Consider the following 72,089-nt stretch of genomic DNA (forward strand, 5'->3'; position numbering starts at 1 on the left):
AAAATCATGCTCAGCTGAACTGTTACCTTTAGTTGTGAACAGTTAAACATGTGTAGCAAATCCTGTTCTGCAGGGCAGTGACCTGTTTAAAACATATTCAAATCAGAAGGGTACCTAACATATGAGAAGGGATTTGAGTAAGCACACAGTCTCCCTTTGCCTCCAGGATAGAAAAGTGAATTCTTATACAAAAATATTTCTATGAAGTCCTGAATTACCAATATTAAAAAGTTCACACATATACATTCTATTGGGCCCACTTTGCTGAAATCCCAGTACAAATAGAAAAGTGGGCTCAGATTGTTTTTATGTCAATAATGTCAGGATTTGTTCTCTTTGGTTTTCTCTGAATATAATCAAAGTTGTTAGTGGTAAGATCAGTGAGGGAATAGAGGTTGCTGTGAGCAACCTGCCACATAAAGAAACAAGCTAAGTCATCTTCTCAAAGCTAACCCATCAAAAACTACAAAAGGGTCAGGAGGATGAAAGGGAAACACAGACATTCTCTAACCCCCAAATTCTGATTCTGTGATTCTGTTCTATATGCTTTCAAAATGACACACTTCATGTAATGAGGTTTATTAGTAAATAAAGGTTAGGATCCCAGTTTTTATAGTCATTTCATAAAGGTATAGTAAAGAACATCAGAGTCATAGTGGTTGCTAGAAAGTTGGAAGAGGGAGGAAATAGGTAGAGCGGAAGAAAAGACATACACAAGAAGAATGAAACGATTTACCTCAGGCTTCTTTACTGCAAATCTACTGATTTACTTGCTGATCAAGGCCAAAACTCATTTACAAAAACTTAGTCTTCTTTTTAAATCCCACAAGATGTGGAAATCAAAATTTCTACCTAAATGTTATTTGTGGAGGTTTCCTTACTCAAGAAATTTCATGCAAGAAGTTCTACTCTTTTTCCACCAAAAGAAACCTTAAAGAATGTCTGTGGGACAGAGAAACAGTGGTCAGATCATGATCCAAATGCAGATTGCTGTCTTCAGCACAACTGAGGAGTGTTATGACAACAACTCTGACAACTCTCCTCCATTAACAGGATATAGAGAAAAAGACTGGCTAGAACATGAAGAAGAGTCAGTGTAGGGGATGAACTAAATGGAAATCTTCTGTGACCCCTGAGCTAATTAACTGCAAAGTTTACTGTAGAACACTTTATATGCTTACTTTCTTGTATGAGAGTTGTACTTAGAGGCTAGGGAATAATATCACTAGTTGTTATTAAAAGAGTAACAGAGATATTGTGGTTCAAACACAGAATAAGTCAGGAGTAATTGGCAACAGATTGACTGAAATAGTCAATAAATATTGTTCCATCTAACTCCTCATACTACAACAAAGAAAGAGGCTTTCCCTAGTGAAATGTCATTGTAGATTTCCTTCTCTCATAAAATAAGCTTGTATTACTCATCTAATTTAAGCAACATTAAAAAATAAGAATAAGCACAAATGTAATCATCCTCTTATACGCTATAAGTATCACATATTTATGCACTGCTTCCATGATATTACATATGGAAACTATCAATTCAAGAGAAAACTTTTACCCTGAAAATTTTAAAGTAATTTTCCCAATGTTTAATGTTGCTTATATGTATATACTTCTAAACAAGATCATTTATTTTCAAGATAAAACTCACCAGGTTATCTGAAGATATTTCACTCTGCCTTGTGAAGGAGTTTGTTTTTCATATGTATCATACCATATCAGAACTTGTGATATGACTTCTAATTGATTTTACTCTCTCCCTTATGTTTGATGCTAATGACCTCTGAATGTTGTTAAACGCACAGAATTTTTAACTATCCCATTAAGTCATTATGAGGTTTACAATAGCTGAGACATCTGGCCTGGATGTGGTATATATGAAAGACAGTCACCTCACAAATCAGCAGTCCGTGGTGCTTGAGAAACATTAGTCAGGAGGCTTACTTTAAAGTCTTCTCCTCGGATAAAGAGATCAGACACTCCTCCCAGATGTAAAATGGCTCTGTCTCTTCTGGAGAATATATGAAAAGGTGACTATGAGGGAGGGCTGGGTGGCCAAGGGGGTATGGTAGCAGACTGTGAAGAAGCAATTCACTCTCATGCCATTTACTGGAATCTACTAATGGCCCGTGAGATTTTATGCAAATCCAATGAAATAACTGTTAAATACACAATTGAGTCCTACTGCATTTCTGGAGGCTCCACCATATCTGTTAACCTTAGAAGTCAGGAATAAGGTACATTAGAAATGACAATGTGCAATGTACAGTACCTGTTATAAACCTTCAGGGTCAGATCCTGTTGGCATTTTGTAACCATTGCTTTCTCTGACAATTTGTTTTAAAGTTGACTATAATAAAAAGGGAGGAAGCCTCCATGTATGGCATTTCCTACATCACCTCGTCACCTAGCAGAACAGAGATTTGCTTCACAAAGTTAAGCAAACAACACAGTAGCAACAGTCACTTCTTGTTCAAAAATACAAGGAGAGAGGCAGGTGGCCAGCCTTATATACAGCATTTCTTCAGAAAGCAGGGGTGTCCACCTCAGCTTGGAAGGGTCATACGGTTATATTGTCAGAAGAGTGCAATAGTCAGGGAGCCACAAACTAGTTTATCTGAAGACAGGCTACTAAAGCTACAGGAATTACAAAGGGAGGAGACCAGTTTCTCTGATTTCATCCTCTGGGTCCTCTATTGGAAGTGGGGGAGCTGCTGCTGGGTAGTTTGTGCTAGACAGCCAAAACCAAGTTTAAATCAAAATCAAATCCCAATCCCAGAACTAAGAAAGGAACATAATCTAGAACTGACCACTCTTTCTTGCTCTCTTTTCTGTTCATATAATGAACCTTGTATTTATGTATTTGTTTGTTGGTGCACAGCAGCTAGCCCACTTCAAGAGCTAGAGACGGGGCTGTTCTCATGTTGCCTTCATAGCACTATACCGAAGGCATTTTTCCAGGATCTGGGTTTGAATGCACTCAGTCTAACATCAGACAGACCCAAGCCTCCTATCTTCCAGATTAGTGTGCTGAGCAGTATTTTAGACAATTATCTAAAGGTAATGGCCACCATAACCCCTTTTAAAAAGAATTAATCCTGCTCATATAGGTACCCAGATTGGGTAGTAACTTGACAGTAGTGGAGTCACCAAACATGCCACTACATTTTATAGGTTTAGGCTTGAGAGAGGTGTGAGAGTTGCCTCCTACAGACATACTCTTACACTCAGTGTTTCTTGTTGCCTGACTTTAAATGATCTCCTACTCTGTGTGAGGTTTTCGAGGAACATGTTTCAGAGGTAGCTATGTCTACATGTTGTGTATATAGGGTGCCATCTATTTTCTTACCATCTGCAAAGTGGGCTGGAGTCTTCTGAGAACATGCCTTTAGTTTTGGAAAAGCACGGAGCACTGTGGTGCCAGATCATTTGCTAGGAGATATGGAATCTGTAGGGTCCTGTAAGGTAGAGACACATCATCTTATACTTAAAGAAGAATTACTAAATAGCATATAATTTCAGAAATGCAGAATTGTTCCACATCTTAAGACTACTTGCACAATTCCCAAAGCAGGTGATATTTATAGAGCTTTGCTTTTATTGGGCCTGTGCTATGAATAGCCTTATAAAACTGGGCCAATCATTCTAGTGTGTTTCATAAACAATTTTTTATATGCATCTTATTTATTAAGACTTTATTGCCAGATTTAATTTGCTTTTAAAAGGAATATATGACAAATGGGTTAGATATTCAATCAACTGGAGAGAACATAAGTATAGTGGGAATAATAAAGTAACTGTAAAACCATGGGGGGAAAAAGGATTGAGCCAGAACAAATACGTCTTCTCCATAATTTTTCTCTTGTTTTGATGAAACTGAAACTGATGCATAGGGCAAATGTCTCTCCAGACATCTTGGATTTTTTGGGGTCTTCTCTCTCCCTATAAAACTGGGGCCAGAGATCTTTAGGGAATGGAATTATCACACACTTGGTGGTTTTGCCTTAATCTCCAAGTATTTTGGAAATGAACATATGTTTGTATCTCAGAAATAGCTGAAGAGCCTCTAGTAAAGCATCTTAGTATTTATTACTTGGCTATTTTCTCCAAAGGTCATTTAAATTCTTATTAAAATTAAATCAAATGAACTGTTGCTGTTGGCAGTTCAGTTTGGAATAATACAGTTCTAAGACAAATGAAAAGGCTTCTTTCATGGATGATAAGTGTGGTTAGAAAAAGCAAAACAGAAGTCTGGAGACCCTTTCCATGGAAAAAGTGTCACAGTAGTTTAAGGTTGGTTTGGGTAGCTCGAATAACAATATAATTTATTATGTCCCTTCTAATCCTACTAAGTTTTTGTAATGAGGCAATCATCTGAGTAATTTTAATTGACTCTACATTTCTACAAGTTGGGTGGTATGTTTATGCTTTATGAGCCATGGAACACGGTTGTTTGAGATGGATGTGCTTAATGATATTCTGTTTAGGGGGCTCAGTCTCTGGGCTGGCCTGGTTTGGTTTTGTTTCTGTCACAGGATAACTGAGATTAGTAGTGGGTAGCATGGGTCTACTGTGTTAGGGGAGTTCTCTGTCAGCACTGTTGTATTTGAAGCTTGTCCAAAATGGATTCTGACTGATATGGAAAGAAAAAGTAATCATGAAGAGTTTTATGTGAGGAAGACAGTTTTACTGATTCTGATGCAATTTTTGAGGTTTTTATTTGACTTACTTGAACATAGTAATAAAGGATCAGCCAGACCTTGGCTATTCTGACTTCTTGAGGACAATAAAAGAGGTGTAACCAACTATCCACACCTTAATCACTCAAAAGAACAGATGAAAAAAAATACAGGGAATTCAGGAAAAAAAAAAAAAAAAACGTATTACAGGAGATAGAGAAAAATTGAGAGAATACTGAAATTCTCCAGAGACCAGATAGTAGGACCTGGAATGAAAAAGACTGTCTAGATGATGTCTCTTTTAAGAAATCACACTTTTCTTGTTTAATCCTGTTAGTTTATTTGCATTTATTTTGTGGTCTATGACTCCAGAATGTGGCTGGTATGATCTATTGCACTGTATGGTTTAGCTGTCTTTGGAAAAAATTAGAATCAAGATGCCATCATTTTTCTGCTAATAATGATGTTTTTCCTAGCTGGCCTATTTTTACTGTAGTCTTCTGCCAGGCTTCATTCTTCCAGGCTGCAGCCACCCAGCTTATACGAGTTATACAAGTTGAGTTTATGCAAGCAGTGACGATTAAAGATTTTCCTTGTTCTAAAGAGTAGCTTAAAGTGTATGGTTAAATATTTGACATTACAATATCAAGCCTGAAACCCTGCATACCGGTAATTTATGACAAAACACCTGCATGAATGAAGTGAAAGAAACTGAACATGCTGAGCTATCGCATGATTTACTAAACGCAAGTAGCTTCACATGGTCACACAAGAAAGTTGAGAGGCTAAAAATATAATCATTTCCAGTCATCATGATTCATGGAAAATAGGTTCTATTGAAAAACCTGCTGTGTGGTTTTGGTTTTGTTTTTAAACAAAATCACGTTTGTCTGATAAAGGATACTGTTTTGATGTTCTATTCCTAAATTTCTCTAAGTCAAATGACTGTATTTCACATGCCATTTTGATTAAAATAGTTGTACCAGATAAACATAATGGAGCACACATTCATACCCTTCTCTAGGAATGGAGGACCATGCTATTGTTCCCCCTCCCCCACTGTCCCTTTCCACTGCCTTACAACCAGGGATCCATATGTCATGCAAAATTCACTGAGCAAAACTGTAATGTACTGATTAGCTGCTGCCAGGATCTCTGCTCTGGGCACTGGGAAGAAACACAGACACATGATCTGGAAAGTAGAGAAATCTGCAGTATTGTCAAAGAAATGCTAAGTTGTGAACTCACAGTTCACATGTTGAGTATGTTCGTTATGTTGAGCTCTTCAGCCACTGGAACTGGGATTTGGTTTTCTTTCCTCTGTAAACAAAAGTGTCCAAGCTTTAATCTGGCACATATTTTACTGGGGTTTAAGTAAAATGTGAGAGTCAGCTGTTTATGGCTTTCATAGATTACTTAATGTATAAGTGCCTGAGGCTTAGTGATGATGTCATGTGTTCTTTTCACCTTTTTTGGTTAAGTTCTGTGTTTGTACAGTATCAAACGAGAAGAAAAAGAAGGATTAGCATAAGACATGGAAAGGCTCCAATCCACTGATATCTGAATCAGAAACATCTATTGATGGGACTCTGCACTACATCAGTCCTTTGAGACCCGAAATTCAGAGTTTGATGGAAATAGACAAACCTAGCTGAGTTATCTGCAATACATTGCTGAGCAGCAGAATTATGCAGTTCTCTGACCAATGTGATGCAAAGAAAGGAGAGATTATGAGTAATAGTCACTTAAATAAATGAATATCTCGTATTTTTTACCATGATTTTTTCTCAGGTAGTCCTTTGCACAGAGGTTTTTGTATTAGTAATTGCTGCTTGCCATTATGATTATATCTGCCCATAGAAGTAAAATAAGCAATTCTCCTTGTCTGCTCTGGAACAATGGTACACCACTCTACTGATGCAAAACTTTAATTTTCATCATCCCTTCTCACTGTTCCAGAAAAACTGGATTAGTAGACTGGGAGTCTCACTGGAGTGGGAGACCTGGAGTGCTCACTGAGAAACATGTGGCTGTTGTCGCATGCATAAAATGGTGTACTGAAAATGGATGTCGGAAAAGAAGAAATCATAGTTGCATCTAACACATAAGGATTTGTTGGGAGAAGGGAGTATCTCTCCTAAACCTTTCTTTTGGATCTATGAATAAAAGGCAGGAGTAGGTGCCCAGAATACTCAAGCACTTTGAAGTGTAGGAGCTGGATTATTTCTATGCCAAAAAAATGAAAATAAAATAAAAAAAAAAAATTGTTACTTTCTGTTGCTACGAGATAGTTTTTTTACACAGAAGGACCCCAAATAAGAACAATGTTTGATGGATTGGCTCTCAAACACATATAGTGTAGTTAAATCTGTATGTATATAACACATATACCTCCACACTTAAGTGTATTTATACAAACACGTTTCCACCTATGCTCCAAACAAAGTGTGACTGATGCTTTATTGAAGACACCTCATGTTTTGTTTATGTTTGTCTGTATTTGAAGAAGTGCTATGTGTGTAAACAATGTATTGCATATTTTGTATGAATGTACAGATGTAGTTAGATTTGTATGGAATTATGGATGAATGAAGATATATGAACTACTTCTGAATTTCTGAATATGAACATAGTAATTTGTCCTAATATCAGTGGAACTGGCCCAATAATACTGAAGGAAAACCAGATCTCTAGATGATGTAATGAACTTATGATCATTAAATGGAAACATTCCTTCCTTTGCAGTGAACTCAGCCTTGGGAAGCAGAACAGCAATGTGTAATTCCTCTCTCCAGGAGCTAGCAGATCACCTCTTTTTCCTACTCACTGATTGCACTGGCACCTACTATCCTACATTACAAGATGTGATTAAGTGTAAGAATTTCTTCCTTAAAGGGTTGACACTGCTTTCTTATATTTGTAACAATATTGTTACAGGGATCTGTCCCTAGAATTCATTCTGCTGTTGTTGACTTTGGAGTTGACTCAGACCTATGGAGTCTTTACTTCAATTTTCTTTCCCTGTGCTTATTGTTCAGACTTTTGCAGTTCCTCAATGGAAGGCTAATTAATGAACTCTCTATTGATTCCATTGTTTTCTCAGTTTTAGACTAAATATTGCCAACCATTAGATTTCAGCCACTTCTCTACTGTGCTCAATAACTTTGTCTACACTGAAATCCCTCATTGTCCAGGAGACTAAATTATTTAATTCCATGGAGGGAAAGCAGACATTGTCCAAATTTCACCAGTACCTGACACCTGATTAGGTGAGAAACAGATAAACCAGCAAGCAATCCAGGCTTAGTGGTACAGAGGAAAGCAAAAAGTCTCCACTGTCCTTGCAATCCGACTTGGCAATGAGTTCCTTCCCAGATACAAATCTGGCAATCTAAGCTTGAATATGTGAGCAAAAGATGTTGGCCAGGTGTCCCAGGGAAAGAATTCTTTGCATTACCTTAGACTAGTTGCCAACTAAGTGTTGAAGAAGATAGAGAAAGAACCCTACCATCTGTTGATCATGGCATTTATGAAAAACACTTGGGAAAATACATCTTCTCTAACCTTACTAGCCAATGAACTGAAAACTTAAAGGCTGAGACTTCATTAACTTACCAGGAGGAATGGATCCTCCATGAAAGAAACATTAAAACGTGGGATTTAGTGAATCCAAGCTCAAACATGACTATGCAGACCAACTGCCTACACTCGTGAGCTGAAAAATGTCCCACAAAGCATTGATGAAAGCACAATTAAGAAAGATTTATATAATAATAAAAACTCTAAGAACTGGTGACTTCATCCCTCCTCTTTCTATTCCAATTTAAATTATGCTCACTGTCTTTTATGTTCTGGTTAAATTAGAATCTTACTCAGCATCCTACTATTAGATCTGACTAGGGTTTTTTTTCAGCTAGAATGATCACCCCAACCTTCCCGTAACAGATGTGCAAAGGCCTATATGCAGGATTTAGATTATCCCTTAACTTTCTCTTTGATGATTTAGATACACTGAATATCATATCATGACTGTTTTCTAGTTTCTCTATCATTTTTATGCTGTTCTCTCTTTTTTTTTTTTTTTTTTTTTCCCCAGCTCTTCAACATTTCTGTATTTAAGTTTGTGTACCAGAGCTAGAAATGGCACAATATCCTAATTTTGATTGTACCAATGCTGTGTCAAGGATTTTCTGTTTCTACTGCACATTCTTCTCTTTAAATAATGAAGAATCAATTAGTCCTTTATATCACCACATTGGTAACACTCTCACTGATGACAATACTAGACCTTCTGTAGATCAGTTGTTTGCAAACCAGACTCTCCTCTCCATATATAAACTGTGGACTTCAAGTACATTGTCTTGCATTGATACTGATGATACTGATCAAATAAATATATCTTAATGAACTGTTTCTTTCTAGAGATATTCCATTTTTTAAAGGTGAGAAAACTAATTATGAGGAGATTTTTTTCTTTTTTTTTTTTTTTTTTTTTTTCATTAAAAGCTTCATTTGGTTTAATCCTGATACAGACAGGAATTTTCTGAAAATTTTGTTTCATTTGAAAACAGTTTCCCAATTAATTATAAATCAGATTCACTCAGTTATCCTTACCAGAAATTGAAGCATTGAAAGCCACTAAGTATTTTTGAAAATTTTGGCCAATGATTATGCCTGTTATCTGAGGTTGTTCACCAAAGGACTTAGGTCAGATGAAAAAAAGATTATATGTAAAACCATGTAGAATGTCTGAGGGAAAGACAGAAATCAGATCAGAAATTCAGTGGGACCATTTTTTCTCCATTAGATGCTCATGACTCTAATTTTGAGTGGGAATCCCATCAAATGGGAGGCCCCATCATCTGCCAGCTACAAATCTCTAGTGTCTTGCCTCTCCTAACACCTGCTCTTGGAAGAATATTCTCAAGAGGGGTGGAGGGAGGGAATAATAAGCCTTGTGTTTGCTCCCTCTTAAATCTTGAATTTAAATCATGATTGCATCTGCCCATTTCAAACTGCATTCTCCAGTCTTTGGAGAAGCAGATGCTGGTTTTAATAACAGGGGAATCGGTGGTAGTCGAACTTGATATTTTTGTTTTACATCCTTCCTCTTTTATTGTTAATACCTCTTTGGACCACCCAATACAACTCAGCTATTTTTTCTGAGTGTTTATGCACTCAGAATCCTTGCAAACATTGTCCCTATTAGTCATTGCTTGGCTCAGCTACAACTGGCATATTGAGGTTTTTGGAGTATTTTTTAAACTTGCAGTCAGTTTCTTTAGACTTTTGGGCATGAGACCAAAGGCAGGATGATTTCAGACACTAAAGCAGGGTAATAATTAGCCTGATATATGTTTCTTAATTAGGATAATTGTAATTGGCACGAAAAGTTAGGTTCTCATGACACAGGGGTTAATGACATATATAAATTATGGTGATGTTATCCCATTAGTGGGACTCCCAAAGTCATCACTGTGGAGGGCATATGTAGCATAGCTATAATTCTTCCTATGATCTAACTCTGCAGAGAAGTTCTAGGATCTCACTAACCTGCAAGAGCCTGGGTGGCCAAAAATTGTCATCTGGGTGGCCTGCTGAGTGGAATTTCTCTGTTCTGGGTAGTCATGGTGGTTTTAGACTGGCAATGTAAATGAACACAGAAGTCCATCACCCCCTAGGTGGGAGCAAGGTACATAAGACTGGGATAGGATGCAACTGAAGGCACATTACTCCTCCAGGATTTACAGATTTCCAATTTAGTACATTGTTTACTTCTAATCCTGAATGCAGATGGCATCAGAAATAGTTGTGCTTAATTTAGAACTAAGACAAGATGTACAAACTGAGTTATGGCTCCTGCAGTCATCCTCCATTCAGGGTTGCGGAGAGACAGAACTAAATGCATGTGGTTCTATTTCTGCTTCTTCCCTTTGCTAGCTGAAATAGACATTTGAATCACAGTGTGCTTGAGATGTTCTGCTAATAATATATCATCGTTCACAGTGCCATTTATGCATTTACTTAATTTAAATCTCTGTGTTCCTTAAGAGATTACGTGAACAATTGGAATTTTTTGCTAGTTTGTTTAAAAGTTGAGAGAAACAAGGTCTTCCTGAATGTGACCTATTCATGTATTTCCAGATGGGCTGGCAGATATGGTAAGCATTTTGATGAAAAGTGAAGTCTGACATAAGGCTTCTGGAAGCCAAGTGGCTGATTTGCAAGTTACCAGTGCAATTTGGATCACATCCTCAATGAGAGGGGAATGTGCTGTGATGGCTCCTAATGGTATCAAAAGACATAGATGTGCTTATGGAAGGATCAATCAACGAGTCATTAGAGCTGGTGTTTTGTGCAGAATGGAAATAAAACAACTAGAGATTATAGAGATAGCAGGAAGATAGTTTTCCCCAAATAAATGATATAATCTGAATATATATGGAAATGTCCGATTTAACCTAATCTTGAAAGGCAGAGATCTTTCTGATGTCATAGAGGGACAAAATACTGCTGTTGTTTTCTTGTGTTTGGTTTTTTTTTTTTGTTTGTTTGTTTGTTTTTTTGTTTTTTTTTTTTTTTTATGTAAGAGTTTGTAATTACTGTTGAAAGTGGGAGTACATTGCTATAAATATGTTAAATTCCTTCCTTCATCTCCTACATATTTTGCATTTTCCAGGAAAAGTGGCTTCCCTTAATTTATGAAAGTCAAGGCTTCACAGACAACCTCTTTGCTTGCCATTTGGCTCTCCTGGTATAAAACTCCATAGGACAAAAAACAGTGAAAGACTTAAACAGACAAGCATCATTTGTCTCTTAGGAACAACTTTTCCTTTGAGCTTACTCCAGAACAAACCAAGCAGTATGCTAGATTTTTTTCTTTATTATTATACTGTTTTTCAAAAGCTGTGAATTTTCAGAATTGTATGTGGTGCAGTTCTCATTGCAGCAAATCAAAAGGTCTGTGACCAAAAAAAGAAAAAAAAAAAGAAAAAGCAAGCTAACTTACTTAAAATTCAGTTCCTATGACTGTGTGGGGTCTTTGAAGTGATTTTAAAATGGCAACATGACTGTATTTCTGTGACTGTATATAGGCATTGGCTCTGATTCACACATCCTGAATTCCATCTAATGCTCTATGCTTGGTGTTTTCTATTGGCAGGGCATCTCCTGCTGCCCAGAGCTCGTCAACAGGAAATACTAAGGAGAAGGACCTGGATGGATGTAAGATGCCTGAATCTGGAATTTACTTTTGTTGAAATTCTTGACCCAGATCACCTGCCTTTAAGTCTCAGGTCTTAACGAGAAAATAATTAAATTCTGTCCCTCTCACTCCTGCTTCCTATCCCCTCTTCCTGTTTAAGCAGACAATTTTCTTGCTTCAGTGGAAGGGCAGCAAGATGGAGGGCAGTGATTAATATAACAGCACTTATAAATGGTAGTCAAGAACATAACAATAGCTTTGCTGCTGCTATCATGAGACTGAGCCAATTAAATGCCATATTTTAGTATAAACCTTTGCCAGTATTATATTTGCTTTATTAAAGTTTCCAACAAGCCTTTAATGTTGTTACAACAGGATATTACTTTTTCTTCAGATAAAATGTAAATGTTCTGCTAAAAAGGAGTAAAAACATGCTATAAGGTTATATGTTAAACAATTTCTGCATACTTCTAAGCACTTATAAGTTAATCTTATCTTAGCATAGTAGGGGCACAGGTTTCTATGGAGCAGGATGTGAAATGTTTATATAAACCACAGTTAAAAGAATTTCTAGGCTCAGTTCAAGAGTTTACACTTTCAAAGTCATTCCACCAGTGCATTCATCATGATCCACACAATTGCTTTGTCTGAGTACTTTAGTTCTTCCAACCCTCTGAAACTGTGTATTTAAAAGCCTATTACAGGATTCCTAAAGAGAGAAGATCAACTAGGAATTGTAATTGCATCTCTTCACTCAGAAAGCAATCTGTAATCAGCTGAGCTCTGGCTCCAAAATGTTGTAAACTACAGACTCGTATGAGTATTAATGGGAAGAGAACTAGTGATGCTGTTTGTAATGTCTACTGCCAGTGAAAGAAATGGAGTTATTTCTAGAATTATATCTTGATCTAAACAGGAGTAACAAAGATGTCATCCTGATCCAAAGACATCTTTAAACTTATCTGGATAATAACCTCACACAGACTATGCTGTTTGAACACCTAGAAATATCATGTAAGTTAATAAATGTTTATGCTTTTATTGTGTCTAAATAATTCGTTTTCTACTGCATTTGAATTTAGTTAAAACTTCCCACACTTCAAAGAAAAATTGTTTAGACTTAATTGTAGTGCTTTCTCATAATAAAAAAAAATCTACTGTCATAACTAGAGGTAGGATTGTGTCACCCAGAACCATGTCCAGATAGTTTTTGAAGATCTCCAAGGATGGTGACTACACAGCCTCTCTTGGCTACCTGTGCCAGTGCTCAGTCACCCTCACAATAAAAAAGTGTTTCCTGATGTTCAGATGGAACCTCCTGTGTTTCAGTTTGTGCCCATTGCCTTTTTCCCTGCTGGTGGACACCAGTGGAAAGAGCCTGGCTCTGTCAGATGTCTGTACACCATAATGGGATCCGGATCTGCCCTGAGACTTCTTTCCTGTAGGCTGAACAGTGCCAGCTCTCTGCCTTTTCTCCTATGGGAGATGCTCCAGTCCCTTAATCATCCTTGTGGTACTTTGCTGGACTTGATCTCCAGTAGCTCCATCTCTCTCTTGTACTGGGCATCCCAGCATTGGGGCCAGCACTCTGCAGGTGGCCACGCCGGTACTGAGTAGAGGGGAAGGATCACCTCTCTTGACCTGCTGACAACACCCCTCCTAGTGCACCCCAGGATACCACTGGCCTTCTTATCTACAAGGGCACAGTGCTGGCCCACAGAGACCGCTTTCCCATCAGGTGTTCAAAGGACAGAAGTTGTGGAAGGCATGAATTAACAAGTGTCAAACTGCTTTAGTCCTAACACAACATATTTTGTATTCTTCATCTCATCCCACTGTAGGAAGATACTGCTTTTAAAACTGCCTGAAATATCCAGGGATTAGAGATTAACACACAGAGTGATGATTTCAGTGTTGTCCTGGGTTGAGTGAGTGGTGGAGTTTTTTGGTGGCAGGGGAGGGGGCTATCGGGGCGGCCCCCTGTGAGAAGCTTCTTGAAGCTCCCCCAGCTCCAAGTCAGCTCCACTTCTGTTTGGGAAATTGAGCCAATCAGCTGCACCTCTGCGATAACGTATTTAAGAAGGGACGTGGTGAGGATCAGTGGGACTTGTGAGGAGTTGCTGCAGCTGCATGAACACCAAGGTCAGTGGAGAAAAGGAGGAAGAAAGGAGGGGGGAGGTGTTCCGGAGCAGGGACCCCCCTGTATCCTGTGGGGAGACGGCAGGGCGGCCCCCCCTGCCACCCATGAAGATCTACGGTGGAGCAGACATTGATTTATTGCCTGTGGCTGCTGCCTAGTTGATCAAGGTTCTGTGCCCGAAGAAGGCCGGGGTCTCGTGGGAAAAGGTAGCCCCACTACTGTAATTCAGTGCTGGGAGGATTGCAGCATGTGGGGGTGTCCCACGCTGGAGCAGCTCGGGAAGGGCTGCAGCCGTGAGAGGGAATCCAGTTGAAGAAAGTAAGTGACCCATGATGGAGCAGTGTGGGGAACGCTGTGGCCCATGGGAGGAACTGATGTTGGAGAAAGTTTGTGGAGGACTGTCTCCTGTGAGAGGGGGACCACGATGGAGCAGGAGGAACAAGTTCCAGACACTCCCCTCACTGAAGATGAAGGAAGTGGCAATGCTGACTGCACCCCCCATTCCCTGCCCCTGTGCCACTGGGGGAGGAGGTAGAGATATCGGGAGCAGAGCTGAGCCCAGGAAGAAGGGAGGGGTGGGGGGAAGGTGTTCTCAAGATATGGCAATGCTTCTCACTGTCCTACTCTGTTATGTGTTGTTAGTGTCTGTAATAAATGTATGTTCTTTTTTTTCCTTCCCCTAACGAGTCTGCCTTTTGCTTGTGATCATAAAGGGGAATTTTTCCCCATTCCAGTCTTATCTCGAACCCCAAGCCTGGCTCTCTGTGCCTTCTCATTGACAGAGGGGAAGGGAGAGAGAGAGTGGCTGTGTGGTGGTTGGCTGCCAACCAGGCCTAAACCAAGACAAGTGTGTGTGTGCATGCTTTTTTCCCAGATGCTGTTTGATTTGCATTATCTCTAGTGGCAGATTTCCCCTGACAGGTAAACCAGCAAGATGCAATTCCTAAAATAACTTTAAATCTTCTTAAATTGAATCAGAGCAGCAATATGTTTTGAATTTTAAAACTTCTTGTTCGGTCATAGTGTTCACAAATACAAACTCTCTTCCTAGCTTGTGCAAAATAAAAGCTTAGGGACCATAAATATCTGAAGTGGTGCTGGACTGAAGATTTACATAAAAATATGTGTAAACAATTTAGGAGTCTAAAACATAGTCTCAGAGGGGCTTGAGGCACTAAGGACTGGATATCTAAAGGTAGTTCCAGTTGGGGCCTAGAAGTATTGAGAAGATAATAGCAGTCTTTGGCTACTAATTATAACTAAAATCCATGCCTGCTGTAACCCAAGTCTTCCTGGCTTTCAGTATGCCCTGGGTCTGCTAGGCAATCTCTAACAGTCAAACTCTACCAGGTGTGCAAGGGTGTAGTCCCCCTGCTCAAATTTGTCTCTTCTTGGTAGCTATGGAGGAAAGGGAGATTTATACAACTTGTGTGCACTTAGCCTGAGAGTTTAGGTGGGTTTTTTACAACTACAAGAGTCCATGAATTGTGGCAGGGCATCATAGGTAGATATTCACATCTTCTGACTGATGCAGAGGGTGTAATCTGCAGTAGAATCGTGTAGCAGAGAGGGGGGTGGTGGAGGTGATCCCACCTCAAATCCCAGCTGTCCTTTATTTCAGTGCCCTCCAGTTCCTGAAACAGTACATGACAGCTACATTCATTAGTTAGTAGATTTCCATGGGAGCAAGGTGTGTGTACACAGGAGCTGGTGATTAACAACTCTGAAAAACTCACTTTGATGTAATCTGGTAGATTTTACCCATAAACTTTTCTGCATCTCCTGGCATAGTCTCAACTGCATCTGTCACCATTCTCCTCAGTGACAGCCATCTCTCTGGGGAAAAATGGTGAGCTAGTGATTTCAACAGGGTGGGTCCACCTGCACAGAGATGTTTGCAGGACTAGATCCAAATTGTTAAAAATGCAAAACCAAGTTTTCCTTGGTTTTGAGTCTGCAATTCATTATGAAAACAAAAATGGTACCCAGAAAGCTGGAGGCAAATTTTAAGGGCCATAATCAAAACCAAAAGATGAACTGAGAAATATTTTAATCTGCCAAAAGTTGTGTGCAGAGGTTCTGTGTTTCCTCTGCAAGATATGATAATATTTTCCCGCCTAGCAGAGGATATCGTAAATATTGGTGTGAGTGCAATCAGAAGATAAAGCAAAAGGCAGGCTTGAACACAAGAGCCTGATCAGGGAGTGAAGTAAGTGTTTTTAACATTTTACTTTTATAGGTAACCTCATAATTACAAACAGCTTCTCCTTCAAAGTTCATAGTTCACATCTGACCTATTGACTTGCACAGTTGATTTTTTTTTTTTCTAATTCTCCTCCAAAATATAAACTAAACTTTTTCCTTACCTGCATTTTTTTTTGAATCATGTAATTAAGCAAGAATGTAGTTACTTGCTATTAAAGTTATTTAAAGACTGGCACAGGCAGAAAACTTAAAAAAAAAAAAATCAGGTGAACTTGCATTGATTTAAAGGAGACAGAGTATCTAATTTTTAAAATGCCACCAGGCGCACATTTATATTTTTAGATAAAAGTTTTGACATAATGACTCTTAATTTGCAAATTTAGTTTCTGATTTCACATGAACAAAACCCATCTAGTCCAAATTCAAATGTTTTTTCTCTGAAGGAAAAGTCCTCCTGACAAAGTTTATCCTTTTTTTATTACTTCCTTATGTTTAAACACCATATAAACTGGCTGTGTAATCACTAAAAATCTTTGTTTAATGTATTTTTGAAATTCTGGATAGAATAAAATCTTAAGATCAAGTTTTTTAGGTCCTAAGATTTTAAAAAGTCTGAGAGACTAATAACAGAATTTACTTTTGTAGAAGCCACATTTGTTTTGAGCTGTCTTGTGACAATTTACTTATTTAGTCATCCTAATAGTTTAATTTTTTCATTGCAATAGAAAGACACATAAGATAGTAGGACTACTTTATAGAACTGAAATGTAAAGTAATGATAAGCACTAGAACAATGGAACCAGAAAAGAACTGAAAGCACCCATTTTTAGTTATTATAGCTTGTCAGATTTCTTTTTTCATAATTTTAGATATTCAGTGTATTAATTTTAAAGTATTTAATTTAGTTTTACAGCAAAATGTTGCTCTTCTGGGTGTTCTTTAAGTAATGAAAAGGATTTTAGTATAAGCTAGGTATATTCACTATGCTTGGTTTCTACATTCTAATACAGGAAGGAATACACTCTAATTGTGTTGTGGTTGATTTTCTTTTCAATATTTCAAATTAAATAGTTCAGTTCTGATCTCATCTTTGGATGCCCTACCCTGCCAAAGTCACTGAGGTTAAGTCTGTGTAAATGAAAGCATTTCTTTGAGCTACATGAATATCTTGAATGAAATACAATAAGACAAGTTCTGTGTTGGTTTATAGCCTGTATAGTGAAGTCACCTTCCATAGGGATTTCTCCAGTTGTAAATCAGCATACAATCTGGCCTGATTTCTTTTAATAAGATGCATAGGATAAATGTTGCCTTATCACAGCCATAATTCAAAATTCTTAGTTAACCTAAAGTGCAAGATTTGCTCATATAAGCAATTCATTGCCAAATATCTACAGTCTTAAAATATGCCTTTACTTAATTAGTATGCTGAAATATGAACATTTAATAGTTTCTGTGTGTTTACTGTGTAGAATAATTTTAAATGATGACTTATTTTTTTCCTGATACAGAGGTTCTAATGAGCATTCTTGCTCACCCTAAGGAGATTATCTAATCACATAAATATCCTATATATTTTTTTCCAAACATTTAGATGCAGTTTGTGTTATTTTCAAGTTTGTTTGTTTGTTTGTTTGTTTGTTTGTTTGTTTTTTTACCTATATGTAGAGATAAATGTAAAAATCTCTTAAATTTCATATTTGATTTTTCAGGCTGGATGTGAAAAGCATTCACCCAAACCCAGGACAATCACCCACACTGTAACTGAATATACTGCATCTGTAAGTCTGAAAATATCTTATTTTACTATATCGTCCAGTTTTCAGATGATACTTTTATTTCCAACTTCTACTCTTCTAGATTTCCCCTGACCGAATGACCTGAGTCTTTTAGTTTGCAAATTTGCTGCTTCTTGGCAGCATACAAGTATTGTCATATGTCTAAAAATTTAGAGTTTTTCTAGAGTGCTGGCTAAAGGTAAGCAACTAGATTTAGCATATATAACATCTATCACACAGTCCATGTTAGGGTTATTTTTAAATAAACATCTTTTATTATACTACAGTGTCTATTACCTCATCTAGCATTAAATGTATTCATTTTAATCTAGTAATGGCTTTGTACTCCAATTTACTGAAATTAGTGGGAATCGGTTAATGCAAAGCAATGTCCAGCATCTTTTAGCACAGCTAAATTTGGTCATCTACATATACTCTGCATGTCATCTTCAGTAATACTACCATCTGTAAATTAGGTACTTTTACTCTATGTATCTCTTAAAATAAAGCATTCTTAGAATAGAGTGTCCTGAAAACAATTTTCCAGTAATCACTTGGAACTTCCAAAGTCTTCATCAGCTGTAGATTTTCAGGGAAATCACAGCAATTAGAATTTAGGGTAAACCAGGACACCTCATTCGCTGACTGGTGATCTTTTGTCTTGCTTCAGTGTTGGAGAATGGCTCAGAGACAAGGGTCCTGTGCCTTTAGCCAGTAGATTGTAAACCTGCATGCCTAAGTTGTGCCTTGTCATGTATTAAGAAAATCTTTGAATGAACGTTAGCGCAGGCTCTGCTCATACAAAAAGAAAAAGGGGGAATTGTTGGAGAATGGCTCAGAGACAAGGGTCCTGAGCCCACCAAGCAATTGTATGATCAGAGCCTGCTCTAGCTGCTGATGCTGACCCTCACTAGGGTTTGCCTGCAGCTGCTCACAGCTGCTGATACAGGAGGAATGTCAAGGACGCTTCAGCCCTGTGTACCGTGGTGTGTCGAAAACAGGTTAAGGGGAATTAGGAATAGTGGTCTGAGAAACCCAGTGTTATGATAACGGTGGTCTGAGAAACATTGTTTTACGGTACTGTCGTGTATCGAAAACAAGTAGCATGAGAAACTTAGTGTTATGAGAAGCTAACTGCAAGTAGGTGGACCGTGTGAATACGACCTTTAGAGCTTAAGCCAATCAGCTAGTGACTAGTAGGCATAATAATTATCATTGTCTGTATAAATATATGTACCCTGGACCAATAAACAGACACGTTGATTGATGCTCTATCGCCCACACTGAACCCGTCTCGGCGTGTCGTTCGTCCGCGGCTCCGCACTTCAGGTAGAATAAAAATATTCCTCATTTTTGTTTATCCCTTCTTGTTGTAGGAACTAACTGGGAACAGGAGAAAAACCAACCACCTTTTGGAGACTGGGAAATAAGTGATAGATTAGTATTTCTGGTCTGGCTATGTGAAGTGATCCCTTGGCCCAACACTATTGGTATCAAGACTGACAGGCTGGGAGCTGTTTGTACAGAACCTGTTACAACAGTGTTCTCAGTGCCTCTTGATTCTGTGACCATCAGGTCCTGTCTTTCTGCCTCTTTCAGGCTTTTCCTACCCAATCAGGAAGCCTCAGAGCAGTGTGTACCCTAGTGCTTGTGTGTAGCTAACAGACGCAAAGCACAGGCCAGTTACTGTCCAATCATATGTGTGGTTACAGCAACCTTGAAGCACTCTTCATGGCCCATGGTTGCACTTGTCACAGATGACCATGGTGGATCCCTGAATCCTTTCGTACGTGCTGTATTCTTTCCATACGCTTGACAAAGGGCACACTAGTTCTTCTGATTCCTGGTACTACCAGGCAATCGGCATTATCATAGAATCCTAGAATGGTTTAGTTTAGAAGGAACCTTTAAAGATCATCTAGTCAACCCCCTCTGCCACAGTCAGGGACATCTTTCACTAGATCAGGTTGCTCAAACCCCATCCAACCTGACTTTGAATTCTTTCATTGATGGAGTATCCACAACTTCTCTAGGCAATGTGTTCACACAACCATTGATGTCTCTGAAGCAATGAACTCTTCTTTGCTGCTGTCTGAGGAAGGAGGAGCATCTGACCTCTGAGAGCATGGCTGACTCAAAGTCTTGGTAATCCTCAGACTGATGGCGAGTCTTCTGTGCTTGCTTAGCTGCTTAGCCAACTGATCCTGTGTGGGAGGTGCCCCAAGTGATAGTCACTTACACACTGAGGCCATTGTGAAATTTTAAAAACTGCATTTTTTCATGTGAGATCCAGAGTTCTGCGAAACAAGAATGAATCTTGAGGTCTGCTTTAGACTACTGGACATATTAGGAGTGCGAAAGTATGGTGCTGGTGATGTAGCTGCAGTGCTGCATCTTGCCTCTCCCCTGCTATGGGCTCCATTGCAGAGGGTTCTCAGGCTCACGCCTAAGAGAGCCTATGGGCAAGAGGGCTAACTTCAACCAACTCCAAAACTTTAATGTTATTAAAGAAGGTATTTCAAAATGCTACTTTTTCCCTTCTACACCGTGTCTCACCCTGGGGCTGTAAAAATACAAAGATATTATTGCTACCCTGGTTCTCTTGATCAGGCAAGACTGCTAGAGACACTTTGTCCTCCCTTCAGATTATGCAGTTAACTCTTTCCCAGCACATCTGAGCAGCAGAATAGCCAAAAACATTTTCAAAGATAAGATATGAGAGTCCTTTAGGGAAGAGAAACACATATGTAAATATCAGGTTGCATTCAGATGTCAAATATGGAGACCTGTTACTCAAAGTGTTGTGTGCAAATAATATCTATGTTTTCTAAATTTTACTTTCAGTTCAACAAAAAATTGTCAGGCAAATCTTATGAATACTGAAATGGTCAAATCTGTTTCTCATAAATAATTGAAGTGTTAGATTTTATTCAGCTAGTAATGATAGGCACCAATGCATGAATAAGGACATCAACATTTGTCTAAGTTCTCATAAAATATTAGCCTAAAGTATTCATTAAACTGTTTATAGCAGGTTTGCATTTGTCACAAAGCTAACAAAAAGATAGGTTTTTGAATGCAGAAAAGTGGAGCAATAACTGCCTGTTGGTGCTTTTGAAAATCTGCACCTGGCTGGGGTAACAGGGGAAATGTAGAAGTAAATTCTATCTGGCAATCTGTATAACTGAATTCACAGCTTTTTATGTTGCAGATAAAGCACCCTGTGGATATTTTTTTTTTTGTCATCCAAAAACCACCTGTGATCATAAGACTTCACACTGAATTTACAAACTCATCTTCCACTATCTCTGATTCCTTCAAATAATCTTATTCCACCACAGAGAAACTTCAGCTTCACAAATTACTACTCCTTCTGCAGATTCACATTAGTTTATCTGTCAGGAAGTTGAGTACATGCTATAATTTGTATGACTAAAAGCAAAGTATTAAAAAGAAATCTTTGTTACAAAGAAAATTAAATCCCACAGACACCACTCAGTTCCCCAATTACATGGTGAAAGATTTAAGTAGCAAACTGGGAAACAGACAAGCCTAGTCTCTTCACTTGCTCCTCATTAATTGTTTAACAAGGCTGCCTACAATAAAGTGCCCATGAATTGGTTTTGGAGCTTGTATTACACAGATTATTCAGCCTTTAATTGATCTGGAACAGATGTGAGGATCTCCATACTCATGGACAAGGCCCAGATAAATGAAGCAAGTTAATTTACAGAATTACTTAACTTCAGTAGACTTTTCAGGAGATTTATCTTTACTGGAGCTACTGTAACATTGTTAATGCTATTTTTAAATTAGCTTCAGGTGGATGAAGGAGTGCAGATGTCAGAGACGCCAGCATCAGCACTTCCTGCATCTCCCCAAACAACTATCTACAAAAGTTAAAGAGCAACTGAAGTGGCTTCTACAGGACTGTTACTAGGGACAGGTTAAGCAAATCTTGGCTCGAGTGCAATCTTACACAGCTTTCAATCATTCACTGAATTATTCAGATATACATGTGGAGTGTTTATACTTTTACCTACCACTTCTATTTGACCAGAGCAAAGTTTTTCTTGATTTGATGGAATAGGCAAGAGAGGACCAGAGCTAAAGCAAAAAGTATTGCTAATAGAACTCCACTCAGCCTGAATGTGTTAAAACTTTTAGACAGAAAATAAAGCTCTGTGTTCAGGTTTTCAGTCTGTAATACAAATAAACATGCATCTCAAATTTCTTCTGCAGCAGAAACATAGTGTAACTATTTTTTCTCCAATTGCATTAGTGACACTGTACTTAATTTAAACTGCTCTAACAAAGTGTGTTCAAAGTCTCCTTTGAGACTATGAGTCTATCAGGTTTTGTTTCCTTAGCTTCGCAGGTATAACTTGCTACTTATTCCACATTCTGTAAAATGGAAAAGTTACACAAAATATTCCCATATTTGTCAAACAGCTGATGAGTTTCATAAAAGACAGTCCATTTTAAACAATCCCCAAACAAAAGTATATCAACTTGTTTGGAAGCTTTGCTGTATGTGAGGTAAACATATTAATCAAAGGGTTGCTAGGAATATATTTTAGGGGCATTTAATTTCTAGTAATTATTAAGCTGTATAAAGGTTTTTGAAGTTGTATTCCTTTCACAAGCTGTCTCTTCTATTACTTGGTTGTGAAAGGAAGCATGGCTGATGGCTACTTTCCTGTGGTAAGCCGTTTTAACAGCAGCTAGGAAAAAGGAAAGGAGTTGGGGGACGTGTGAGTGAGCGGAGCTGGTGGTTTGAAGGACAATGGAAGCTCTGAGATCCATGGAGAAAGGAGGTGCTGAATGAGACTGGGGTGGAGAGTCACAACATAAAGAGAGCTAGTGGATGTGAATGCAGATCCACCCCTTGTACCTCTAGGCACTTAGCATGGTGCACAGGTGAGAACCCTCCTCATACTTCCTTCACTGGCAAGAGGAGAAGACAGGTTTCCAGGCAGGGTTTTGGCTGAGGGCCCTGAGGTCTGTCTCTCCCTGTTGACACAAGAAGAGGCCAGGGTCCCATTTGGGTCATACAAGTGAGGTAGGATGTCTCTGAGCCTATGGTTGGGGGAATGTCCAAATGTTCAGAAGTTGTTTGCTGATTATAATAACTAAAAAATTATCTGGGTTTGTGAAAATCAAGGGTGTGACCTGATTACCCCAGCAAGCTACACTGGGCCTGAGTCACGTGGGAAAACATGGTGGAGATTAGACTCAAATCAGCAAGGCTTGCATGTCTACTAGACACTTGGTGCAAACGAGCAACAAAGATCACCCATTTTCATCCATGTACTGTACTCTGCCTCTTTTAAAATCCTGTACCATCCTGGAGACTGTTATGTATTTGCCAGAATTTGTTCTTAGGTCTGTAGGCTCCCTCTGTCTCCTCCCTCACCGTACCCTTCTCCTCCACCCAGCAGTTTAGGGGCCTGCAGGGAAAGATGTATGTATGGCCAACCTATGTCATCTATCTGACTGCAGCTTCCAGTTGGACTCCTGTGATTGTCTGCTCAAACTGGGGATACTGTAGAGATTTTGGAGTGAAGCTGGACGTGATCCTTTGTGCCTGTTCTGAACTTCTGATGTTTTTGAATCTGTGGCTCTGTTGTGCATGTGTGTCAAAGAAAAACGTTTTGTCACAGCATTTCTTTCACAGCCTTTTAACTGTTAGTATTATTTCATGGGCATATGGAGCAGAAGTCATTTCTACTCTGTTTCTCAGGATAGAAGCATTAGGTAGCTGAACCCTCTGATTCAAAAGCAAACATGCAGGTAATTATATTTGGTCACTCTTTCATATGATGAAAACTATGTAGTAAATGAACTGAAAGGAATGAAAAAGACATTTTACAGGAGAAACTATTTCTGTTTGCAAAGATGATGTATCTTGGTATAATATAGGTAAAAGACCTGCTCTGTTGCCATTGGCTTGTACAGAAAGGTGGAGAGGTCCTTTGGTACGTTCATAACATCCACCTCCATCTTTGTGTATTTTTCTTTTCTCCCCAGAGCTTCTCCTAGAGGCAGATGGGATAGACCTCAAGATAACTGCAGATCACCTCACTGTATATGTGTACCTATGGGCTGAGGTAAGAGAGAATTTGAATTCCTTGGTGTTCATTGATTTCTCCTTCCCAGCAGAGTTGAACAGAAGTCCAGTACCTTAGCATTTGATAGCGTTCTATATGGAAGTCTGTAAAATAACAGATTATCTAGTCTGAACAACTACTTTCAACCCATCATAGCACCAAAATACTACGTACAAGAATAAATAGTATTACTCATGAGAGAATACAATAAGTATGTCAGTGCAGCACCTGTGCTTCAATATTCGCAAAACAGTATTGAGGTATTATTCTTATGAAAGGCAATGTCAGATGTTGGGTCACCTAATACTAATGTATATAAATAAGATAAACTCCTTGTGTTTAATAAAATAATAACAAAAAAATAAAAGGTGAGGCTCTGTTCTTAAAGAATTTGAAAATTGTATTTCACTTCTTTTACTAGCCAAGATGGAGTGGAAGGCTGTGGATAAAGGAGGTTACCAACTTCTATTTCCACACTGATACACTTGCAGGGCTTTGTATGCCTTCCCTCATTGTCATCTTCCTGAAAAACTTGTTCTGTCATGGCCATAAGCAAACTCAGCTTGATGAAATGATCTTGACAAGATGAGTATATTGCTTGAATTCAGTCTATAGGTATTCTACTAGAGAAACAATCTACTAGAGAGAAGTTCTGTCATATCTTTTTTCCCCTTGTTGCGTGCCAAAGCACTCTAGACTACACTGAATAATGATGACATACAAAAGTAATTATTAACAAACCCAGTTAGGTGAAGTTCCAAAATGAAATCTCTCTGATGCTGCATCAGGTTCTTGTGCACTGGCTGAGGAAAAAAAATGTACAGTGATTATGCCATAAAGACTGTGAATTTGCATATTATAATCCAAATTAATGTAAAAATAAATAAAAATCTGCATAATTGTTAACATTTCCTGCTAATCAGGTTTTCTTACCATTTTCATTAGCATAATAAAGACTGAAAAATGTTAGATGACAGTAAAATTTTACACCAGAAATAATATTTTACATAATATTATAATTTCATAATATTGTACACCATTTGTACAATTTTAACCAAACAAGACCAAATGGATTTTCATTAATTTTCAATTACTTAATCTTCAACTTCTTTAAAAGGCCTTTAACTGTATTTTTCCAAGGTTTTCCTAGGGACTAAATCCTCCAACCAGAAAAATCTCTCAAAATTTAGAGTGATTCAATCAGATGAAAAGATGACTGTCCTGCAAGCCTGGCTCAGTGGGAGCTATCTTGGAAGATCAAAGTCAGTATATCAAAGTAGAGGATAAGAACAGAATTAATTTCCAGTAAAGTAGCAGTTGTATGATACTTACATGTGTAGCTGACTTGTTTATTTTCATTCCACATACTACACCCATGAATTGCCCTCTGGACATTCCTCTCACAGACCCTAGACTCAAAAATACATGCCTTAAGGCTTAAAGTTCATACTCAGTTTTTAGACAATGAAAATTAGGTGAGAAGAATGTCCCCCTGAATGGAGAGAGCATAAAATATACAAGACAGGAGAAATAAAATGGTACACAAGGAATCAGGCATTTGTTCTATGACCCAATAATCAGAGCATCTAAAACCACAGAAATTGGAGTGGTGCTTGTTTACATCCTTGTTAATCTAATTTATTCAGTGAATCTTTGATTTGCTTATATGGCACATAAAATATGAGAGAAGAAAGAAGGCTGTGAACTATTTGAGAAGTGAGTGGGTTTAGGTTTTATCACACTTTATTAAAAAAGCTAGCTCACAAAAGGTACAATTTTAGATTCCAGAAACATGAAGAACATTCAACATTTTTGGAAGAACATTCAAAATCTTTTTCTGAGAGTCTGGATAAATAAGAAATGTCTGGCAGATGTATTTCCAGACTTTCCAGAACAATGTGCTGTCAGCTCAAGGTAAAGGATTATAATATTTTGTCCAATTTTCAGTAGTGGGAAAACCAAAGGATATCACATGAGAAACAAACTTGTTTTGTTTATGGTATACTTTTTTAGCTGTGATTTATCTTTAGGACAGTCAAGGTTTGCTTTATTTGGTATTTAAGATTTATAAGTAGTTATTAAAATATGCTTACAAAATTATTATTGATGAAGTAGGTCTATTGTGGAAAATGATACTTATTTGAAAAGATCTTGTTTTTTCTCATCCCACTGTGAAATGAAACCAAATGTCAGAACTTTAAAATATTTCACTATGTTAATTCTTCATCATTGTATTGCTTCAAGTGTACTTCATGCAAAAATGTGGAATTACACGAGCTGAATGCTTTAAAAGGTTCAGATCCAGAAAAGCTCCTGTTCTTCACATATCATGGTAGAGAGGTGCTCTCCACCTGAGGAGGAGCCAAGGACCAGAACATGCACTAATGGTTAATCTTAGCTATAATTCCTTCAGATTGAAATGTTTGCACCTTTTTGTAATTATTTACTAATACGCTGCCTTTTTTTTTTTTTTTTTTTAATGTAATGGACATCTACTTACAACATTATTTTTCAGAGATGAACTCCACTACTATGGATAATAAACATGGTCAGTTAGTGTCTCCCTTGCTGCCCTGGTCATCCACTACAATAATAATTATTTCCAGGCAGGGTTTTGTTTTGTTTTATTTTTTTCAAATGTGGTTCCTCAGCTCTATAACCTTGCTTATAGGAGAAACTGCAGAAGTAAAGTCTGTTTTCTTTGGGGAAAGGTAACTATGAGTTGATTTGACTGAAGCATGGAAAGTTCAGAAGGAAGTAAGAGGCTAGATGGTAAACCTTCCTTGAGGTTATGCCAAGTCTGCAAGAACTCAGGGGCATGGTTTAAAGTAAAGAGTGGGTCAAGCCTGCAAAGTATGCAAGAGGCATTTCTTCGGAGGTTACAGAAAACAGACAGAACAGACACCAGAGTCATCAATAAGAGCAATTACAACAGGGTAAACCCAAAACCAGATATGTATGCTAAAACTGTGTGACTCCACATGAGGGGCTGACCCATCTGTCACCCACATGCTATGGACCTGAAAGGGAGTTGACCTCTGTATATTCTTGGGCCTGTATGCAAACCTAAGACAAAACAAAACAAAAAAATAGGTGAACTTTCTGAATTAAGTCATATTTAACCATGTTTATAAACTCCACAATAAATTTAACAGATTTAAAAACCCACAGGGTTTCATTTAGAGCCCTGCAAAGCCTCTACGAATTGTTTGATGGACCTTGGTAAGGTAAGTGCAAGTGACTGTAGCAAACAATATACAGAATGCCAGAAATGCCCGTTGTACCAAATCACAATTTTTTTTCTCTTTCATTTTTGGGGTATGTGGTAAATCTAAACACATATATTTATGTGGAATATTCAGGAGTATCTTTATTCATTTATATCAGTTTGCATGCAGTCCTAAGTATTATTTGTTATTTCTAAGTCATCCACAACACGCAAAATGTTTTGCAATGTAAAAAGTGTCCCTTTTCAGGGAGACTGTACAAGGACACTGTAATGTAGGAAGTCAACATATGAATAAATTGTGGGAAGAAGTATGACAGAGCACAGCAGAGAGGCACATATCTTTATATAGGGGAAAACACTGTTGGCAAATTTGATCAGAAGAGTGTAAGTAAGGGAAGGTGGAAGCATATTAACTTGCAGAAAAATCTGCTCCTTGGTAACTTCTCTTGGGTACAAGCATTAGTCCACTTTTTAGAATACTTTAACTTTCAAAACAGGGACTATTAAAACAACCTGACTTGTAACCCATAGCACGCTTCATGCGTTATCAAAAAGAGACTGTCCTTTGCATGAAGCATATAACAGAAGTTGAACCTTATAAAACTGGGAAAAATCAGGCCATGGATGTTAACTGTATAGAGAGGATAGTGAGGGGGTAGAATGAATGTTGACGCTGAGTTCCTGAAATGGAAGTTAATAGTCCTATAAGCACTGCTTTGTGCTCATCATATGAGTATGTTCTGGCAGAGGAGAAAAAAATTGGATTCAGAGACAATGGCAAGAGAAGAGAAGAGGAAAGGAATAATGTGGGTCTAAATCAGCATAGGATGAAACAAAAAACAGCTCTTTTAAGTGTCTGACTCTTCAAACTCTGCCAGTGACTTACAGAAAGAAACAGCCTTAACTTTACTTACAATGCCAAAAGTATTGACACAGAAATTTATGGGAAAAAATGAATGGGTCCCTTCCTCCAGCTTCAGACCTTCTCAATTAGAAAGCCAGAGGGATTCACACCATTTCACTTGAGGCACATAATTTAGACAGCTACATTAAGCAGTCTCCCTGAGATCCTTCGCTAGTCATAAGAGACAGGTAGTTTTCTGTGAAGGCAAGGCAAAGTTCATTACTCAGTTAACAGGAGTCTCAGGAACCAATCGTCAAACTCAACCACAACTGTTGGGGGTAATATTCCTCCTCTGAACTGAAATGCAATAGATTCTACATTACCTGACATACCACCAGGCATTTTTGAAGTTGAAATTTCAGATCTTCATTACTGGGGCTAAAGAGTCAAACTCATGAGCTGGGTATTTTGTCAAACTCATCCAGTACAGCTGTGGGATCAATGTGAATTGTTAGGCATAATGGCAAAACACATCCATACCTCAGAAGCTAACAAAAAGCAAAGAGTTTAGAGCTCTAAGTCACTCTAAGCTATCAAAACTATTAATCATGCTAAATACATAGGAAGACTGAATTGTAGGCACTGATGTGAGGCACAAACAAACACTGAAAATGCACTAATACCGCTACAACTGTGTCACTAGAGTTTTCCCTGAAGGAGGCAAACTAGAAATTACTCCAGGACCAGAAAGTCAAGAGAAATGTGGTCTGACAAATCTAGGTATAGTAGCAACTTACCTGCAGAATTATCAAAACGCAGACTAGACTCTTAATGCATAAAACCCATAAATTCTATTTTATAATATATGTCTGCCTTTAATTTGAGGGAGTTAAATGACCTAAAGCCCTAACTTCCCACCTTAGCCCACTTCCCAGTGAACTGAATTAATCTCAGGCTGCAACTTTGTTTTCAAGGGATAGATTTGGCCTTTGATTTGTGCCATGCTTGCAAAATCCTTGCTAGAATATAATAAAACAGGCCCGGCAGAATCTCAGAACAGATGTATTAAAAAGTGTAGAGTCTGAATACCAGTTTTGTTTTTTTAATGGGGCTTTTGTGGAGTGAGACCTGTGCCAGCAAAATGACATTATTCCAACGTATGTGCCATATGTCATTATTACTTGTAATGTGCTGTGAAAGAAGAGTGGATGATACATTTCCAATCTATTTTCAAGTGATCAAAACCTTGTGGCTGTGTCTTTGATCCATTTTGAATCTCTATGTCCTGCAACTGCACAGGAGACAGCATGTATCTCCCCAGTAATAACATGATAATGAATATACTCCCAAGAAAAACACTGAGCTGAAAAGAAGTATGAAAAACCCTTTGACTTTTATGATTTGAGTCACAAAGAAATATTTCATAATCATGACCACACTTGTTTAATGTATGAAGAAAATCTCTTGCACTGTGTGCCTGCAGATTATGAAAGAGGGGCACAAATTTTTTGCCACCTCGCCTTGCATGGAGTAACCACAGTATGTATTGCTGTAAGAAGGATTGCAGGAAACCCAAGCCTTGTTCCTCTCTTTCTTAGCATGGAGCCCTGCATGCAGGGACCTGTCTCAGTGAGCACAGGATTCAACAGTACCTGAGCAGATCTGTACTAGGAGCCTCCGTATGCCCAGCAACAGGCTGGGTATAGACTGGCAAAGATCAGTTAGAGCAGTATGCATTATCTGCTTGCATTTGAGCAATATATTAAATATCACAGTTCACTTTTTTTTTTTTTTAATAGCAATGCTCATTTTTCCAGATGTTTGTGACCCATGAATGTGGTCTTTACAGTTGCCTTTCCTTTGCACTGCTCAGAATGCTATACAGGCATAGGCATTTGTGACAGATGCTTGTCTGCCCTGTTTTCAAGGACTGGTAGAAATTCCACAACCTCCCCAGGCAAGCTATCCCTGCATTGCTCAAAAAGATGTTAATGCTTTGTGGTTAGAAACTGTGCACAATACTGTAACCATGAAGAATCCTGAAGGGTTATGTGAGATGTCTTACACGCTATACCTCTGTTTATTTAACAGCATGTTGTTCGCATTTCTCATAACAGTCTGATACTGTTGACTGACCATCTGTTAATCCCTCTCTCCTCCAATTATTTTTAAAAAAATGGCTTCCTAGTCTGTTGTTACCTACCCTCTACTCAGGTAATGGATTATTCCAGTTTACATGCAGATCTTCAGAGTTCTTTCTATTGAATAGCATCTTTTTGCATATATCATCCAAGTCTGGTGATTCTAAACAGACTAAGGTGAAGACTGGGTGTTTAACATGTACTTTCTTTTGCATGAGCCTCCATGATTTTTACTCATGATAAATCCATATAGGTTGTTAATATTTTCTCCATTTTCTTGTCGATGACCATGAATGGTTTGGTTATTTGCTCCAATATTCTTCTGGGAATTCAATGTAAGCAGAAAACCTGTAATTCCACACATTGTTTCCCTATCTTTTGAAGACTGGTACCATGTTTCCCCTCTATTCATCCATTCACTTTGAGTTATTTACAGATAACTGCTAAATAAAATTTAATTGTTCCTGATAATTTGAAAATATTTGAGATTATCTATTCCCATTTAAAGATTAGAATTCGTCTGTTTGATATCATTAATTGTGATAACATTTGTTAGAGAAACTAGTGTAAAAGTTATTAAATGTTTTGTTTATCTTTATCAAAGTTCCCCTGGTAATTCTGACCCTCTGTGGAGCAGCAGAACATGATTTTTTTTCTCTGGTTTTCCTCCTAGTATCAGTGCCCTTATGGTTTCTTGTTTTACCTGACAGGCCTTGCTTATTGCTTATTATTTATTTATTGACTTTTTCCTGTTTGCTTGAATTAGGTATTAATTCTTCTCATAATCGGCAGAGGGAGCCACCAGGGTGACTCAAGTCAATCCCAACTTCTGTTTACTCCTGCAAGTGGCAGTTATGAATCTTAGAGCCCTTGAGCTGCGTGGATATTTTTGTGTCACCAAGGTTAGCAGTTCATCTGTCACCACCACAGCATATTAATCTTGATCTTAACAGCTTTCTTCCTGATCCTAACTTTAATATATGCCTTTTCTGTGAAACTCTAGCATTTGGTGGCTATGCTGTTGTTACTATGCTGTGGAATGGAAACTCTTACTTCATTCTGGTTTTAGAGAAATCACCAGTTGTATATTTTAGACCATTGGAACTATAGGAAATACCACTGGAATCTGTAGAATATCTAGGATGAGTTCATTATAACAAACTTTTAAATGCCTCTGTTACACTTCTTTAACATGATTCAAAACACAGACACGTCCATATAGTAAGACAAACCTTGTCTCAAAGTGACAGTGGCATTTGGGCACCTAAATAATTCTGGGGATCTAGACCCTGGACATATTTTGTAAGTCAGTGGACACAGAAGGCTAAAAAGATTGATACAATTTCTCTTTACTTTTTGCAGTAGCACACACACCCCAAACCTCACACTACCAGCAATGTTTTTGGCAAACTGTACTATTAATGCAAATTAAATTACACTGCACGACATTCAGCCACCTGGGATTTTTCCAGGGCGTCAATTTAACAACATGTGCTTTCAATCACTATACATTCCGTTCCCTTGGAAACTAAAAAAAAAAAAAAGTGACCAATTAAACATGAGCTGCAGCTTTTGTGTATGTGTGTATGCAGAAGTCAGAGTTCATTTTCTTTTTGATAACCGAGGGCTTGCCTGTAATTTCAAACATTATGCTTGTATTTTACTGAAAGACAACAAACAGCATCAGGAGTCTGCAGACAATTCCCTGTCTGCCATTCTGGCCCTTCTTCACAGATTGTCACTCTTCGCTTGCCTCTCCCTTATTCCTGCTGTCCTGTATAGAGTTTCCTTACCTCTCCAAGCTGGAAAGTCTCTTGTCCACCTTTCTTTCCCCCAACACCTTATGGGTATTTCTGCTCAGGAGACAAATGTCTTTAGACCTCAATGTCAAGGGAAACTAAGTCTTATCTAGCAGAAATTTGAGGTCTGCAGCTGTACATCTGTGGCAAGATTAGACTTCTGTGAAAATAGGCAGTTGGATCCAGGTGGAGTCCAGCTGTGTTAAGTGTGGTGAGGCATCCAAGGGAGTAAGGCCTTGGCCAAGCACTTTAGTTCAGGTGAGGTGCTGGACTGATGCTACCAGACTGTGTTTGGACATGGGCTAGCTTATGTCAGCCTGTCTGCGTGTCTCCATTACTTCCAGTTTTGGGGTCAATGAGAGAAGGTTTGTCCACATTCGTCAGCATAGTGGTACTCCAGCACGTGACCAAGGCAGAACTGGGTCATGCAAGCCTAAAATTGTGGTCCTTGAACCATCCATTCAGATGGCAGATCAACTCTGTTGGTGCCTCAGTTTATGAAGTTCTCTGGTCATCCCTTGATCATGTCCATAGCTCTCCTGAGCAGCCTTTTTATCACAGAGTAGCATGGCACATAACTCGAGCCTACTGCTGTATAGAAATCAAAAAACCTAGGAAATATGACAGTTTCCCTAGGAGTTCAACTGAGTATTTGTTATTAGAATGTACAAGGAAAATTAAAATGAAACACTAAAAGGCTTTTTTTTTCCCCATAAAAGTTGAGAAGAACTGGAATAAACTGAGGAAAGAAGAAAAGAGGCTGTTATCAGCAAACTGTGAAAGTTCATGTTTGGGGCTGGGACAGGGGGCTGGCAGCAGCAAAGAGACTTATGGCATGGCAGTACTAATGTGGTTATGTACACCTCTGAGGTAAATACAAGGGAAAACAAGCTAATCAAAAAAGAATAATATCCTGGAGCAAGGGAAGAGATTAAGGAGAAAGAATTGTGAAAGCCTGTGATTTTCTCATTATTCTTGTTATATTTATGTCTTTTTTTATTGTCCTCCAGTTCTTCAAGTCTTCTGCAAGTCTTCAGTGAAATGTAAGATTTAAATAGTCGCAAATAAATGGAACTCTGTTCCCATTGTCCCTGCAAAACAACTTAAAATCTTCAAGGCCATATAAACACAATCAGAATTTAGAGTTTTTTGAAGTGCCATGTTTTTCAAAGTAATTTTGTTACAAGGAGGTAGATGGTGGGCTGGCACATGAACTCTGACTTCTTTATTCGTAAAAACTAGTGCCACACAAATAGCAGTGCTCATGATAATGAAAGCTCACCCACACAGACATGCACATGCACACATACGTTTGGAAGGTGCTGAGACTGTGAAGCAGGAGGCTGAGAGTAGAAGAAATGGAGGATTTTCTTTTAACAGGCTTTTACAGAAAGCTTATTTAATCTCATGCTTGCTTCTAAATTAGGGGTGATTTGGCAGTCTCATGCAAGGCAACCTCCAAAAGTGTTTCCAGAATGTAGATGGCAAAGCACACTTATGGGTACCGCCCCTCAGCATCTCTCTGTTTAGGGCCAGCTATTTTCTTTTGAGAAATCTGTCAGGTAATTTGTAACCTTAAGTGTGTGTTATTTTAGAAGGTGTCTTTGTTTCACATTTTGTTTTAGTAGTTAAGAACACTGTAGCACTTTTTAAGAGTCTCTGTAACTTCACTTTTAGGAGCATATTCTTATTAATTAAAATCATCTGCTGGGCTTACAGACTGTTTTCTCTGCAGAATTGTTTTTGGAAGCTGAACAGTGTAATTCCAGGGATGATTTTGGCCCCAGTGCTTTAGAATCTGGGTCTGCAGAGGGACTTTATATAGCTCTTTGGGAGGAAGAACTTATACTGCCAATACATAGTCTTGTGCCAGAATTAGACCCTGATTCTGTAAACTACCTCTATTATTTAAGCTTCTGCTTAACTTTAAGCACATGCACACGGACATGAATATTAAATACTTAAATTCTTTATGCATTAAGGTCCCCAGAAGACCATATTTGGTCAGTACACAGAGGGCCAGAAAGACTGAATATATGGACCAAGTATGGCAAGTAATGACATGGGAGTAGACCACTGCTTGGAGAACGTACCCAGTGTGCCTGCAGCTCTGCCTCATATGGCTTCCTCCCTCCCCAGATGGAAAGGAAGTAATGAAAAGAGACAAAATGAGGGAGTCAGCTTGATGGGCAGAAAAGTCTTGTTAAGATGGTGTAGTAGGCAAGAAATGGGCTTGTGTTGGTTGCAAAGGTGGGTAATGTTAATTTTCAGGGTGGAGGGTTATTTAGCCTGGAGAAAAGAAGGCTGAGGGGAGACCTTATCACTCTCTACAACCACCTGAAAGGAGGTTGTAGCAAGGTGAGCATCAGTCTCTTCTCCCAAGTAACAAGTCATAGGACAAGAGGAAATGGCCTCAAGTTGCACCAGACTTGGAAGGTTAGATTAGATATTAGGAAAAATTTCTTCATCAAAACAGTTGCCAAGCACTGGAACAGGCTGCCCGGGGAAGTGATGGTCACCATTCCTGGAGGTGTTCAAAAGACATTTAGATGTGGTGCTTAGGGACATGGTTTAGTGGTGGACCTGGCAGTGTTAGGTTAACAATTGGACTTGATGATCTTAAAGGTCCTTTCCAACCTAAATGATTCTATGATTCTATGATATACAAAGCCTCTGATGTTACAAATCTTAGTGTACACATTCTACCATTCCTCTGCCTTTCCTGCTGTAAGAAGTGAATCCAGGTACTGGTGATTGCTGGTGTTTTAACACTATCTGTTGTCTTTGTGCTGAGAAGTGTTTAATACTGTTAAGATGTCTATGTCCAAGGATAAATTCAGACATGCTCATAGTAGTGGGGAAGAGCAAGCTTACAGCCCACGCTAAGTACAACTATACCTACTGTCTTCCTTCTGTTTGAATGGAAAAATTATGAGCTTAGACATTTGCAAAGGAAAGTTAAGGGAAGTTGAGCTTTTCAAAATCAGTTGTGGGATGGAATTTTTAAAGTTTTTCCGAAGTCCCAGAAGCAGCTACATCTTCGAGGACAGAGTTTAGGTTTTTTTAGGGAATAGAAAGCAAAACTAGAGTAGAACTAAAGTAATCACACAAAAATACATTTTTTTTTTTAGGTTAAAGCCCTAAACCAAACTGCTAATTTGAAATGGAGATGTTTTAATGTGGAAGAGCAAATATAAGAGAAATAAGTGCTATAAATATTTTACCCTGTACACCATGCTGTCAAATAAAACCAGAAAAATTAAGGACATTTTCTGGTTCCAACTGCTGACTCCACTTCTTTTGGATCAAACAAAAATATAATTTGTTGATATATAACAGGCCATGTGTGATAGCAAGAGGATTTTAAAAGTCAGGTTTTTTTTCTGAAAGAAATGTGGGAGTAAAAGAAGCAAATCAGGCTCAGTGTTTAACATTTGAGAAAAAGAAAATAAGAAAATTGAAGGAGGGAAAGTGCAAATACATCAGAGATCACAACATTTCAGATGTCATTCTAGCAAAGCTCTAAAATAATGGGAAAAAAAAAAAGGCATATTGTCCAACAGGAAATTCTGATATGTTGAAACTTATTCCCATTCTGGACAGGCATGAAAAGATTTTTTTTTTTTTTTTTTACAGGAAGTTCCCGTCCCATATAGTTATGGAGAGCTATAAAAATGTGTTGTGACTGACTCTAATGTCTCAAAATCCAGACAGAAAACAAAGCTGTTTTTTTAATCCTCTCTTGAGTTTTGGTAGCTGAAACCTTTTTTTTTTTTTATCTACATACTTTCTATTAGTTAATAACTGAATAATTAAAACAGTCTTTTCAGATCCTTGAATGATGCATAAATCTACTTCAGAGTCTTCTGAATGAAAATGCAGACTTTTCACTGCTTCCAGTAGATTTGGGCTGTACCTCAGAACTGTAAAGGCAATCTCCTAGAGCCACACACTGTTAGGAATTGCACAATGACCCACCTTCTTGTTTTGCATAAATCACAACTCCAAGGTAAGCCAGCTGCTGCTGGGGTGACTGTGAGAGGGACAGGGGCATTCAGAGGAGGTTACTGCAAGGAACCAGGGCATTCCCTCCAGAAAGCAATAGCTGCCTCATTCCCTTCATAGGAAGAATAGCAAGTGCCTCATTCATGTCCTTTTGACATTCAAGTTTGTCTACACTGCTGAAACACCCTTAGCCAGCTTTGTCCGACCCTAATATGTTAGCTGAAGAAAAGGTACTACCTGCATAAGTGATCAGGGATGGATTCAGCTTTGGTGTCTACCATATGTGTGCCTGCTGTGGTGGCTGGATCCATAATTTCCCATTACAGAGAATAGCTGGAGAGCTTACTCAGCTCACTAAATGTAGGTGTTTACTCAAAAGGGAGAGAAATTGACTTCTAGACTCCACTGACTCCATTTACTAGATATCCACTGATTATATGGGAAGCCCGGACAACTTACCTAACCTAAATACCTGCTCAGGTGTAGATACCAACAAATTGATGAGATTAATTTTACCCAAGATGTCCTTTAAATGACTACATAAAATACATCATATGCACACTTTAAAACTGCATATAGTAAAAATAGTAAATGTTTCTTTAGTTAGTCCTAGGGCTACTCATTGAACACAGACCATGGTTTTAAAAGCTCATTTAAAAGCTTATGATTTCTTGAAAAAACTCATGTCAATCTGTATCCTTCATTCTCATCTAAAACTTCATACATGTATGTTCATGAACTGATCTTATCTGGAGACTTAAAAGTGGGCTTCTGAATCTGAGCAGAATATAATCATAGTTTGCTAATGTATTTATCCTTAAACATTATCCTAGTCACCATCTTTCTGTTTTTCTTTACATCATTCTGAATATATAGTTACCTATTCACAATGTGCCTCTGTGCAAAAAGCCTTACGTAAGAAAGGGTGTTTCTCTATGTTCTAATCTACAACATATATAAATATATTATGATTTCATTTTCTATAGAATTATATGTATTTTTGAGAAAGAAGATTACTTTTGCTTCTTTAGCAGTGAATTTTCTATCTATGCTATAACATACTCCCTACATAGTTGTCACGTTAAAATAATGCTAAGAGTAGAAGAGCTGCCATATCTACAGAGCTTTCGGTGGAAGTGCAATTGTAATTTTCAGTTGTCTCATTTAATGAACAAGTAGCAACATCTTGTCGCCCAGACTCAGATCTCCTGTGAGCAACATCTGGTCTTCTTTAGCAGTCTATTGTAAAGGCCATTATTCAATCCTTTGTATGTTAATGACTTTGAGTGCCTTCATTTTTCTGAAACCACAAAGCTATACATTTTTGCCTGATGACACTGCCATTTGCAGTATTGCTACTAATCCTGCCATGGCTACTAGTGTAATATGATACAACAGTGTTGAAATGAATTATCAGAAACCAAGTGCATATAAAACCAAGTGTACAGAAATTGCCTTCTTCCCAATCCAACTTTAGCATAGCTGCTTTCTCTGAGGGAATTTTCAGACCATTTTCTTTTTAACAAATGGCTCTGAAGTAGGAGTTGAAAGCCATTTAAATATGTGTTGTGCACTACATATGACACTGTTGTATAAAGAATAAAAGCTTATTGTTATGACATAATAACTATCTCATTAAAAATGGTTGGGGTACTGAGTATCTGACAGCTTTCACTGGACAGAACAGGTCAGATTCATTCAAAGAGTAATCATGTGGTCAACTAATGTCTGTCAAACACTTTGTCACAGAAGACTGTATTTTTAAAGTATCCCTGGTATTATCATTTTATGAATATATTTCAAACCTAATATTGGAATATAAGAAGTTTTTCCTTTGGTCATTTCAGAATGTTTGACACTAAAACTGTGTGATAATGGGAAAATTATGCGTGATGGGCTGGTATTTTATTTACATGACACCTATTTTAAATTAAAGTCTGTGAGATTTTACGCAGGTTTATTGCCGTTTCTTCTGCAGTCTGTGCATTGTGTTCCACCCTGTGTGTCATTCCAAACTCAGAAGCCTCCAGGGAACAGTGTGGACTACTACTCCGTGTTGTCACCTAGTGTGCTGACAGGGTGAAGAAAAATGTTTGGCCCAGCCTTTCATTGGTAACATATACTGATAGACATGAGAGTGTCTCAGTCAAGCTATTCAACATTTAAATGTGTAATTAAATATAATCACTATCCATATTAGGGCTGATAGTCTATGTTCTTTTTATATGAAGTATTTAGTAACCTTTGCACTTTTCCTCATCAATCACTTTTTGTTTTTCTAGTAATTCATACTGCAGTGGTAATGGGACAGACCGGTTGGCTCAAAAATTCCTTTTCTTCTTCAAATCAAAATACAGTATTTTCATCAGCACATGAAAGGAGCCTTTCATGCTTGGGGTCTTACCTACTCATACCTGATAATATGAGAGCTCAACACAAGGAGAGGATCACTGCAGGAGTGAGGGGGGACTGCCAGTGGAAAATAAGTGCCTATTAGATCCATCCAGAGTATCATTGTTTGGGTCTCTGTTTCAAGTATACTTACTTGATTTGATCTATTTAAGCTATCTTTCTTTCTGTTGTGGATGTTGTTCAGTTTTTGTGTTCTTCTCTTTGAAGAACAAAAGCACCTAATGGAGAAAGATAGGAGAAAAATCAAATGCAGGGAAGGCTGTATTTTCTTCATTGTCTTGTTAAACATGATAATAGATATTTCCCCTTAAGTTCCAAATGATCAGATCTATCCCTGAGAAAAAGATCCTATCAATGAGACATATGTATAATGTTCTACTTAATCATACTTCTGTGAAAGACAGTGATGAAAAAAATGAGTATGAAGACCCATCCTGGATCAGAGCAGATAAAAGATGGGTGGCCTATCCAGGAGATAAATAGAATTCAGCTCTTGTTGGTATCAGATACGATATTACAAACCTGAACCTGAATGCCAGGTGATGACACTCAGTGGAATGAGAGGGAGCAAGAATTGATGATTTCAGATGTTCAGATGTAGGTCCACTAAATCTTATAACCCCATGCCTGGCTCTAAGGAAGTTTCAGTGATTACTGAGTAAGGGGGTAATGAGTAAGGCCAGCATAGGGGAGTGGATATCTCCCTCCAGCATTTTTCTCAGCTAGACCTATAAAGAAACTTTTTTCAGACCCTTTGCACAATACCTGTCACTGAATTAGGATAAAGATAATCCAGCAAACAACATAACCAGGCATAGTTCTTGTACTGAGGAAGATACAGTTAATAGTAAACTGAAAACAGAAAAGTTAAGGTGAAATGGCTTCCCAAAGTCACATGGTATATCACAGTAAAAGAGATGGGAATAGGATCTTGATTTCATAATCTCCACCAATCCACTGCCTGCTGGACTGAGCTGCAGCAGTATTACTGGATGAATTTAACTGATAATGTTTCTTAGATTCATGAATCCAAGATAGCATCAAACTGCAAATTGGGTTCTCACCTGAGCATTAACGCTTTAAAACTATCTAAACGCAATGCCACCAGAACAAAATGATACTACATAGCTTTTGATTGGACTACAAAGCAATGGAGCTGGCAAAACATGAACTAAGGCTCCATCTCAGTGTGGTGTTGGTGGAACCAGTGACAACCAGTGTAAATCACACCCAGGAAAAGCCAGCTGGTTGCTGATGAATTTTCGGTGGAAGGCTGGTGACATCTAGTGGTATTGCTCTCTGCACAGCCCTTCAGATGATGTTTCAGAGCATGATGTCAGTATTATTGTGACATGTTATTTTACATACTTAATTCATTTGCTTTTTGAAAGCTTTAATACTTTATGCAGTATCAACTCTTCACCAAACACAGTGGCCTCTGAATTTTTCAAACATAATTTCTCCATTTGTTGTTATACTGAAAAACAAAAGTTGTCATAAATGGGTGATTCAGTAGTCTGCAAATAAAGCCGTACTATAAAGCACTTTGCAAATATTGCAATAACAACTTGGATTTTTCTCTAAATTCATGACTTAAGTTAGAATGACATGATGGACTCTGTTTCAGTAAGGACTTAGCTCCAGGGAGTGATTTATCCCTCCTAAAAAAAAGTATTAAGAAAGGATAGAGCAAATCATTCTTCAGGTGCTTTTCTCCCTCTGATTTGTTTATTAGTATAGTCTGGATGACTAACTGTGACAGCTGAAATGAGGTAAGATGAATCATACTAAAATGATTATAGAGCTTCTCTCTTATTCAAAGTCAATAAAGACTAACCTGTTCAGTCATTGAAAGAACTGCTGGAATGTGTCTTAAAAAGAAATTTGAACAATGAAAGATAAAAGGTAGAGATATGTAATTGAGGCATGATAGAGAAACCAAAGTAATATCTATAACAGAAAATTAACCAGCATCAGGGCTTGTTTTTATTGCTGGAGCTCAAATATATGGGTTACTAACCTGCTGGACCAGCCCATGATCTGGGGCAGTTGCATCCCCCCCAGGTAGTTGCTGGTCATGGGCAGGGGACATTCCAAAGAAGCTGTGTGTATGGGCCTCCTGGCTTGGGAGCTAAAACAAGTTAATAATACAGAGGTATAGTTCTGTGCCAGTTGCTCTATTAGTACAGATGTAGTCTGTTATTCCAATGTGAGATTAATCAGTGAGATGCTCTCCAAACACAATAATGGTAAGTGTTTATAAAGTTTGTGATGCAGCTTGAAAATGTAACAATTAAGAGAATTTCTAAAAATTTTCAGCATTCACTGACTCCCTCTTCCTTTGTCTTCACCTTTAGCTAGCCCAGTATCAGGTTCCCAAGTAGATTTGGTATTATATGTGATATATAGTATAGGACATTTTGTTGCCCATACAATTTTATGGCTATGACTGTACTGAGGCAATTGCAACCTAGAGAGGCTGGAGATATGGGCTGACAGGCATCTCCTGAAGCTGAACAAAGGCAAATGCAAAGATCTGGGACAGAATAACGCCTACGCATCTTTGCAGGCAGGGGACTGACTATTTGCAGAGCAGCTTTATGGAAAATGTGTTGAGGGTCTTGGTGGACAACAAATTCAGCATGAGCCAACAGTATGTCCGAGCCACCACAGAAGGCACTGGTATCCTCAGCTGTACAAAAAGGAGGGCAGCCAGCAAGCTGAGAGAAGTAATTCTCCCCTTTTGTTTAGTACTTGTGAGACTGAATCAGGAGTACTGTGTCCAGTTTTGGACTCCCTAGTAAAAGAAGGACATTGACAAACTGAAATTAATTTAGTGGGGGCCATTGTGGAGGGATGTTCAGTGGCTGGAGCACTTCTCCTGTGAGAACAGGTTGAGGGACAGGACTTCTTCCGTGTGAAGAGGGGAAGGCTCATGCAAGAGCTGATTTCTATCTTCAGGTACCTAATGGGAGAGCTTAGAGAAGACAGAGCCATACTTTCTTAGGAAGAGCACAGTAAAAGGCTGGGAGGCAACAGGCCCAAGATGGAACTTGGGAAATTTTTACTTGATATACAAGAAAGTGTTTTTACCATGAGGATGGTCAAGCACTGGAACAGAGACCCACAGAAGCACTGGAATCTACATCCTTGAAGGTATTTAAACCTTGGTTGGATGCAGTGCTGAGCAACCTGACCTAACGGGTCTTACTTCGAGTAGGAGATTGGATGGTGGTCTCTGGAGGTCCCCTCTAGTCTGCTTGCTTCTATGATGCTAAAAGGAAGCCATTCCAGAAGTCAGTGAATCATCACTTTAGAAAGAAATTAAAAAAAAAATCTGTAACTATATGTACTTCTTTTTCTTTTTAGAAATACAATGTTAGCAATCACTTGACTGTGAGTCAGTTGTGAGTCATTAGTCAGGTCACATATTTATCTTACAGTCAACCCCTAGACTTAGTCACCAAGAATAAATATCAGCTGACCTTCATACATACCAAAAGTTTTGTATAATTAAGGGAGACAGTCTAAGCACTTTTCATGGTTAGCACTTGAGAATCTAAGCAATGAAGGCCCTTCTACTGTTTAGAAGAAGATGCAATTTTTCTTAATTACCAAATACACTGCTCTCAAGCCTCAAGCTATTAAAATTAAATGAATGATGCTTCAAGTGTGGAACATTTTTGTTGAGAAGGATGTGCACTTTTGCATTTTTCCATCACGGAAAAAAACAGACATATCAGATTCAGACAGCAGCTGAATCTGGAGCTGCATTAAAAAATCTAGTCATTGGGACTTTCTTCTATAATCCTTTGGCGTGTGTTTTGTATTGGTAAATGTTCCCATTGACTTTTAGGTCCTGGGTTTACTACACCTTTGAATAGTACAGCTACACAGATAACGAAGGGTCCATTTAATGGCTCAGTCTCCAAGCTGGCTGGACATACATCATACCCAATCCACAAAATGTCTCTTTGCACAGTCTTGGGTTTGAACTAGTAAGTCCAGTGTGTGGCTTACCATGCCAAGCACGGCAGCACACTTCCCAATGCCACATTAGCTAAATGTCTGCAAAGAGCAGAGCCATGCCCTCAACCCTGTGCTTTCTTCCTTAAGTGCTATCTCTCCTTAATGGCCTTCTCAGAAATAGCATACAATGCAGATGGCAGGATACTTTTAATTTTTCACACTGTATCCTTCAGATCTGTAACTTCCTTCAGCTTGTAATAGCCTGACATTAAGTTTCAGGGTATGCTGCAAGTCCTACATTTTTGCCTGCTGGTGATAAGCAGATCATTTGTAAAGCTGTAGATATATATAGGATATACTAGAGACAGTCTGTGGAGGCATTCTTCTTTGGGTTTTGTTGGGTTTTGGGAAGTCTGCTTTTTTCCTACATGCACTTTTCACTTTCCAAGAGTTACAATTATCTTTTGGCTGCCTAAAGTAAGTGTCTAAATTGGTAAAACAGAACTAATATTATACATATTTAGAAAATGGGTGTTTTGAGCTTTTTTAAAGTGGCAGAGAAATACTTGATCATTATCCCTCCTTTGCCAAAAGAAGTCTATAGTTTAATTATGGGACTTGAAGTTAAACTTCCAATTTTCTGTTTAAACTGCACGGAAAAGTCCAGTGTCCTCAATACTAAAAGAAAAGAGAAAGTAAGTGGAATGCCTGTTGTTCTTCAGATTTCACCTTCATGACACCTTTTAAGAACAAACATAAACACCTGGCAAGTCAGTAATACCCTATTACAATATTTCTATGCGTTAGCCTTCTGCAACACTTGTGTTTCTCATCCAGTCCTTCATCTTCATACTGAGCTGAGTCCACTAGCAGTCTTCCCTATGAGTGTTCTTTGCAACACTGTAGCTGACTCCTCAAATTTTCTCATAAAGTATATCTCTTTCATCAGCTCAATATTGTAATTGTGAGAATGACAAAGTCTCTTATTGCAAATGTTTAAATAGTCACTTAGCTATCACATCAGAATACAAACAGCTCTATCTGCCTTTCAAACCGACAGTATATTATTTCCTCCAGTCGATCAACTTCCGTTTCTTTCTGTTTCCTCACTAATTTCACAATATTCTTTGTTTAGCACTTAGTTATCTCAAAGAGTAGGGGTTAAAATTAGCTGGATTTTCTGCACATACAAACCAGACCTTGTGAAAATTGTATGCAATAGCCTGAGACAGCACATATGGGGTGCCCACCAGTTAGATGTTCCCCAAAATGCACAGGGAATATGTGAGGTATTCTTTCATAATTGCTACAATAGCACTGAAATAATATATAAAACTGACTAAGAAATCTAGTTTTCCCAAAGGATTTCTGATTTGTTTAGCTAATGGGAATTGATGCAGTGAAACTAAGCTTTGTCAAATCATGTTTTCAAGATAAGCTTTTATCTTTACAGCACTATGCAGCCAGAGTGGTCTTAAATGTCATTGCCGTTCTCAGCTGCCCTGCTGTAATGGTATCTAAAGCCACAGAAGGTAGAATGTGTCCGTTCATCTTTTGAATTCCCCACTGGAAGGCTCCTTACTTTGAAATGATGTGAGAGGCTTTCATTAAATTCATCTGGACTCTTTTTTTGACTCTCACATGAGAACTAGAAAGTGGTTCAACTTTGAAGTTAATTCTTTTAACATTTTTTCCTAATTAAAGGAAAGCTTTGGTCAGAAACACATCTTTCTTTCTTTTTTTTTTTTTTTTTTTTTTTCCCCTCCATTTCCATAATCCTGTAACAAAGGTGCTTTGATTTTGCTTTAATTTGCTGGGGGGAGATTGTGGTGTGATCTTTGACTTACAGACAAACATAGGCAATTTTAGCCCAAAAGGAATTTGTCTGAGAAATTACATTAAAATAGCAGTTGAAACATAATGCAAACTTAATTCTAACTGATGCTTTTTGGAGTCCTGTGTAGTACTAGAAGCACTTTTAATGTTGAAGGATGCATAATGAAAGTCTTCAGCCTGTCATATGCATTTTTTATTCCTATAAAGATGTTTGGAAATCATGTAAGAAATAAGTTTTTGTTCAAAGATTTCAGTTCCTAAAGATGATACTGGCTTTTCCCTAATGGATGTATGAGTTGCTTCAAATTATCGTCTGGCAACTGTTGTTGTAACATAATCTTTAAAGTAAACTAAAGATGCAAGTCATAAAATAATGAACATCTTTCCAACAGTTAAGATTGTGTCTATTGGAGTATGTGGAAATTTATACAGCACATACCGTCCCACTGATGTTACCTAAACTGGCAAATGCTGTAGACTGTATATAAACCAAAAAATCTGTAAACATAGAAATGTCATTTGAAGCAGATGGCAAGAAGCTGACACCCTCTCTTTAGCCATTGAGTCAGTCAGAGACACTGTAAATATGAATATGACACTGCTTTTTTCTCCAATATCCAGTATCATGTTTGCTCTGAAAAATAATGAACGCTTCAACTTTAAAAATGTCTTCTAAAAAAGAGCTAGGCCAGTAAGAAGGAGGAAAAGATCTCAAGAGATCTACTCCTTCCAGTTTGGAAGGAATGGAGCTTAAGTCTTCCTCCAGGGTCTTGAGATACTATTACAAGAGGAATACCTGGTATTTTTTAGTAACTTTGTTTTCACAGCTCCAGAGACTCTTTTCACTATGAACTTTCCAGAACTGACTTCTAACCTGTTTTCTGGTGTACATTTGGACTAACTTTCTAAGAGAACTGGAATGGGACACCATCAATCCTCAACATGTCCTCAGATGTGCCGAGGGTCTGCCATCACTGCTCTAGAGTCAAACTACAGTATGTTTTGTTACTCAGCCTACAACAAAACCCATGTCTAACTTGTGGCTCTCTGCTGAAGTCTTCTAATTTGAAGGGCTTCAATCTCACTGTTATCTCCTTTCCCTGCCCTCTAAAATAAGATGCAGTTTACTGAGAAGGTGCGTGGTGCCAGCACCAAGGCACAGGTATTGAAGAGATGGCTTAGCATCTGCGAGGGCTTTCTCAGTGACTGGAAATCTTGCATTGACTCCCATGGGACACAGAGCAACCTCTCCATGGCTAGGTGAAGCAGACTTAGATCTCAAACCTCCTGCTGGGCCTTGGATAAGATATGCTTCCATTCTGCGATCCCTGTGATCCCATTTGGGTTGTGCCTGCACTTTGGTGAAAGTTACTGAAGAAGTGTGTGCACTTAAGCAGTTTCTACACTTGTATATAGGAGATACTGAGCCTGCCCAATAATTAATGTCTGTTGTGGTTTGAGCTCAGAGGGCAACTGAGCACCACACAGCCGCTCACTCCTCCCTTCCTTCCCAGCGATGAGAAGGGAAAATAAGTCATCATTGGGATTTGATATAGGACAGGGAAGGGAAAATCACCCATTATGGCCATGGGCAAAAGGCACACTCATTAGGGGAAGCAAAAAAGAACATAGATTTAATACAGACACTAACAACAACGCTTAACAGAGTAAGACAGTGAGAAGCATTGCCACATCTTGAGGATGCTTTCCCCTCACCCGTCCCTTCTTCCCAGGCTCAGCTCTGCTCCCGCTATCTCTACCTCTTCCCCAAAGTTGCACAGGGTCAAGGAATGGGGGGTGCAGTCAGTGCTGATGCTTCTTCCATCTTAAGTGGGGGGAGGGAGCTTCTGGAACTTCTTCCCCTTGCTCCAGAGTGGTCTCCCTTTCACAGGAGACAGTCCTCTACAAACTTTCTTCAATGTGAGCCCCTCCCACGGGCTGCAGCATTTCCCTACACTGCTCCTGTGTGGGGCACCAACTTTCTCCAACTGGAGTCCCTCCTAGGGGCTGCAGCCCTTCCCAAGCTGCTCTGGTGTGGGACACACCCACATGCTGCAATCCTCTCACCATCGAACTACAACAGTGGGGGCTGCTTCTTCCCACAAGACCCTGGCCTTCTTTAGGCACAATCATGTTGGCCATCCATGCAAAACACCTCACAGGCCATAAATCAGAGTCTGCTCCACCGTAGATCTTCATGGGTGATGGGGGGGGCCGCCCTGCTGTCTCACCACAGGATACAGGGGGGTCTCTGCTCCGGCACACCTCCCCCCTCCTTTCTTCCTCCGTTCCTCCACTGAGCTTGGTGTTCACGCAGCTGCAGCAGCTCCTCCTCACAAGTCCAACTCCTCATCACCAGGTCCCTTCTTAAATATGTTATCGCAGAGGCGCAGCTGATTGGCTCGGCCTTGGTGCAGAGGTGGGGCTGACTTGGAGCCAGGGGAGCTCTGAGAAGCTTCTCACAGGGGGCCATTGCTGTAGCCCCTTCCCTTACTACCAAAAAAACCCCACCACTCACTCAAACTCAGGACAATATCTGTGCAATCTCATCTCTGAGTGAGTACATTTAACGTACTTTGATTCATTTCTGAGTTTCAGAAACAGAATCATTTCTATTGTATCCCTCTCTATAAAGTAGGTTCAATAAGTTAAACTGCACTAGCTTCTGAACTACTTTTGGACTCAAACTAACCCTCTCCAATGACCTTCATGTTCGAACTGAGATGCAGGGGTTTTTTTCTAGTTTCAATTTTAGAGATTTATCTTGAGGCCATGGCATTCATGTTAACATTTGTACTGAACATTTTAGGTGGGGTATGAGTTTTCTAACCCAGGCTCTTTTAAAGCATCCATTTAAAGAATGCAAAGATGCTCTGGGTTTATATATTTATGATAATTTGAATATTGCGGATTACCTCTGTAAAGAAGGAAAATAGATCCTTTTTGAACTGTTGGTTTGCTTTTTCAAACAAAGAGATCGATGGTTGGATAATATATTTTTACCAAAAATTAATGACAGAGCTGTCAGCAAAGCATGCCAGTACCTTTAACCAGACTGTATATTGGACCCTTTCATCCAAGCCCTTGTAGCTTCTACATCAAGATGAATGATACTACAATGCTCACTAAGCAAATAAAATTGACCTCTGACCAGAACATCAGTACACAGTTCAGGGATTTAAAGCGTAGGTTAAAGCAGAGCAGTGGCTCCTGACACCTCTTATGTTATAGGCAATATCAGGGTGCAGTAAACATTTAAAGCCTTTGAATAAAGTATAGAAAATAAAAATGGTCCTTTAAACATTCACTTATTTTATCACATATTCAGTGTCTGTATTGAGCTCCTTGAGGGTTTAAAATATCATATACAAAAGTTGTTCATAGTGCTGTATTGTTGCGAGACAGGCAATTCTGATTTGACAACACGATGAAAAAGGGTTTTAATAGTGGTAAAATGTCAGTACTCCAGATGTATTTAATACAGTCCCCTGTATGAAATAATGGGTACAGACTGGTCACTTATCCCTGAGGCAAATGTACAACTGGAGGAAATGCAAGAAAGGGATCTTAAGACGATCAGGGAAATGGAGACCTGTCTGTGTGAGAAGAGCTTCTTTAGTCTCTGTCAATGAGGACTGAGAGGTGATATGACAGGACTCCATCATTATTTTAGAAGACAAAATCTGGAGAGGGAAAAAAGCTGATTAAACTAAAAGGCAAAGTTGACATAATGACAAGCAGGTATAAATTGACCATGAATACATTTAAGCATGAAATGAGAATAATATTTCAACCACCAAAAGAAATAAGTTTTAAAGTAGGAGATGCAGCACCAAAATGCCTAACAGTAATGGTGATTTTTTGGTAACAGTTTGTGTAAGTTTACGACATGTCTGGCTGTAATCACAAGGTAATAGTTACAGTAGGTTTACCCTGGCCACATCTGGCCAGTGTCAGTTATCAAGCAAGGGAAAAACAGGCTTTCAGAGGCACTCGGAGACTGTAGGATGTGGGATGAGGAAAAGGAGGGAGGTTGCTCCCTAAATGGTCTGCCCTCTGATCTAAGACCTCTTCCCTTCACCCTTCTGGTGAAGAGCATGGCTGGGTTCAAAATGAAGCATCCAAAGTTTAAATACTTGATACTTAACTGAGTTGCAACTAAACGTTTAAATCTGTCTTTTATAAAATTCCTTCTGAATCTTGACTAAAGAATAGCTTTTGTTTACCTATGCTTTAGCAATATTTTAATTTCTATTTTACATCCTCTTAAAGAAGACAATGGTTTTACACTCTATATCCTTTGAAAATCTCAACCCAACACTGGGTTTCAATCTTCATCATGTATTCCAAAAATTTCTCCAAATACCATTGCAGCTCTGACTATCAATTCAGTAGAAAACTGAGCTGACGTTAATTAAAGGAAGCAGATTATCTGGGATGTATGTAATGTGTCTCCTGTCCCAGTTCCACTCATAACTTCCTCTCCTATCACCTGTCAGCCTGAATGTTTCAGACAGTTCAGAAAATACAGAAATGTCATGGAAATACCTTAAAAAAACGATCTCCCAATAATACTGCAAATGATCAAGGTGTTAAAAAAAAAAAAAAAAAAAAGAGAAAACTTTTAGTAATAATAAATAGTAAGCTTCATCTGTCCACCACAAATATCGACTTTTTAAAGTATCTGAGATAAAAAAGCAGTAACTATAGCACTTCTTGCAGTGTCAACATGCCAATTTTAGCTTATTTCCAGTATCATAAACAAATGCCATAACAGATTGTAGCTTAGCAGAGTTGAATTCCTTTATTAAAGCCAGATTTGTAGGTTTTGCAGTTTCCCAGAAGCTGCTGTTTCAGTTTACATTTAGTGCTGTGGGTACCCACTATCCCATAAAAACAAGACTTTCCTACAACAGAGCAGACCAGTCCAGAATTTACATTTGACAGATGCAGAGGCAGTCAGACTGGCTTGTGCTCCTCATGCCCCAGGCCGAGTCATGCCTATTCAAATTTCCAGAATTTGTCTATAAATTATCTCGTATTTCTACTACAGTTTCCGGTTTGCATGAAAACCTTTGTCTTTAGTAGGGGTTTTGCATGGAAAAGGGTTAAATCAAATTTTCTATTTCAGAGAGAATTTGACACTGTCATTTAGATTGGGTGGTCGGTCTTCCCAGCGAGTGGGGCGGGTAGCCACCTCCTGCCACTCCCGGCCCCTGCGGGCCGCCTCTCGCTGCGCATCCTGGGAGCTGTAGTTCCCGTTCCCGTTCCCGCAGGCGGATTTTGGGGGAGCACCCGCGGCGCATGTGCCGCCGTACCTGCTCTGCGCGGGAGCGCCCGGCTCCAAGTCCTCGCCCCTTTCTGTCCCGGCAGCGCGCGCGCGCGCTCCCCCGGAGGAGCTTGCCAATTGGAAGGTTGGCTCCTTCACGTGGTCCTCAGCGGCCAATGAGATTTTCCCAGTCGCCGGCGAGGCCGCCTCCCTTCCGTGGTCGCCCAGCTCGGCGAAATGGCGGTGCCCCGGGGACGGCGGCTGCTGTGGTACGGCCGGTGCTGGTTCTCGCAGGTGGAGTCCGCCGTCCCACCGCAGCCCCCCGACTCGCTGTACCCCCCCATAGTGGCTTCCGCCACGGCGAAGAGCAAAGTGGCGAAGCGGCGGCGCCTGGAGTATTTCAAGCAGAGGGTACATGGGGCGGCCTCCATCGAGGAGAAGCTGCGGCTCTACGGGCAGCTGCAGCGGCCCAAGTACATGGTTTACCCTCAGACCTTCGCCCTCAACGCCGACCGCTGGTACCGGAGCTTCACTAAGACCGTCTTCGTGCCGGGCCTTCCCCCGAAAGCGGCGTCGGCAGCCGCGAAAGCCCCGGGAGCGGTGGCGCCGGAGGCCGCGAAGCCCCCGCCGGGAGTGGCACCCGAGGCCTCCAGAGCCGCGGAGCCGGCAGCAGCGGCTGCGAAAACCCCGGAGCCCGCGGCGGGAGCGGCGCCGTACCTGGATTTGGGCGAGCTGCGCTCCCTGGCCTGCGACGCTCTTCTTCAGGAGAGCTTCTACCAGAATAAGAAGCGGCCGTACCTCTGCCGCGATAACGATCACAGGCCCGGCCCGTTCCTTACACAGCTCGTCTCCACCCTCGCCGCTTTCCTGTCTGGTCGCAACCCGTTGCTGGCAGCCTCCTCCCTTGGTGCGGGGTGGTGGTGGCAGGGACCAGGGACTGGGAGCCCTTGGGTGGTGGGGCTGGTCTTTGAACCCGGCAGTAGTGTCGCTGGTGTAGATGAGTTGTTCAGACTACCACTAGTAATTCATTTTGTCTTGATTGTCCTACATGTTGCTAGTGAATTTTGATTATTCTGCTTTACTCCTGCTGCAAAATAGGAATCTGGCAGGTTTTAAATGCAGAGGGTTGCTTTATATTTCTCTCTGTTCTTCTGTTTCAGATCTAAAACCTGAAGTTAACTATTACTGGCATCACGGTGAGGAAGTTGTTGTTCATGGACATCGAAAGGGTAGAGTTGATCCTGTGCGATTTCAGATAGACGATAACCCACACCTCCAGATCCGTATACCAAAGCAACTTCCAGAGGTGTGGATATTTTCAACATCAAGTTAATGGCATGCATTTTCACCTACGTTTCTGACAGCCATTGAAACCATGCTATAGGTAGTATGCGGAGGACCTATTTAATCAGGCATGTAGCACATTTGTGCATTTTTCAGGTCTTAATGTGCTTACTACCTTGTGGTAACTGCATTGTAGATACTGAGACAGTTTTGTCTGAACTTCAATTCGGTTGTCTTTACACTTTAGATGAAATGCACGTCGATACATTTAAATAGTTTTTAGCTCATGCTTGTAAGTGGAGGCAAAAATAAGAAATGTGGTGTGGAGCAGTCTCTCCTCAACTGAGGAGATTAAGTTGAGAGAAAGGGAGAAGAATGAAGTAAGAGACGGCACGTGTAATCTGGATGCAAGCCCTGTTACCTATTAGTACTGCTTAATAGTTGTTTTCTTGAATGCTGAGTTTTCAGGAAGTTGCTTCACTATTCTAATCTTTTTCTTGTAGGTTTATACAATGGTAATTGCGTAGCTTGTGAGGGTCTCTGCCCATTTTCCACCACAAACAAAACAATGCTCCGATTCCTGTAAATGCTGAACATTTCTTCTTAACTTAATTGTACAATTTGCTTAGGTTAGTACTGTCAGACATTACAAACCTTGGCATTTTGGAAGAACTGTTTAGGCAATTTAAAAAGTTACATAGTACAAAACACTGAATACTTGTAAACTCACTCTGCTGGTTCAAGTTACGTTATTTACTGCTGCTAGAAATGTTTTTGCTTATCTTCTCTAGAAGCAGATTCTGGTTTGAAGATAGTAGCAATTGGCAGTTTTGTTAGCATCATTTCACACAATGGTTTTTGTATATTACATAAAATTCAGATATCAATATAAGATGCATGTACTAGCACTCATCACAAGACAGGAAGTTCTGTTGCAAAAAATTAATTTCCGTTTAAGTTATATGTTAAGTATGTAAGCAAGACTTGAAGCTCTGCTATCTGACCAGAAAGTGGCATATTGTGTGAGGCCTGATGTCAGAAATGTGACTTATGTCATGACTTCTCTTTCTTCTACTTCCTTCAAGGTTGTACCACTGGAATCAGATCTTGGAGATGTTCCTGTTATTGATCACAAACCATCCAAACTGCCACTGTTCAAAAAGCAGTATGAAAACAAGGTATTTATAGGTAAGAAATTGTAACTACTTCTTTTGCATAAAACCCCAAAACAACAAAAAAAACACCAACCCCAAAATAAACATCCCCCAACCTTTCTCTTTCCATCAACAGGGAAAAAAAAATGTGTATTTTATATATAACTATACTATATGAATATATATAGTATATAATTCTCTATTGAGATTTCACATCAGACAACGAGGACTAGCATGCTCCTGTGCAGTCTCTCTATAGATTTGCTTTAAGGAGTTGTGTTGAATAGAAAATTAGCAGAAAACTGGCTTTGTATTTTGTTACATCTCCTCCAAGACATTTTAGTATGCGAACTCTTGCCTTTTGTAGTTGGTAAGCCCTCCAGTCCCACCCAGAAATGGAGGAATCTCAACATGTATACAGATCAGTAGTAGACATTCTAATCTGATGTTTGGAGTCTGATAGTGAGGACATGTTTGTATGCATAATAAAGACCATTCTCTGACTGACTTCAATTTTTTCAATTTTGGGGAACACAGGATCAAAGGTGGCAGATCCGTGCTGTTATGGACACACCCAGTTTCATCTTATTCCCGATAAACTAAAACGGGAGAGGTTTATAAGAGCACATCTTGAGGATCAGATTGAAGTTGTGTATCGAGCTAATGGTATTGCAAGTCTCTTTGCCTGGACAGCAGCACAAGCAATGTATCAGGGTGAGAAAGTCAACTTGATAAATTCTTCCTGGTGATGAATGCCTACTGGAAAGTTCTCTAATCTTTTCTCCCCACTATGTTTCTCTCATGCTTTTTCTTCTGAAGACCATCTTTAAGTAGGTATTTGAAAATTTAATTGAACTAATGAATGAGGCAGACCTTATGCAAGGGAGTTAATTAAGACTTTGTCTTTGGGTACTTAGAATTAATTACACAGAAGAATTTTTTCACATGTAACACTAAGCCTGTGCAAAAACCTCAATCCTCCATTCACTTGCTTATACCACATTTGTTACGGGGTGGGGGGATAGATATCAAGCAGTGTGTGTGTGCGTTTGTTTATTTCTGAAACAACTGTCTTGCTTAGTGCCTTGTTTCAGAAATGTCAGTTTTATGAAACTACAGCCACTGAAAGAAAAATGTCAGCAGCCTTACATTAGGAATTTATGCCTATATTTGTCTAAAAATCCCAGAAGAGCTGGGTGAATTGACCCAGATTAGTGTTTTTCTTATTCATGTAAATAAAATTGTTGTTTACTGTTACTGGAAGAAATCTGCTGGTTTGTAGTTTGACTTGTGAAACGGCACATGGAAGAAAATTCTTTGACTGATGTTTATAGCTCACTCTCCATCAACTTTATGTAATGGTATATTAGAAAGCTTGGCTTTTTTTGTGGACATAAAACAGTGAAGTCAAGTAAGACAACTTCAAAGCTGGTTACGATTGTAAGCACATTATGAATTATAAAGACAGCACGATTAAAATATGTGAAGTTTTTTATTTGTTCTGTAACAGTTTCTGGGTTGTTCATTTCACATAATACCAGAGAATAATTCTTTGAAGTGTATTACTGTGTGTGCTACCATACATGCATAAACATGTAAAGAAAATATTTTGAAAATATTATTAATGCTGAGTGGGGGTTGTTTGAAGCATTAATACTGACATAGTGTTATTGGTATTGTCTGGGTGGTTATGATAGCCAGTTATGCTCATGCATACATATACATGCTTCTATCATGAAACAAATGTCCATGCCCTGTGAGAAACCTGGAATATTCAAGAGACATTTCCCCTCAGATTACTTGCAGGACTTGGTTGCATTAATAACTTCAGTAATTTTGCAAAGTCGCTTGGCTGATTAGTGTGGGATTTTTATCATTCAGTGAAAGGGAACTGTGTACAAAATGCAAATATGCCACTGTGTCCCTAACCTTGGAAATATCTTTAATAGGTGGTGGTATTTTAGCTAGTCTATATGAAAAGTGCTTGTGTTGCTAAAGCAGACAGGGCTTTTTCCCCAAAGTGGCTGCTGCAATTCCCAGTATTTTTCTTTATTTGAGGATTGGGGATCATATATGTGTGCTGAGCAGGATTTTGAGTCCTGTATAACTAGTGTTGTTTCTTTTGTAGGATTCTGGAGTGAAGCAGATGTGACCCGTCCTTTTGTATCACAGGCAGTAGTGACTGATGGAAGATACTTTGCTTTCTTTTGTTACCAGCTGAATACTTTAGCATTAACTGTAGAAACTATTCAAAATAACCCCCGGAAGAATATCTGTTGGGGTACAGACAGTAAGCCATTGTATGATGTTGTGGAAGATGGTAGTGTGAAAGGTTTTAATGATGAAGTTCTGCTTCAGTTGGTTCGTTTTCTGTTAAACAGACCAAAAGAGGTATAAATCATTAAACAATAAAGTATTCCTGTTTATGTGCCTGAATGTAATTGTAACTCCATGAAGTATGGGCTAGAATATGCCTTGTTCTTAGTCAAGTATTTGTCTAGCAAACACTATATACATCTTTTACAATATTTAGACCTTATTTCTTTTTTTTTAAATGTATGATATGGTACACTGAAAAATAAATGTCTAGAGTACCTTAATGTCTTTTATATATTTAGTGTTAGAAGTGTATTGCACTAATTCAGTCATGTGAATACCTTCTTTTAGCAGATCTATAGCTCTGTGCTGAACTGTCACAGCAAAGGATAAATTCATAGGACCATCTGATTATGTCATTAGGTAACTGATGTCTTGATATTCAGGACCAGTGAAAAATTTCTATTTTTGTGCCTGAAAATAAATCAGTTCTCTTAAATGCTTACTCATTCTAATGAGAAAGTATGCTCAGAATAAAAAGTGTTTCTTAAAAGTGAATGGTTGGCAACTGAGTTACATAGCAAGGGAAATTTTTTAGGCAGTTATCAAGCAGTAGTATAAACACAAAACTTGCTTTCAAAGATTCTGTTATGATCATGCACACACATTTTTAAGCTCTTACCTCAGGAACCACGGGGAATTCTAAAACGCATTTGGAGTCTACAGTTTTCCCTTTAGTGCTCTGATTAATAAGTTACAAGATGTAAAGACTAGGAATATTTACTTACCAACAAAGTATATCTGGTTTTGAGGTAAGCAAGCATGCCTAGAGTTTTATGTAGTCCTGTACACTGCAACTCACCTTTTTGGAATTTTCCAGGATTGTTCTTAACAGTCAGGTAGTTTCTAAAGAGAGTACTGACTCATATGTGACTTGCTGAAATGCCTGCACATTCTTCAGCCTGAGCAATTGGAGATCTTCCTTTTGTAAACTGTTTTACAGAGTATTTTGCTAATGAAATATGTAGTTGTAGAGTTTTATTTGATACTTTGCTATGTTAGAAAGAACTATAGTTACCACTTTCTCCACCAGCAGAGGATAATCTAGGTCATTAAAATGTACAAGATTTCTGGTTTCCTTGTAGCAGAAGTAAAAAGTCCTTAAGCACTCTTTTTGTCTAACAATGCTCAAGTATTACTACTTATGATCCTTGGATTAAATCAGTGTTCCATGTAGGAACAGAAGATAAACTGCTGGGTAGGCATGTTGATTATAGAGAATGGCCTGTGTCCTAGCTTAAAAGTCAGTGAGTGATACTTGTTTTCTGGAGTGATAAAGGGATGATGCAAAATGAACAGACAGAAATGTTGAGCCACGGGGCAGTGTAAGGGACTTCGTTTGTCTCAACATTTCTGCTGCACCGCTACCACTTTCTGGCTTCAGCATCCTGTTGCCGCGACGAATAGTCCCTGACAAAACCACGATGTCTGCCTAAAGCTAAAACATCAGGATGCACCAGCGCGCGAGCTGTGTGGAGGAGGTGAGGAAGTTGTGCACCCTTGCCCGCAAGACCACTGTGAACACCTGGGCATGTGCGCATGAAAGACCACGGGGCAACAATGAGCTCCGTGGAAATGGGCGGGCTTTTCGTGGGGACTAAAAGGGACTGCGTCAAAGCGGGGCTGGGGGGGGCCTTCGGAGTGAGCGGAGACTTCGGCGGAGCCTGGAATGCCAGCACCGGTGCCGAGACCGAGCCAGCAGAACATCGCTGGAGTCGTGGTGGTGGTACTTAGTCTTGCTGTATCTCTACCGCTTTCTAGCTTAGGGATTCTGACTTTCTCATCCTTTTTCTCCCTGTCCTATCGCTACTATCAGTTGCTTATTCAGTAAAGTTCACAAGGTGGTATGGCATCTGACCTCGTTTGTGTCTTAATCTCGCTCTTGGGGTCATTTAAGAATCCTCCCTGATACCGGATCGGGACAATCAGTTCGGGGCTGGGTCCTGATGCTTAACAAAGCTAAGGGGAGACATTTTACCCATGACATTCTGGTTTCCAACATTAACTTGGTAAGCTACTTTTTTTTTTTTTTTTTTTTTTTTATTTCTCCATTCATTCATTCAACTTTTCCTGAGCTCTGTGGGTGCCGTGGGGTGTGGTATTGCCACTGTGTACCCAGGGCAGCCAGAGTCTCGTTGACTACTCTGGTTACAAAGTGTGGGCCCCTGTCTGAATCTATTATTCCATACTGAGGTATAATCTCTTCAAGTAATACTCTTGTAACTGTGTGGGCTGTGGCTCATGCTGTGGGAAAGGCTTCCACAAAATGGGTTAGATGATCTATGATTACTGATAAGTATTTATATCTCCCTACCTTTGGTAACTCGGTGAAGTCTATTTGTATTTTTTGCAAAAGGCCTATGAGCCAATTCTCTTCCCCCACGCACTTGTTTCCTTATTTAATGTTTATTTACTTTTTGGCAAACAAGACATTCCCCTACCACTCGTTTGGCTATATCATATATTCCAATACACATATATTTGGTTGCAAATTGATCTACTAATGCCTGGGATCCCCAATGAGTTTTCTGGTGAAATTGTTGCATTATTTTGGCAGCTACAGGTTTTGGGAGAACTTCTCAGCTGTCCGGGAGTTCCTACCTCCCACCAGGTTTTTGTTCAATCCCCATTTGATTCAATTTTGCTTTCTCTTGTATAGTAAAGCTTCAGATCTCATGAGGTTTCCCATGAAAGAAACACCACTTACGACCTGGTTTCTCACATACTCATTTTATGCCATCTACCCCAAAGTCTTTTCAGCAAGCGTAACAGGGGCGGTCGCTACTTCCACAGTTAACACATTGCTTTCTGGCTACTATAGGGTCATCTAGGTGCAGTGCCAATAAAGCTGCCCTTTTTTCCTCTTGATCAGCAAGGTTATTCCCTCGTACTAAAGGGTTTAGCCCCCTTTGGTGTCCTTTTAGGTGTGCTACTGCTATTTCGGTGGGCCCCCGTAAAGCTTGTAGAATTTGTAATATTAACTCCTGATGCACCAGATCCTTCCCCTGGGAATTAATTAGGCCTCTTTCCTCCCATATTTTCCCAACTCTTCTTTGCTTCTTCTGGGAATCTGGTGGGGAGTCTAAATCTTCTGGGTATTCTGGCGCAGTCGGGGAAGGTAAAGGCACCGGAGGTGGGGGTGGAGGTATGTAAAGAGGGGGAGAAATAGGAGTTTCGTCGTCCTCATTGTGTGTCGTCTTTTTTTTTTTTTTTTTTTTTTTTTTCTGACCCCTTCCCCTTTTTCTTTGAGAGGGTATAAATTCACTCGGGTATCTGATACTATCCATACAAGTGCATACTCACTCTCCTCCAAACTAAAGTGTTCCTTTCGGTTAACATAGATGTTTAAGGCTTGACAAATCCAATCTTCAAAAGACCAAAAAAAAAATAGGCCAATAGAGGTGGTCACCTCTAATTTGTTTGCCTCCCCAGACTTCCATAAAATAATATATCATTTTTACTTTGTCCTTACCCTGCCTAGAGGGGTAATCTTCCCAATGGTTTATCATTAAACCTAAAGGACTATCTGGTGGTATTTGGGGGTACCTCACCTGGGGTCTCAGACCACCCACGGGATCAGAAGGCTTGCTCTTCTTCTGTCCCATCTTCCGGAGCACCTTCACACACTCACACAATCTCTTTCCCCCTTTTCGTGGCCCCGTCCCTCGCGGGATATGGGGACCGCACTACCGAGGGGTCCGCACTCACTTCGTCCTGCTGGACGTCTCACAACACCATGATCTGGGAAACCCAACCCCAAGAGAACAGAATACCGGCCTATACTCACGCAACCTTGTGTCTTCGTCCGGGACTTTGTGCACAAAGATTATGAGGTTACCGGTGTTCTTTTGCTTGTTGCTGAATTTTTAGGATTCGTTGGTCGGGGCTCTGGAGAGGCAATCCTCAGACGGGGGCCTCTATTCAGTGGGACACCTCCCCCATATGGGGCTCCGCCAGAAAGCTGTGATCCGAGTCACGGCACCAATTTTGTTACAAGGTTGGTTTCCCAAAATTGCCCAATTTTGGGAGTCAAAGCCAATTAAAATTTCAATTGTTTAATCAGCAAGTGGCAACAAGCAAACCAGCGCTGGGCGGCTGGGGAGTTCAACTCTGCCAACGGTGCGCACCCACTCCTCAAAAGTCTTTCCTTTTATATCCTCCGCCTTCCGGTATCTGTCTCTTCGAGAGGGGCACTCTGCGTCTGCGCGTCTTGTTGCTGGGGGGTCGTTCTCTGCCTCCTGGTGGTCGTGGGGATGAGGATGAAGGCTCCGTGTCTTCCTCGCGTCACGAACTCCTCGTACTTCTTGCTTTCTTCCCTCAACCCCCCCCCTTCACAATCTCGCTGTACCCTGTTTGCTTAGATAAGCGCTTGCAGTTAGTCCTACACAATGTAGCAATATGGTTAGCCCTGCATAGCTCATGTGGAAACATCCTTCCCTGTTATCTTCAATGGAATTTTGATGAACAAACAATGTACTACCTATCACATAGATGAGACACTATAAATGTGTAGTAAGAAACAATGTTTGGAGATTTGGGTAAATAGCAGACATTGGGCCTGGATCTTCTCTCTTTTGCTCTTAGTGTGGCTGTCCATGTTTGTGCATTATTTCAGCGTATACAGATTTTAACCACGCAGCTGCGAATGGCTTCAGCAGAAGAGAAGACCCTTATATTACATCTTATTTTCTTGGTAGAGTACTGACACTGAGAATGCAGTTAAGGCTATATACTGAATTATTGTATCTCCAAGTTTATCTCAAAGCTGATTTGCCTCCAAGTTTCCTATGAATATAGTAATTCCTTACATATGACCTCTGACATGCCCAAGTGTCTCCTCCCTTCTAGAAGCCAACAGCAGGCAGTGGTGACTCAGCCTGTGTTGTCTGTATATAAATGTAGATGCTTCATTCTGTACATAGGCTCACATATCAAATTCAAACATCTCCTGAATCTCCTAATAATAACTGCTAGAGTTGGACACCATTTGTTCTGAAAGTATGTAGCGTTTTACCTGTGTGTATAATAACCTTCTCTGATCTAGTTACTCTTAAGAAGCTGATGTCAGATATTTTACTGTTGTTTTAATAGGACAGATATGCCCGCATAAACTCTCTGGGAAATCTTGTGGGAATACATAGACAGACCTTGCCATGAGAAGCTTCTCAAATTGATAAGAATAGGGAAAAATTGTGAGAACAGAAATGCCTGCTTCGAGAAATTACCCAAAAACATAAGGATAAAATTGGGGTGGAGTTATTAAGAGTCAGACTCATTGGTAAGATAATAAGATGTAGGGTTATAACTGTGTCAACACAAGGGATTTGCACTATTAGATGACTTTACAGTTTTGAAAGTAATAAGTTGTAATTTGATGTTTCTTAATAGCATGTTATTCTAGATGAGCATCATTTGGATCAAGAACTGGATATTTTTAAAAACCCACTTATATGCTTTATATTGCAATTAGGTAGGTTCCCACTAGAATTTTTGAAGTATCTAAACAGGTTAGATTCCTAAATCCTAATAATTTTAATGGGATTTTGATTTAGGTTTCTAAGGTACATAGATATTTTGATGATTTTTAAAATGTAATTCTAAAGGCACTAACCAGCCTTTTGAAAACTTTCAGCAAGATTTCATTACAATACAAATCTACTAAATAAAGCATTCAGCTTTGCTCAGACTGGACAGTACATAACTTCTGAAGTGTGCTGCTTTTCACTCTTATAAGCACAGTATTATGCTGACCATGAGCTCAGTCAGCACATGGCCAGCCTGTCATTGAACAGATGCTAAACAAAATCAACATAATGACTGAGTCTTTGGACATTTGCTCTCTCTGGAGACATACGTACTGGGCTTTTCTGAAAATGTCATATGTGCACAAAGAATTATTGCTTAAATAAATCAACTGTATTTTTGTTGCAAGCCATTGGTTCAGACTATGGCATTAGCCTGAATCTGTGGATGGCTGGAAGTAATTTGGACTGAATTTTAAGTGTCGAGAGTGATGTTGCCATTTTACCTTCTGTGTTAAAAGATGTCTAGGAAAGGGCAGGGTGGACTGAAACACCTCACTGAGTATCACTTGAGACAAATAGTGTAAGGAAACAGTTGGGAAGACAGAAGTCAAATCTATCTCCTAAAAGCAAATTCTGAGCTAAGTGGAGTAAAAATGAATTGTGCATTTTGAAACTGTAGAAAGCAATGTCTTTATAGGTGGGGATGGATTACTTATATGATCTAAAAATTATGACTTTGAAAAATAGTAGCTAAAAGGATTATAATAATGCAACGGTGTGGTTCCATTGGTTAAGTATTAATATATTTAATTGATATTGACAATAAATAACCAAGATTAGGCACCTCTTGTGATAGGCACGTCCTTACTAAGAGATTCATGTCCAAAATCCTGGAGACACACTAGGGAAAAGATTAACTAAAAGAGAGGTCTGCTAGCAGGTGTGTGTAAGTGTTCAGAGATAGGGGCAAGTGCCAGAGCATTTGGGTGCCGTGAGTAGAGGGAATGGCATGGGTGGGGAGCCTGTAGTAATCAGGTGAAGGATTATGAGGAAGAAAGAGGAGGGTTTTTCCTGCCTTGCACTTCGGGAGCCTCCCTGTTTCTTGTCAGTCCCTCCAGTGACATCATACACCTTTCTCCCAAACTCCTTCTGGGCAGACCCTGGCTCTGAACTGTAGCCTGGATTTCAGATCAGGTATGACAATCAGGGCAGCAACTTTCTTTGTGAATCCCACCAGAAGTGTGGCCAGTGCTAACGGCCTAGCCTCACAAATCCTGCAGGGGGTTTTCACTCCTCCCTCTTGTGCTTGTAAGGTACTTTAAAATTTAGGTGTCTAGATATGGTTGCCAAATCAGATTTAAGAAATATTCAATAGAGAATGGAGACTTATCTTGCCTAATGAAAGTACTCTGATTAAAGCATAGCTGTCATATATAGTAGCTTCACCTCTTTTGGGGTCAGTGAGACCCATCTGAAGAACAATTCAATTCCCCTGAGAATTAATGTAACAGTATCTGCCACTGCCAGTTCAAAGATAGTAATGATAGTTTCAGTCTCCCTCTTTCTGCCAGTGACTGCAGCTTTGTTTCTTTCTTATAGGTGTTAGTATGTTAACAGTGTTCTGTGATGCTTGAAATATGATAGCATGGGGAATAGATGCTTTATAGATCCTTCTGAGCTGGTTATCCCAGTCACTGCTGTTCTAAAGGAGACTGGACTGTGGGTAGTGAAGGTGACTTCCCCCAGGCATTCATGCAGAAATCGCTGTATCCTTCAGATCATCAAGTGCTGTTGTACACCGAAGACATAAAAATTATTTTTTAAAAGTCATAATAGTATTTGATAACTTTTCTTGTCTTGGTCTCAGCCAGTAGGAGAAATAGCTGGATGGACTTCTAAGGTGTTTTTTTTTGCTTGTTTCAGCTTTGTGTCTGACTGTGTTCTTTATTTGGCATTCCTTTTGTTTTCTTGGCAGTCTTCAGCAATATTTGGAGGAGTGGGAATGTGGTGTTATAGCATACTGAAAGCTTTCCATCATGTTTATGAAGGAGGTTGCTGAATTTCACTAAGGAAATTCAAGGGAATTTTTAACTACATTCAATGCTTTAAAATAAATGTGCTTATCTACCATCTACAGAAATAGGATATTTAATTTTAAACTAGTTTTGAGGTAAGCAATTTCAAAATCCTTTAATGTTGCAGTTATTGTTTCCTATGGAGGACAGAATAGTTGTTACGGTATATAATCCCTTCTGAAAGGAACACAAGGCCCAGTATGCACACTGGACCCACTTCTTAGGGAAGCTGTTTCCCTGGGGCCAGGGTTAAAGATGTTAAGAGAAAGCTTGCTACTCTGGTATGGCCTTCAGATTATTATCTGTTATTGATTTTTCAGGTAGACAGCAATGAAGTCGCAACAAGAAATCCAAATGCAGTCAAGAGAGACTTCAGGGCCTTGGGATGACTGGTTAAGGGATCAGGAGCATGGGTAGTGTTCTCCTCTATCCTTCAGGTTGCACAGAATGATGAGGAAAGAAACAGGGACAACCAGCTGAACAATACCTGGCTCCAAACCAGGTGTCACTGGTGGAATTTTGGGGTTTTGATCATGGATTGGTTTACATGACACCATGCCTGTTGGCAACAGATGGGGTACATGTACACCTGTCTCAAAGAGGGAAAAAGATCTTTGCACAAGAGTTAGCAGGGGTCATTGAAAGAGCTTTAAACTAGATTTGAAGGGGGGAAAGGGATAAAATGAGGCTTGCTAGAGATATGCCTGGGGCCAAAACGCCAGTGTTTGAGGGACAGTGTGCCAACAAGGTCCTACCCTCTGCCATCTCAGTGGAGGTGAGGGATGAAGATGCATGCATCAGCAAAGCAGCAAGGTTTGTGGATGTGTAAGAAACCATGGAAGTGCCTGAGAATGGTCAGATAGGAATTAGGGCTTCTCCCTCTCAAAGGGTGGTGGGATCAATAGCCCAGCTGAATTGCATCTACACCAATGAACACAGCATGGGCAACAAACAGGAGGAGCTGGAAGCCGTTGTGCAGCTGAGAAACTATGACATAGTTACCATCATGGAAACATGGTGGAATGGCTCATACAACTGGAGTGCTGCAATGGATGACTATAAACTCTTTAGAAGGGATAGACAAGGAAAGAGAGGTGGTGGGAGAGCCCAGTATGTTGGGGCGTATTTTGTCTGTCTAGAACTTAATGATGGTAAAAATAGGGTTGCATGTTTATGAGTAAGAATCAGGGGGAAGGCCAGCAAGGCAGATACTGATAAGAGTCTGTCACGGGCCACCCAACCAGGATGAAGAGACAGATGAAATATTCTATAAGCAGCTGAAGTCGTCTCATGATCACTAGCCCTTGTTCTCATGTGGGACTTCAACATAGCAGATGTCTGCTGGAAATACAATATATCAGAGAGGAAACAGTCTTGGAGGTTCCTGGAGTGTTCCTGCCACAGTTGGTGAGTGAGCCAATGAGGGAAGGCACCTCACTGGACCTGTTGTTTGTGAACAGAGAAGGATTTGTGGATGATGTGGTGGTTGGAGGCTGCCTTGGGCACAGTGATCATGAAATGGTAGAGTTTTTGATTCTCAGAGAAGTAAAAAAGGGACTTTTGGAGGGCAGACTTTGTCCTGTTTAAGGACCTGGTTGACAGAGTCCCTTGAGAGGCAGTCCTGAAGGGCAAAGGAGTCCAGGAAGGCTGGACATATTTCAAGATGAGATCTTAAAGGCACAGGAGCAGGCCATCCCCATGAGATGAGCCAGCAGGGAAGACCACCAGCCTGGCTGAACAGAGAGGTTTGGCTGGAACTCATGAAAAAAGTGAGAGTTTATCACCCTTGCAAGAAGGGGCAGACAATCCAGGAGAGCAACAAGGGTGGTGTGAGGTTAAACAGGGAGAAAATGAGAAGGGCCAAAGCCCAACTAAAGCTTAATCTGGCTACTGCCATAAAGACAATTTAAAATGTTTCTATAAATACATTAACGACAAAAGGAGGGCTAAAAAGAATCTCCATCATTTAATGGATGCAGGGGGAAACATAGTGACAAAGGATAAGCAAAAGGCTGAGATACTCAATGCCTTCTTTGCCTCAAATTTTGACAGTAAAACCAGTTGTTCTCCAGGTACTCAGTCACCTGAGATGGAAGACAGGGATGGGGAGCAGAATGAAGCCCCCATAATCCAAGGGGAAATGGTTAGTGACCTGCTGCACCACTTAGACACACACAAGTCTACGGGTCTGGGTGGGATCCAACCAAAGGTACTGAGGGAGCTGGCAAAAGTGCTCACCAAGGCACTTTCAATCATTTATCAGCAGTCCTAGCTAACAGAGGAGGTCCCAGTTGACTGGAGATTAGCAAATATGATGCCCATCTACAAGAAGGGCTGAAAGGAGGATCCAGGGAACTAAAAGCCTGTCAGCCTGATCTTAGTTCAGGGGAAGGTTATGGAGCAGATAATCTTGCATGACATGTGATGCATACAGGACAACCACGTGATCAAGACCAATCACAATGAGTTTATGAAAGACCTGCTTGACTAATATCTTCTCATAGAAGATGACCCACTTAGTGGATGAGGGAAAGGCTGTGGATGTTGTCTACCTAAACTTTAGTCAAACATTTGACACCATTTCCCGCATCATTCTCCTGGAGAAACTGGCTGCTCATGGCTTCAACGCATGTTCTCTTTGCTGAGTGAAAAACTGGCTGGATGGCTGAGCCCAAACATTTGTGGTGAATGGAATTAAATCCAGTTGTCAGCCAGTCACAAGTGGTGTTCCCAAGGGCTCAGTATTGAGGCCAGTTCTGTTTAACATCTCTATCAATGATCTGGATGAGGGGATCGAGTGCACCTCCAGTAAGTTTGCAGAGGACACCAAATTGGGCAGGAATGTTGATCCACTTGAGGGTAGGAAGGCTCTACAGAGGGATCTGTACAGGCTGGATAGATGGCCTGAGACCAACTTGAATACTGTGTTCAGTTTTGGGCCCCTCACTACAAGAAAAACGTTGTGGTGCTGGAGCATGTCCTGAGTAGGACAACGAAGCTGGTGAAGGGTCTAGAGAACAAGTCTGGTGAGGAGAAGCTGAAGGAAATGCAGTCGTTTATCCTGGAGAAAAGGAGGTCAAGGGGAGACCTTACTGCTCTCTACAACCACCTGAAAGGAGGTTGTAGCGAGATGGTGTCAGTCTGTTCTCCCAAGCAAAAATAAATAGGACAAGAGGAAATGGCCTCGAGTTGCACCAGGGGAGGTTTAGATTGGATATTAGGCAAAATTTCTTCACTGAAAGGGTTGTCAGCTCTTAGAACAAGCTGCCCAAGGAAGTGGTGGAGTCACCATCCCCGGAGGTATTTAAAAGACGTGGATGTGACACTTAGGGACATTGTTTAATGGTGGATGTGGAAGTGTTAGGTTAATGGTTGGACTTGATGATATTGAAGGTGTTTTCCCACCTAAATGAGTCTATGATTCTATAATATGTTTTGCAGAAGGGGAGGAGTCATCACAAGATGAGTGAGAACGAATAAATGTAGTACAGTGTTGGAGCTGAAGTCTAGGGGGAAACAATGTTGAAATCAGTGACAGAAGTTTTAAAAGAGTCTGACAATATTTCCATGGAGATTTTACTGCTAAATTTTAATTGTTTGCTACCACTTCATAATCACTTTTCCTGGTGTCACTTAGAGCTAACATCAAAGCTTATTTCCTGTTTAAATCTGATGCAGGTTCTTCATTATGTGCTGCATGGAGAAAAGGTGAGGTCTTATAAATTCAGATGCTGTCCTTTATGACGTGTAAAGATTAGAATGGAAGAAATGTTTGTGACATGACTTTCAGATGAGTACCTAATGGAAGTAAAGCCCTTCCCTGATCAAGCATAGTGATTTCTCCTTCAATTAAACACCCACTTATTTCACTGTCTTCTAGGGGAAAAGAAAATCAAACACAAAGTGGAATAGGAAAGTGCTTATTTTGACTACTGTAAGGAGGACCAAGGAGCTTGTCTGCAGATGGGGTTTAACCTTATGGTCCTTACCTCACTGTCACTCAGTTTTTACTGGGAAGCTGTTCTGAAAAGCTTCTACTGCAGTTAATAGAATGCAAATTGTAGTCTCAGTTACACTGGTATAAATTTGGAGTTACTCTACTCAAGATTTTGCTAGAGTAGCAATTGTAATACTTGACTGCTGTATTACTATATATGAATGTATAAAGCCCAATAGTTACGGACTTTTGCAAGCTAAAAAATTCTGGGAGTGAGGAAACATACTGCCTTCTGTGTCCAGAAATGGCAAAGAAAACAAGGGGATTTTTTATACATACTGGAAGAGTCGTGGTGCATATTAAAGCTGAAAAAAAAAAAAAAGAACAGAACTGAGAACCATTAAAGAAACTAAGAAGAAATGGCAAAATAGACAGCGTATGATAAAATTTTGGGGAGAATGCAGAACCATGTCATTCCATACTTAACCATACTTAGAATTAGCAACCTATATATCAATTCCCACCCCACTTTTTTTTTTTTTTTTTTTTTTTTGTTTACATGTAATCAAAGCTATATAGTAGAAAATACTTACTAAACAGTGCCTCACCAAATTTGTGAGTGACAGCTCTAAGGAATCTGGCTTCAAAGAAGTGTTTCAGAACCTTCATGCAGTTCATGATTTTGTATATTTCCAAATGGGCTTGCTCTGGAAACTAGGACCTGGCCTATATTTATAACTAGAGATAGCTGCTGGTTACAGTGGTACAGGAAATAAAGTATTAATTTAATATTCATGTTATTCATGTTTGGTTTTGCCTACTAAAAACCAGAGGACCTCAATGCTTCATGTTTACTGAAAAAAAAAAAAAAAAAAACACCACAAAACAAAAACCCACTCCAAGAAGAGAAACCTAAGGAAAATAATAATAAATTAGATATAGCAAATATCAGGTTGAAATTTACCAGTTCCCTTTGTCGTAAGCATTAACACATCTGTCATAAAGTGCTTATAAGAGAAGGTTAGAATGAGAATGGAATGAAATAAAACTTTGAATTTAGCACTGTTTTGAGTAGGAGGTTGGACTAGATCACTTCCAGTGGTCCCTTCCACTCTAAATATTTCTGTACTTCTACAAAGGGAAGGAGAGAAAAAGTGATGCTAAATTACTGCCCTCATGAGTAAGATCTCTCTCATGTTACTTCTCAGAGAATGTAGTTTGAAAGAATGTAATTGTTTGAGATTTTTCACTTCTTAGTTTATGTTGTAAGCTTATACTTTATCATAGAATCATAGAATACCAGGTTGAAAGCCATCTCAAGAATCATCTGGTCCAACCTTTCTTCACAAAAGAATGGTCTAGACAAGATGGCCCAGTACTCTGTCCAGCTGAATCTCAAGTGTCCAATGTTGGGGAATCCACAACTTCCCTGGGGAGATTATTTTAGTGTCTAATTGTTCTCACTGTGAAAAATTTTCTTCTTTTATCCAATCAAAATCTCCCTAGGAGTGACTTGTACCCATTAACCCTTACTTTTTCCATGTTACTCCTTGTAAAAAAGGGTCTCCATCTTCTCTGTAGCCACCTTTTAAATACTGGAATGTGGTGATAAGGTCTCCCTTAAGCTTTCTTTTCTCAAGGCTGAACAAACCCAGTTCTTTCAGCCTTTCTCCATACAGTACATACATACAGCTTCCTGGTCCCTTGATCATCTCTGTGGCCCTCCTCTGGACCCTCTCCAGCCTGCCCACATCTTTTTGTATAGTGGAGACCAAATCTGAACAAAGTATTCTAGGTATGGCCTGGCAAGCTCTGAGTAGAATGGGATAAAGACTTCATCTCTGCTGTTGATGTCCTTGTTGATGCAAACCAGCATCCTGTTGTCCTTCTTTGCCATTGCAGTACACAGTTCACTCATACTGAGCTTGCTGTCTACCAGCATCCCCAGGCCCCTTTCCACAGAGCTGCTCCTAAGATGGGTAGATCACAACCTGTGCTGCACTACCATGTGCAAGACCTTACAGTTGTCCTTGTTGAACTTCACAAGGTTCTTGTTAGCTCACTTTTCCAGCCTATCCAGGTCTTCCTGCAGTGTGGCTCTCCCTGATGAAGTTTGCTGATGATACCAAACTCTTACTTTATGAAGATATTAAACAGCGTTGGGCCCAATATCAATCCCTGGAGGACGCCCTATGTGACAGGTTGCCAGTCTGAAAAATAGCTATTTACCATCACCCTCTGGGTGCAGCCTGGTAGCCTGTTACCCACCCACCATAAACACTGCTTGTCTAGACTGTAACACACCAGTTGCTCTAGGAGGAGGCTGTGGGGAACCATATGGAAAGCCTTGGAGAACTCCATGTAAACAATCTGCTTGCCCCACATCAACTGAGCAAGTTAGTTTGTCATAGAAGACACTCAGGTTTGTCAAGCATGATTTGCCCCCAGTGAATCTGTGCTAGCTTTTCCTAATCGGTTGCTTCATTTGATTTATGACAGCTCCCAGGAAGTTTTTTTACATATCTTTCCCAGGCATTAAAGTTAGGCTGATGTGCCTATAATTTCCTGGATCCTCTGTCAAGCTCTTTGTGTAGATCGGGGTAACATTACCTTTATTCCAGTCTTCTGGGATGTTCTCTGATCTCCATGACTTCCCAAAGATCAAGGAGAGCATGTGAGAGACAACTTGTAACTCCCTGAAACAAGGACCAAGAAAAGCAGCCCGAGAAAGAGATAAGGGATGGTGTGGGTGATGTGTGGGCCCTTCAAGCCAAGAAATGTCTTAAACACTTTAATGTAATGAAACTATAGTCATGGGGTGAATAATATGGAGGATGGAGCTGACAAGGCTGCCTGAATAGCACAAGATTCAGCTGGAGGAGGAAACGCTGTGGAGACAGAATAATTCTGCTCTTTTGCATCTTGTAAAGCTTCAAGGGCCATCCATCTGGTGAATGACCTGTGCTTCATTATCGATGAAAGGTATATTAAAGTTGACAACCCTGAATATGTAATGAAGATTAACAAGATCATGCTAATTACATCATCCCATGAAGCACCTTACCTATCCCCATACATGTGATATGTAGGTATGTGCGTTGACCAGAGGGATGGACTCAAGGGAAGTGTGTATAAATTGAGGAGGGGTGAGGAGTGAAATATAGAGAAAGAAAGAAAAAAGAATGTGAAGAAGATGGATGCATCTCTGATGAACTTGGATGGGACCAATGCGGGAACCCAGACAGGTGGTCTCTATTTCTCCATTCTCTCTCTGTTTCTCTGCTCTTTTTCCCCTTTTCCCTTATTATCATTAAGTAACACAAGGCATACTACATTGCTTGCCATAATTTGCTATATACTTAGCCAATTATTGTGTATCCAATTATATATTGTGGAAAATTAATAAATGACTATGCATGGACTTTGAGACTTGTCTCACCATTGTCTACTCCATCAGAGATTTAAGAATCTAAATTACTTGTCTCCCTCATGTGAGTGGGATGTGACAGAGCAGTCTTGCAATGATGTCAGCCAGCTCCCTTAACACCCTCAGGTGGATAACATCAGGGCCCATGGATTTGTAGAGGTCAGGCTCCTGAAATAGTTCACATACCAACTATTCCTTCACTGTTGGTGGGTCTGTGTTTGCATCGACCTGCGTTTTTGTTCCCAAGGCCTGGGGCCCAACAGTTCTGGTAAAGACAGGTGAAGATAGTGTTGGGAACATCTGTCTTTTCAGCATTGTTGGTGACTAATTCACCTCTCCTGTTTAACAGCAGCCCAGTATTTTCCTTCTGTTTCCGTTTGCTGTTTATGTACCAGAAGAACCCTTTCTTGTTGGTATGGTTTCCTAGAGGATTTATCTGAAGGCATTTCAGCCACAGGAATGTGAAGTTATGCAAGTTATGTAAAGCTATAAGATGATAACAGTGTTTGTAGGGGAAATATGTGTTATTTATAATTGGGACTGAATATTTAGATAATTGCTAATTTACTAACTGAAATTTTGAAAATTTGTCACAGAAGATGACCTATTCAATATGTGCTTGGTGTAAACAGTTGTTCCACTTTAAAAGAAGTTTTAGTCACCCCCTCAGGAAGGAAAACTAATCTAATCTGATTTAGACAGCCAGTCATGCAAAGGGCACACAGGCAACAGCATGGTCCAAAATGTACTTTCTGAGAAGAGTCCCACATACTGAAATAATTTGGGATCAGTTTTTGGATGTTTCATAAGCAAACCCAAGGTTTAACTTCACCAAATAAATGCTTCACAATGAATGATGTACCCAGCTGTAAATGCCATTTCCTTAACTGCTTAGCTACTCATCCTTTTGACCAAAGTTTATGATGGTGTGAAATGAAGCTTAACATTGCAAATATGCAATGTACAGTAAAATTATCCCCCTTTTGTGAAGTTAGAAGGAATGAGCTTCTGAGGGATGTTTATGTACTGTGCTAACAGATTAGAAAAGATTTAAAGGAAATTTTAATTAAGTGAAAAGCAGCCCCTGCACCTTCTAACCCGCATGATTAGAGGAGCAGAAGCTAGGGGATTTAGGAGGATTTAACAAGATCAGGGTGATGGGGTAGGGAGATTACGACCTGCAATTGAAACCAGTTGCTTATCTAGCTCCTGTTTCCTTAGATAATACATTGAGAGCTCAAGTTCTTTCAAGAACAATGAGGGTGAGATGGGCAGAAGAAATGTAGTTTTGAAAAGTTGGAGGCCTATTTTTATTAATCAAATAACCAAACACAGAGTCAAAACATAGTGTCAAACAAGACAGAGAAGAATACAGAATTTACATACATGTAAAGGGAACGTTGCAAGTCATAGGCTAATGCAGTTGGTTTCTATACTTGTAACAAAAATCACAGAAAAGAGGCTTAATACAATGCTTGGGATTATAACCCGAACTATTCATCATGTTTTAAGTATGTTATTGTAATAGAAAAGAAACTTGGTCTGTAATACAAGTATAAATTGTTGTATGAATTATTCAAAAGGAAATACTTGTTTTAGACCACAGATTATGTAGAATATGTATTAGAGATTACTTGAAAGCATTTGAAGAATCCAAAAGGATATTGATGAGAAACATTCATAATTACTAATGAAGAAAATTCAAAAAAGCTTAAAATGTTACTGCCATGATTCAGCTTTTATAAAACTGCTGAATGACCACAAAGGATGAGTACAGAGCAGACTTATTTTGCTTCACTTTGATATATGGATGATGCCACTCATCGTCCATCTAAAGTAAACGCAAGTTCTAGGCAAATGTCAGTTTTGCAAGTGAGCTTGTTTTTTGTCCTTGTAAAATGCTTGTGACAGCAACACCCCAAAATAACTGGACTTTCTCTAGCATTAGTGGAGCTTCCTGTATTCATGCAGTCTTAAGTGGTTCTGGGCTAAGAGCTTTGTGGAGAAATTTTTCACATAGTGCTTTTTATTTTCTATTTTAAATCTCTATGTTTTCCTTGTGACAGGATGTATTAAATTATTTTTATAATATACACTCAATATCATATGATTTCTGACCAGGTATTTGCACTTTCTTTTCTGAGTCATTGCAGCTGTTGCTTTATGAACTTTCTAATTTCATACTCTGTCTCAGTACAATCTATTCTTCAAATTCTAAACATAAAAACACATTTATCAATCAGAGTTTAGAGATCCCCTTAGGTTTTTATATTTGAAACAGTCATTATAAACACTCTTAAAAAGCAAATCATTAGAATTGGAGCAGATTAATTATTTTAGTCTAGCATGTGGAATGAGCAGTATGATTTGGCCTGGACAACTCTATGAGCTCTTCTAGTCCCTCAGAGTAGTTAGGTACCTATGGCTTTAGGCATCTTTAGATACCTAAGTCATTAGGCATATGTCACTAAAATTCTTAATTCTCAGATCAGTTGATAATAGTACTATATCATTTGAGTATCTGCCATTCAAGTAGTACAAAGATATCTAATGACTGATATTGTCCATGCAGGCCACTTGGAACTGTATCTAAAACCAAAGTCTCAGAGGCCACCTTCAGCAGTTCTCATATGAGACATTCCCTGGTCTATCATGCATGTGAAGAAAGTCTTGGAGAGACTCAATAAA

At 39.5% G+C, this 72,089-nt stretch overlaps 1 protein-coding gene across 1 annotated transcript; it reads left to right on the forward strand.

Moving 5' to 3' along the window:
- Positions 1-49,757: 49,757 nt before the first annotated feature.
- On the forward strand, positions 49,758-54,497 carry MRPS30 (mitochondrial ribosomal protein S30). Its single transcript, XM_032993183.2, has 5 exons — positions 49,758-50,530; positions 50,784-50,929; positions 51,993-52,095; positions 52,599-52,775; positions 54,190-54,497. Exons 1-5 carry the CDS (start codon positions 49,861-49,863, stop codon positions 54,456-54,458), a joined length of 1,365 nt encoding a protein of 454 aa, XP_032849074.2. The 5' UTR covers positions 49,758-49,860; the 3' UTR covers positions 54,459-54,497.
- Positions 54,498-72,089: the final 17,592 nt, after the last annotated feature.

Source organism: Tyto alba, unplaced genomic scaffold (assembly GCF_018691265.1).
Source record: "Tyto alba isolate M040663 unplaced genomic scaffold, T.alba_DEE_v4.0 Super-Scaffold_42, whole genome shotgun sequence".
Taxonomy (NCBI): domain Eukaryota; kingdom Metazoa; phylum Chordata; class Aves; order Strigiformes; family Tytonidae; genus Tyto; species Tyto alba.

Excerpts from the sequence above, each read along its gene's own strand:
- MRPS30 (XM_032993183.2), top strand. The coding sequence starts at position 49,861 with ATGGCGGTGCCCCGGGGACGGCGGCTGCTGTGGTACGGCCGGTGCTGG. Across the intron at positions 50,531-50,783 it reads GCTGGCAGCCTCCTCCCTTG|ATCTAAAACCTGAAGTTAAC; the intron begins GTGCGGGGTGGT and ends CTTCTGTTTCAG. Across the intron at positions 52,776-54,189 it reads AGCACAAGCAATGTATCAGG|GATTCTGGAGTGAAGCAGAT; the intron begins GTGAGAAAGTCA and ends TTTCTTTTGTAG.